The sequence below is a fragment of the Heloderma suspectum genome, chromosome 4, assembly GCF_057233095.1.
Source record: "Heloderma suspectum isolate Gila_16-S chromosome 4, 16-S_ref, whole genome shotgun sequence".
Taxonomy (NCBI): domain Eukaryota; kingdom Metazoa; phylum Chordata; class Lepidosauria; order Squamata; family Helodermatidae; genus Heloderma; species Heloderma suspectum.
In genome coordinates, this window is record NC_139461.1 from 266,595,835 (window position 1) to 266,667,053 (window position 71,219).

General features: G+C 43.3%; 2 protein-coding genes across 4 annotated transcripts in view; both read left to right on the plus strand.

Moving 5' to 3' along the window:
- The first annotated feature begins 4,624 nt into the window (after window positions 1–4,624).
- Window positions 4,625–56,363, plus strand: CEP250 (centrosomal protein 250). 2 transcript variants are annotated; one of them, XM_084853698.1, is made up of 33 exons: window positions 4,625–4,743; window positions 5,911–6,093; window positions 7,390–7,446; window positions 10,568–10,650; window positions 10,783–10,948; window positions 12,725–12,831; window positions 15,286–15,543; window positions 16,727–16,823; window positions 18,400–18,498; window positions 19,604–19,756; window positions 20,183–20,361; window positions 21,133–21,315; window positions 22,242–22,386; window positions 23,524–23,670; window positions 23,837–24,067; window positions 24,802–24,995; window positions 25,935–26,062; window positions 26,200–26,369; window positions 27,458–27,637; window positions 32,353–32,487; window positions 36,412–36,555; window positions 37,075–37,934; window positions 38,214–38,373; window positions 39,267–39,624; window positions 42,192–42,319; window positions 43,676–43,796; window positions 45,502–45,656; window positions 48,957–51,416; window positions 51,797–51,925; window positions 52,233–52,385; window positions 53,551–53,658; window positions 54,290–54,337; window positions 55,371–56,363. In XM_084853698.1, exons 2-33 carry the CDS (start codon window positions 5,911–5,913, stop codon window positions 55,662–55,664), a joined length of 8,013 nt encoding a protein of 2,670 aa, XP_084709824.1. In that variant the 5' UTR covers window positions 4,625–4,743; the 3' UTR covers window positions 55,665–56,363. The 2 variants fall into 2 exon arrangements, with proteins under 2 accessions (XP_084709824.1, XP_084709823.1); XM_084853697.1 differs by having other exon boundaries at window positions 4,663–4,743; window positions 26,200–26,288.
- Window positions 56,364–60,204: 3,841 nt separating this feature from the next.
- ERGIC3 (ERGIC and golgi 3) overlaps window positions 60,205–71,219 on the plus strand; it is a 23,065-nt gene continuing 12,050 nt past the window's right edge. The window contains exons 1-7 of one of the 2 annotated variants that reach the window (XM_084853726.1): window positions 60,205–60,319; window positions 63,742–63,812; window positions 64,799–64,886; window positions 65,993–66,112; window positions 66,365–66,458; window positions 67,675–67,840; window positions 71,015–71,072. In XM_084853726.1, the coding sequence (XP_084709852.1) occupies window positions 60,232–60,319; window positions 63,742–63,812; window positions 64,799–64,886; window positions 65,993–66,112; window positions 66,365–66,458; window positions 67,675–67,840; window positions 71,015–71,072 (685 nt within the window). In that variant the 5' untranslated portion in view covers window positions 60,205–60,231. The remainder of the gene's footprint in view (window positions 60,320–63,741; window positions 63,813–64,798; window positions 64,887–65,992; window positions 66,113–66,364; window positions 66,459–67,674; window positions 67,841–71,014; window positions 71,073–71,219) is intronic. The other variant, XM_084853727.1, reaches the window with a different exon arrangement.

Sequence of the window (71,219 nt, forward strand, 5' to 3'; positions counted from 1 at the left end):
GGAACTAGTGAATAGGATGGGCAAATGCAGGAGGGCAACATTACAGATTTTGACTGGGCACCTGAATTCTGTCTGCCAGGTACTTGTAATGGCAGGGAATTTTGCACCCACCTGTAACTGCCAAATGCATCAAAGCTCCCCATTACTTTGTTAGGGTAATGAAGGAAGTCCTACTGGTTTGGGATAGGCTCATCATGAACTGTAATGGGGTCTCATTCTAGAGGAAGCCTATACAGTTTGAGGCTGAACTGCATTGTACATTCAATCTAATGGATTGGGGCCAAGCTTAATTTGCACGGGATAATGGTGCGACGAGCCATGGACACAGGGATCCGATGGGACCCAACATCCCTGGTCAATGCTTTCCTACCCTGAGGCCACACTTCCCACAGTTGCCCTCAGCTCCCCAAGCTTACCGGCCAGCTGCAGCATCCTTTTTCTTTCCTTAAGAAAGAGTTTGGGGTGGCAAGTCATGCTGGAAAGCAGAGCTCTGGATTCCAGCTGCCCCACTCTCTTCGTTTTTTGTTTTGGAAGAATGCTCTGGACCCACCTGGAGCCCAAAGCATCGTGAGGAAAAGAAAGGAAGGGGACCAGGGTGGTTATAAGCCACAACTCTGTATCCCAGCTACCCAAGGTAAACACAAAATTAAAATTGGGACATGCAAACACTATGGGGTGTGTGTGGGTGCTTTTTCTATTGGCATTGCATTGCCAACACAAGGGCTAGGGAAACTCCAGACAAGAAGGGGAAAAGGCTGTCAGTCTCCCCTACTAGGGGTTCTTCCTGATTCATTAAGCAAAGGAACACTTTTTAGGGCAGCATTTCTTCTGGCCTTTGGGGGGGAGCAATGAGGATCAGGGAGCTGGAACACAGATAAAGATGGGATCTTTCATGGAGGGCAATCACCAGAAAAGACCTGTCACGGGGCCCAGTAAGCTAACCCTTCATTTTAACAAGTTACAAGACATATAAGAGGAGAATGGGCAGTAGGTGACCCTGTAGGCAGCTGGGCCAGGGCAGTAGGTGACCCTGAGGACAGCTGGACCAGGGTACCCACTAGTGGCATGACAAGACTGCCTATCCATCCGGCGATAGCTGGGAGCCCCTTTATTTCTTCTTGGGGTCAGGCTGCCTCTAACAGTTTCCATTTCCACAGATGGAAAGCAAAGGTAACAGTTAGACTGTGCCCTGGGGAAGTCTCACCCCACTTCTTCTGCATTGGGGCTGCAACTGCAGTTGCCATGGCAGGCAAGGGAACCACACAGAACAAATGGTCAGATGGCAGTTGAGGGCCTACAGGCCCAAAGCAGCACAGAGGGTGCAGACAGTGGCCATGGGGGACACCACATCTGTGACTCAAACTAACTACTCGTTTCTCCTTTTCAGCATCTCTGCCTTGACCTTTTTGATCTGTGGCTACTGTAACATCCACTGGGCAGAAAGACATGGCAGTGGTCTCCATGTCAGCCAATATCATATGGTTTGATAAGAGGGGCATGCAAGGGATGGCCAAGAGATGAATTCCTGTCTTAAATGTCAAGTTCATAAACCTGGGCGAGAACAACTTGATCTAGATATCCGGGCTAGCGCTGGTAACCACAGTAACACAGATTCTGCACAGCAGAGCTACATTGTTCCCAAGGGTGTTGTTCATAGGAGTGGAGATGTTCCCACAACGTTTGTAGCAAGGCACCCCTCTGCTATAAACAGGCATGGAGAAGCACAAATAGGGACAGAATCAGAAATACTGAATGGCTGGGAGGTTGGAGGCAACCAGGCATCGCATAAATAAAGCTCCCCTCTTCCATGGAGACAGCATACACTGTTCCCTCAGTGCCTGTGACCTCTGGGGAATTTGGCTGCAGGTTTAGTGGACATCGTTCCTGGAGATGGAAGGGGTGGGAAGAGGAGCTAAACTGAGCTGACCCCTTCCAATGACAGGTGGGACAGAAAGGCAGGGGGCGCGGAGTGTCACCCATTGGTGACCTCAGTTAATTATAAATTAATTATAAATTAAGAAGAGGAGAGGTCCAGGGTGGGGAGAATGTGCCATCAGCTCCTGAGGGTATAATCAGTTGGCCTGAGAGGACTGTTGGGGCAGTCCCTCCCCCACCTTCCCTGGGGCTACCTAAGATGTCTGAAGGAAAGCAGAAGTGAGGAAGCCCATGCTAGGGTGCTCGTGTCATCAGCTCATGAAGAGACCTTCAGTCGGCCTGAGAGAACTATATTCTCATGTGGGGTTTTAAGTAACATTTGTTTCTGTATTTAAAAATGGTAAGCTGTCTTGGGTGCCCTGCAGTATAGAAATGTATTGAATAAAATAGCAAATAAAGGTTCCAATAGATTTCAATCTAATATCCGCAAGGGTCCACAGATTACGTTCAGGCTTAGTAGCCAAAGGTTATTTCTGCTAGCCAGCAAAAATATAATAAATGTGTCCAGAATGCATTTCCTTTTCTATCCAGCAAGTGTCCCTCCCACAGAATTAAGGAGAAGGACTAATAGCGGAGAATACATTGTTTGCCTTAAGCCTGAAAATTGCCTCGACTTCCCTGGCAAGACCCAGGACCTTTCATCAAACAGCCAAGGAATTATAGTTCTAGGAGGAGAATAGTGCTTGAAAAGGAGAGGAAAGAAGACTTTGTCAGGGTTGGGGAAGCAGCTATGCTCATAGAGAGAGAAAAAACGAGGAGTACTGGAGAGAAACTGAAAATGATGTGGCCATGTTCCCCCTCCCCCTGTCATTAGATCTGCAGTATTCCCAGAAAGGAAAGGGAAGAAACCCTTGCCAGTACCATTCAGAACTAGCGAACAGACTTTCTCCCAAAAATTTACTCCAGGTTTTTCTGGAAGACTAGTTTAGCTGCTATAATGCAACCTCCATCCTTGAACATTCTTGTTTGCAAAAATCGAAGACTTTCTTGTCCCTGGCCTGTTGGCAAGTGGGTTTATTGAAGGCCGAGTTTTGGTAACTGCTTCTTTTCTTACTGACCGCAAAGTGCTTCACTTTTGTTGTGTCCACACTGCTACTTTAGGAGTAAGCAAAAGCTGTTCTTCCTTCTGGTGTCTCTAGACTGAGAAAAGAAAACAAGGTAAAATTCAACATTACACAAACAGACTTCCATTCATGCAACAGGACTTCCCTTTTATCCCCTCCCCCCTGCATCCTTCGCCCCCCACCCCTCAGTGCAGCCTTGAGGGGCATGGGGGGCTGCAGGGGGAGGGGGAATTCATTCCTCCAGTCGTGCCTGTTACAGTGGCAGAACCAAAAATGCACAAAATTGTGAGGGCAAACTTTCAGAATCTCCAGATCTCTTCATCAGACAAGATGTTACACAAAGCCAGGAAGAGAAAGGGAAGAAGCTGATGTTTAAGTAATGAAGTCGGTGTGGTCAGAATTTTAAGATAGTGTTCCACATCACCAAAAGCAAGAACATTTCTGTAAATGCCTCCCAGGACAATTCTATGCGCGTTTACTCAGAAGTAGGTCCTACTTTCCTCAAAGGGGCTTACTCCCACATAAGCGCGTTTAGGATTGCAACTGCAGTCTTTGTCTAAATGATGGAACCTCACCATAGACCATGATCCTATGAACTGCCCAAGTCCGTCTAGCAATTTCTCTACCTGGGTTGAAGCCTTTTTCATAGTTTAGTTAGATGGATATAGACCTCAAGGAACTCTTAACCTTCAGCTAAATATTGCTCCTCTTCCAATTAGTAGAGAGTAGACGTTAGAAAATAAAAGCATTGCAGTGCAATCCTATGGATGTTTTCTCAAGTAAATCGCACTGAATTCGATAAGACTTACTCTTCCATGAACTTAGCAGGGCTTATTTCTGAGTAGACTTGCATAGTATTTCACTGTAAGGCTACAATCGGACTTACTTCTGAGAGACCTATATAGGGTTACTTTGCATACATATATCCATCCATCCATCCATCCCACCCACCTCTCCCTCTCTCTCTCCCCCTGACTAAACCTGCTTACCCGAAGAGAACTCCTCTAAGAGTTGGAAAGAGAAAAATCAGAAGCAAGAGGAGGAAAGGGTGGGCGGAAGAGGAACAAAGAGAGAAGGGAGTGTGGGAGAAGGAAACATAGGACCTGGGGAGGGAGGAAAGCAAAAGAGAGGAAACGGAGGAGGCATGGCCACAGAGACGATTTATCTTTCATTTCATTTCTATACCGCCCCATAGCTGGAGCTCTCTGGGCGGTTCACAAACATTAAAAACCATTAAAATACATTTATACGAAGCGCAAAACCATTTACATAACAACATATAAACACCATACAGGCAACAAATTACCGAAAAACAATTTTATCTTTCTCTCTCCCCTTCTACTACTGGGCTGGAAGGGACCCTCCTACCTGCTGAAACACCACCGCTCAAGCCAAGCAGCGGCAAGACAGCGAACGGCCAGGCAGAGAGCGGGAAGCATTCGCTGTTTCGTTTTCCCGCGGCTGTGTACTGACTTCTCCTCCTCTTCTCCCTTCAAGCCAATAGGAGGCGGGGAAGCGGGCTAAGAATGACACTGCAGAGCCCGGTGGGTCATGGGTGATGTAGTCTTTCCAAAGGTTAGTGCAATTGCAACCGCCTTTGAGAGAACGACATTCCCCACAAACAACTGGGCTGGCTCTTTCCCGTCGCTCGGGCAAGCACGCCTCTGAGAAGGAAAGGGAGGGAGCAGCTGATTTGCGGCCTGAGGCCTCAAGCTCTCCTCCCCGCCCGGCAAAGGCTTCACAGGTGAGGTGGAGAAGGGAGTTGCGCCATACGCTGACAGTGGGAGGGAATGACGGCGAGCGATCAGGGGTTCGCCGCCGCCTCAGATCTCGCCGCCTCGGATCTTGGGCGGGGGCGGGGTGAGAGACACACTAGCGGGCCTAGAAGTACAGAATTGTCATTCAAAAAGCAAAGATAGCCGGCCATGTTGGCCATAAGAAAAGTTCCAAAACCCATATCAGTGTAATACCTTTATTAAACCAGCCAAAAGGTGCCCCCAAATCTGCAAGCTTTCGAGTTCTCCAGATCCCTTCATCAGGCAAGATCTTACAAAAATTGGGGTTTGGGGGGATTGAGTCGATGTTGAAGTCGTGGGGTCACAAGCTTGAGATGGAATCGGGGAGGAAGGTCTGCAGGCATTCGAATAAGGTTCTAGCAGGTGATGTGATGGTTTCACCTGGAGCTCCCCCTATGACTGCCGGAAGCGAGAAAGGCAGAAAGCCCTCCTTCTCTGCCCCGCCCATCGCTTTTTGTAACATCTTGCATGATTCAGAGATCTGGAGATCTTGAAAGCTTGCACATTTTTTGCCAAAAAATTGTTTTTTGGTGGGCCTAAAAAAGATACTGTATTAATATGGATTTTAGAATTGTCGCTGTGTCCATAAGCCTCGAAAGGCTCATTCCTTGCAAGAGGAAAAAAGGCGGGGTATAAATGCAATAAATAAATAAATAAATAAATAAAATAAATGCTACTGCTGAGCAGTGGCCTCACTTTCACTTCGGTGGGTCTGTGTTCTGTGTCTGGAAATACAAAAGAACAATTTTCTGAACTGAGAGTAGGATTCCAGAAAAAAAATTTTTTTTTGGCTAGGTTTGACAAAAGCCATGAATTGATATAGATGTTGTGATTCGCTTTTCTTTGTTCCTACAGAATGGAAGCCTACTAGGAGACTGTTAAAAGTCTCTCTAAATAACAACTTTTCTCATTCTTCTGTTGGGAACAAAACAGATTAGTTTCCATTCTGTTTATCTCATTTTAATGCATAATTATTTTTCTGTATTACCATGAATATTAATACACAAATCTTTGTTACAGCATCTAATTCGGTTAAGGAAGTAGGACTGATCAGGGTCACTTTGTCTGCTAGATTAATGAGAACCAATCTTGCTTCTATTTGCTTTGATTTTCAGATGGAAGGAGAGCAGGCAGCAAACAGCATGAAAACACAGACAGTTGACTTATTGCCAGATGAGCAACTAGTGGCACTGCATCAACAACTGGTGGAAAACCAGTCATCCTATCGTCACAAACTACAGAGTTCACAGGAGGCACAGCACAGGCAGGCAGTACTTGTACAAAAATTACAAGCAAAGGTAACGCCCCTTACATTTCTAGTGGTACCCAGAAAAAGGTGATGATAGATCTTGACAAGGTGTTGGCAGATGGAGGCATAAGAGAGCATGAGGAATAAAGTGCCTGGTTGAAAACAAGTTTCTTAAATACTCCAGTATTTTGGATAGACCTTCTAAATATTCATGTTTTGAGCATATAGTTTTATTCCTCTCTTGCCAAGTGGCCCAATTCCAAAATTTAAATTTTCTCCATCTTTTTTCTTTCTGAAAACCTGTATCTTTCCCGCTTGTGTATGTTCAGTGCCTTGTGTAAGTATTCACCCCCCTTTGACTTTTCCACATTTTGTTGTGTTACAACCTGGAATTAAAATGGTTTTAATTGGCATTTTTGCCATTTGATTTATACAACATATCACTTTGAAGGTGCTTTTTTTTATTGTGTCACAAAAGTTAATTAAACAAAAACAAACTGGCGTTTGTTGGTTGCATAAGTATTCGCCCCCCTGAGTCAATACTTGGTAGAAGCACCTTTGGCAGCAGCTATGACTGTGAGTCTTTTGGGGTAAATCTCTATCAGCTTTGCACATCTGAATCCTGCAATTTTTGCCCATTCTTCTTGGCAAAATTGCTCAAGCTCTGTCAGGTTGGATAGGGACCGTTGGTGAACAGCAATTTTTAGCAACAGAAAATAGGTATAACCTCTGAATGTGCTTTGGTTCTTCCAGACGAGGCTTTTATTGTGCAATCACGCTTTGTTGTCCATGGAATTTTATGGGGACTCCAGACATCATTGTCTTCCATTTATAATCCTCCTGTGTTTTCCACTGCTTCCATTTAGCTTTTTTCTTAACAGAAAAATTCCATTAAGGAGGGAAGATGGTGTAACTGTACAATGCTTGTACAATGTTAATGTGCACATGCCTTATTACTGCTGAGATTTTATAAGGCTGAATTGTTAAAATATACACACAAGTGCATTCAGCCTGTCTGTAAAAGGAAACCACTCCTAGTGATTGGGCAGTATCCAATGTTGCCTGTGCACTAGCGGGACCCTGTGTTGTTCTGGAAACAAGTGTTTCCACTCATTTCCGGTGTTGTTTTAGGAAGCTCTGGTGGTGAGTCCAGCTGGCACAACAAAAACAGTGGGAGCACAGTAGCAGTATTGGATACTGCCCGTGTGCATATTTATGGGCAATGGAATACACACATTCATTCTAGTACGAAGAGGGCCAACTGGAAATGAAGTCAGAACCGTTAGAAATGCCACAAAAGGTGCTGTACCAAGAGGCATATACTGACTGTTTCTGTTTATTGTAGGTACTGCAGTATCGGAATTGGTGCAAGGAGTTAGAACAGCGCCTGGAAGCAAGCAGGGTGAGTTATAAAGAAGGGTGACTGCCATGTTTTTAGTTATGCTGTTGACAATGATGTGCTGATGAGGTGCCATGCTAAAAGAAGTGATGAGGATGCCTGGAAGAACACATTACATTGGCTACCTATTCACTACTGGGTCAGGTTTAAGGTTTTTATTACTTGTGTACAAAGCCCTAAATGACTTGGGGCCAGGATATTTGAGAGGGCGCCTTCTCCCTTACCAACCGGCCCGGTCACTGAAGTCATCAGAGGGCATGTTCCTGATGGTTTCACATGGACATATGTCCTGACTGGAGCCCACCAGGAAAGAGTCTTCAGTGTGGTGGCTCCCATCCTATGGAACTCCCTGCCTCTGGAGGTCAGACAGGCACCAGTGTTGTGTTGCTTCTGGCCCCTCCTGAAGACATTGTTATTTCAGGAGGCCTTCCTTGAGTGACCAGCCACAGTTTATCAAAACTTGGTTTGTCAGAACTCTGTTCCTTTAAAAAAATATTAATTATTTTAACATGGTGTTTTTATTCTTTTATCCTGTCTGCTGTTCGCTGCTCCAAGATATTTGGATGTGAAGCGGTATACAAATATTGTAAATAAATCAATAAATAAATTTGCCCTATCAAGAAAAACAGGTGGCTGTCAGTCCTTATCATGCACTACTTCACTTCTGTGACCAGTGTTAAAAGAAATTAGAATATTTAGATATATGCTCTGATGGCACAAATAATGTTTCTATTTCTTTATAGGGAAACATGAGAGAGAGAACCAAATAATGGGATAGCCTTGACTAATCCCATTTTCCTGTCTTGTTCAGTGACTTAGGGTGCTTCCAGATGAAGCTTTTACTGGGCAATTGCCTTGCCTCATTCACTGAATTTTACAGACGATCCAGACGATGTTGTCTTCCACTTGTAACCCTCTCTTGTGTTCCCACTACTACTTCCATCCTTTTTTCTTACCACAAAAAAATCCGTTAAGGAAGGAAAGATGGAATAGATGCACAATGCCTTTTGATTGGTAGACCCAGGAGCCATCTGTCTAGAAGCATCCTCAGGCAAAAAGAGTAGCTCCATAAGAAAAGAGAAGGATGGCATTTAGCCAGTATCACCGTGGGTGTAATACCACCATGCGTTGTGTCTAAGGCTACTGTCTGTAGCAAAAAAACTCCAGTGTGAATGAGTCCTGAGCGGAGGGTTGTTTCCACACCAGTGGTTTCATGGAGAATTACCATACCTTTGTTCACTCACATCTTATGTCATCATCTATGTATCATCCTGTGTTTTCCTGTGCTTCTTCCAACTTTTTTTCTTACTGAAGAAAGTCCAATTAATTTGTATGTGTGTGAAGGACAGAAGAATAGTTTAAGTGTAGATGCCCTTAACACTATTCTTTCACCTTTTTTAAGAGGCTTGGCATGGGCAATCAGCACACATTTGCTATAGCCTTTGGGGTGGGCACCATTTTATGGCCTTGTTAATTTTAAAAAATCAATATTTAATTAAAATATTAGCAAAACATTGGATGTTTTCCCCCCAATGTCTGCTCAAGCGAATTGGACCTTCCCCACCAACAACAGTTCTGTCATGCCCGCTGATGTGGACAGAATGTAGCAGGATCAACATACAGAAAAAAACTACAATATCCCCAGTAGTGTGTAAAAATAGCTGCAATTCTGCTTGTTGCTTACAAAGGAAGAGCAATGATTTATTGGACTAGAAACCACCCATCTGGAAGCAGACAAGGGTATTAAGGGTATAATTCATCTATGTTCAAAAGATTGAAGTGAAATGCTTTCTTTTGCTTTTGCTGTTGCCTTTTTTATCTTAATGTCTTTGAATCACCAACAGCTTTTAAAATAATATTTTTAGATTCCTAAAAGGGCACATTTGCATTAAATGTGACAATGGGACATGGTTAATACCAGGCATGGGGGAGGGGTGCAATTCCAATTGGGATGGGAGGGGCAGAGAGTTAAAGCCTCCCTCCCCCATATGCTACAGTCCTGATACACCTCCCCCCCGCCCCCCTGGTCATTTGTTGTTTTAAAAAACAGCAATACAAGTGCTAAAGACATGAATAACATCACATCTAGTTTGGTCTTTAGACATTTACCATGAAGAAAGGAAGAGAATAAAAATGCAAACAAATGTGCCTCGTGTTGCTCAGTTCAGTTTTATTTATAATACTGCGCCAGCTACACTGGTTACCCGAGCGTTTCCAAGCCCAATTTAAAGTGCTGGTATTGACCTTTAAAGCCTTAAACAGTTTGGGACCAAGTTACTTGAAGGACTGCCTACACCTATATCAGCCTGCCTGCACTTTAAGATCAGAAAGAGAGGCCCTTCTGATTTGCCCACCTGTGAGAGCAGTCAGGTGGGTGACCACACATGAGAGGGCCTTCTCTGCAGTGGCCCCACACCTTTGGAACAAGCTGCCATCGGAGGTCCGCCATGCTCCGTTGTTGCAGACTTTTGAGAAGGCCTTGAAAACATATTATTTTACCTTGGTCTTCTATTGATATGACTCTATTGTTGCTGTTGCTGCTGTTAACATCGCTGTTGCTGCTTTTAACATCATTGTCGGTTTTATTGTTGGCTTGTATTGTTATTGTTTTATCACTTTTAATATTTTAATGTTTTTATGTATTTTATTGTTGTAAGCCGCCTTGGGAGGGCTTCTGCCCTGAAAGGCAGCCAAGAAATATTTTAAATGAATAAATAAAAAAATTATAACCCTAGATCATCATGATATAACAGAAAGAAAATGTCCAGAAAATTACAAAAGTAAAAATGGACAAATGGAACATAGATCAGAAAAATGATTGATAATTTGGAACTAACAAACTAAAATGAACAAGGCTAAAATTAAAAATTTACACCATCACTTTTCTCTGATGCAGCCTATTTCATCTGCCTTATTAAATCTGGTGTGGACTAGCTAATGCCATTAGGAAAGTGGTGACTGTTCTTTATGGCCTTGTTGTAAAGCAAGAAGTCTGTCTTCAGGCAAACTGGCCAACCTCAAGTTGTGTTCACTGGCTTATTGATCCATGGGAAGTTAGCAAAGTGGCAAAACGAGGGAAGAGGCATAACACAAATGTGTAGATTAATTTATCTTTCTTACAAAGGGATCACATCCACATCAATGGGACCAGAAAGAAGACCATGGTCTAGAGAAAGCACTGGTCCAGTTGGAAGAGGAGCAGCAGAGGTGAGTGAAGGAAGAGCTCTTTGGGAAGTCAAATGATTTGGGGAGAGCAGTGCAATGACAGCGGTGCTGCCAGTTCATCATTTCAGGATAATGATTATTTGCCTGATCTATTGCCCTTCTCCTCTACTTCAGGTGTGAGAATTTGGCTGGGGTGAACATCTTGCTCCGGGAGCACCTGGACCAGGCCAATGAAGTGAATGGGGCTCTCCGAGAGGATGTCAACAAACTGGTAGCTGACTGGACAAGATCCAGGGATGAGTTGGAGTACAAAGAGAGTGAATGGCACAAAGAACGGGAGGTAGCGATGTGTTGATGATGATGATGGTGATGTTAATGGCGGGTGAATTTCTGCTTGGACAACCTTCTGCTTGGACAACCAAAGCAGAAACAAATACTCATGTTTCTGCTTTGGAAGGCATTGGCTGCCAGCAATAAGTAAACAATACAGAGATTGATTCAGGGTTAGCTAAGCCACTGTAGAAGAGCTCTCTTCCATGGTATGTATACAGGTGTACAATTCCCTATCATTGAGTTCTGGGGTAACTGGTTCTACCAGTTTGTAGCAGAAGCTGGCCATTGATTGCCTGACATTTAGTATGTCACAAACCCACCTCTTCTCCTCCCACAATCCTCAGAATGGTTTTGTGGCTTTTTCTAAATGGGTTTTCTTTTTTCTAAACTAAAAAGGAAGTAACAGACAGCTGTTTTAAATAACTAAATGTTCATATAGTACTTGAAAAAAAATGCTGGACAGCCTGCCTGATGATTGTGGGGAAGAGCAAGATAAACTACTTAAGGGTGCAACCCTGTGTACGCTTAGACAGAAAAAAAACCCTACAACTCGAAACATTCCCCAGCCAGCATGCTGGCTGTGGAATGCTAGGAGTTGCAGGACTTTTTTCTGTCTAAACATACATAGGATTGTGCCCTGAATCAGTGTTTGAATTGCTAGTAAGTATGCCTATCAAAAGTGTTGTGAAGGTGGTAGGGCAGGGCACGGGGGAAAAGTAAGTTCACTCTATAGGAGAAAAAAACAGCAATGCTTGATTAAAGGTATGTTTGTTCATACCTTTAATCATCTGGAGAATGCTGTATGGATTTTCCTATTTGATTGCATGAATTCTGAGAATTGAAGAAGTCAGATTGCAGTGCTTGGTGCTGGGGCACTGAAGAAATCCATTACATTAACAGTGCAATCCTCTGTGTGTGTGTGTGTGTGTGTACGTACACACACACACACACAGAAAAGTAAGCCTAATTGAGTTCAGTTGGTCTTACTCCCAGGTAAGTGTGTTTAGGATTCTAACCTAAGTCAAGTTGGAATGCTGTTTTGTTTCTATAGTTCAAATTCTGATCATATATATCGGTGGAGATGGAAGTGCTGTGTGGGTTCCCTGTTTAAGCAGTGGTGGTAGAGACATTTTGCCTAGAAGGGCATTCTTATTTCTGTCCAACAGGCAAACGTATATATAATATATGTGCATCAAGCAGGACCTTTTGATTCATATTGGAGCAACTGAAGAATGCAGAAGCTGCAATGTTTTGCTTTAAGGTTTTAATATTTCTGTTTTGTTAGTCACTCAAATAAATGCAGCCCTCAAGCATGGATGTATATATCATAGAGAAGTTAAATAGGTGAAATAAGGGATTGTTAGTCTAACTTCAGTCCCATTCATTTCCATGGGTCTATCTTAAGCAGGACTAACATTGGATACAATTCCACATCTTCTATTGGACCTAAAAGACTTTAAAAAGAAAAACTTCGTTATGAATACCTACACCCTGTGAAATTTGAGTGCTTCCCAACCTCTCAACAATTGGTCAATCCATATCAATATAATACAAGTTGCAGAAAAATGGTATCTGGTAAATGTTTAAAGAAAATCAGGGTTGTTGGTTGGTTTGAGGTTGTTGTTTTTTTGGTTCAGTCAGTCCTTAAAGTCATGGTGAATTCTGCTAACAATGACCAAGACTGTGTTCTTGGAGGAGGATGCCTCCACATGCTCTGAATGGACTCTTGTGGTCTATAACAGAGAAACTAAGTTGTCACTTGCTGTTGTCTTTAAATATATAGTTCTTTGAAAGTTATATGCGGGCTGAGCATGATCGTATCCTTGGCATATGGCGGCACGTGGTGACTTTACGCCGTTATTTTCTGGAAATGAAGACAGCAACTGACAGGTGAGGGGGAACAGATTCTTCTATCCATTGAATATGAAATAATTTGCAGCTAAACCTTATGTGGAAAGGTCTTTTCTTTGTACACCAACAAAAGAACTATGTCATGCATCCTCCTCTGCCATACAGGAAGGATCACTGTCTGCTCCTTCTCCTCGTTTCCTCTGACTATTTTGACTCAGCCGTACTTGAGTTCCATCACACCCTCCTAGGTAGTTTCTGATCCATGACTCTGTGAACTATGGGAAATTTCCTTGACGAATTAACTGGTGTCTATGGTAGTCAAGGCTGTGGGTGCTGCAGAGTGGAAGAGTTCTATGCAATAGTGAACATTAGGGCAAATTCTTTTCTGTTACAGCCTGGGTGGGCTACATTAGGACTGTGCTGGCATAGTGGTGCTTAAGGCTCAATGTACCTGCAAAGTCTCTTCTGAGGCATGTTCATACTCTAGCTAGCTGAATATGATCTGGATGCATTCATGGTTTGTTTACTTATTGACGATGTTCCTGCTCTCTGTTAATTGCATTGAAGTGATTGTGGTAGGGAAGAAAATTGAACTGCCAAATAGCTGAAGCAGCTTAAAACATAAGAACATAAGAGCCATGCTGGATCAGACCAAGAGTCCATCTAGTCCAGCATTCTGTTCATACAGTGGCCAACCAGCTGTCTACCAGGAACCTAGAAGTGGGACATGAGTGCAACAGCACCATCTCGCCCATGTTTCCCAGCAACTGGTGTACATAGGCTTACTGCCTCTGATACTGGAGGTAGCATAGAGGCATCAGGACTAGTAGCCATTGATAGCCTTCTCCTCCAGGAATTTGTCTTACCCCGTTTTAAAGCCATCTAAATTGGTGGTCATCACTACATCTTATGGTAGCGAATTCCATAGTTTAACTATGCGCTGTGTGAAGAAGTACTTCCTTTTATCTGTCTGGAATCTCCCACCAATCAGCTTCATGGGAGGATCCCGAGGTCTAGTATTATGAGAGAGGGAGAAAAATGTCTCCCTATCCACATTCTCCACACAGCTTCAGCGTTTCAAAGCAAGAAGTTCCTAGGAGTAGTAAATTAATAGCCTCAAGTTGAGCTTTAAGCATCATGGGTTGTTGCTTGAACTTTCTCAAGTTGCAAACTAGCTTTAAAAATATAAGTGGCACAACCATAGTTTATGGGAACTGCAATCAGATGATTGCAATCTGACTTCTTCGGTCCTCAAAATTCTTGCAATGACATATGAAAATCCATACAGTATTCTCCTGAAACAGAAACAAGTGCTTGGGACTTTGACAAGATAACACAGAAGGGAATATCTCTTCCTCCCTCCTCCAGCCCATCTTGACTTTTGCGCAGCATGAGCCAGCAACCTTGATTCTTGATGCTCCTCACTCTTATAAATGTATAGTTCATGCAGTGTTTTAACATTAAAATCGGCTTGGGACCAGAGTAACTAAAGGAACATCTCCTCCCATATGTACCTGCTCAGACCCTTAGGTCATCTTCAGAGCCCCTCCTCTGGGTGCCCCCGCCGAAGGAAGCTACAAGAGAGAGGGCCTTCTCAGTTGTGGCACCCCACTTATGGAATTACCTCCCCAAAGAGGTCCTCCAGGTGCCTACGTTGTTATCTTTTTGGCACCAGGCAAAGACCTTTCTTTTCTCCTAGGCATTTTAGAGACCTAGTTCTATAGTTTAGTGGCTGTTTTATCAGTTCCTGTGTTGATGTCATATTTTATATGTTTAGCTGTTTGTATGGCATTTTGGTTTTTTAACTGTTTGTAAACCACCCAGAGAATATTGGCTATTGGTTGGATTAAAAATCTAATAAATAAAAAAAAAATGCTGGGTTATTGTCACTCTCCCATTTGTGTGTTCACTGAAAATACTTTGAGGGAGCCATATTGCCCAAGGAGCTAACAAAGCTGATTATCAGGAAAAACTGTCTCTCACTTTATGGCATATCTTAAAATCTATTTAAATTTTTAAATTACATTTATCTCGCCTTTCCTCCAAGGGCCTCAAGGCAGCATACATAGTTCTCACCCAACTTCTTCTCTTCACAACAACCCTGTGAGGTAGGTTATGCAGAGGGAAAGTGACTCTCTGCCTAACCTAGAGAGGGGGAGCGTAGCTCCGTTGTAGAGCACATCCTTTGCATGCAAAAGGTCCTAGGTTCAATCCCCAGTATCTCCAGGTAGGCCTGGGAAAGAATCTGGCCTGAAACCCTGGAAAGCGGCTGCTGCCAGTCAGTGTCGACAATACTGGGCTAGATTGACCAAGGGTCTGACTCGGTATAAGGCAGCTTCCTGTGTGCCTGTGACTGACCCACCGTCACCCACTGAGCTTCATGGTTGGGATCTGCGCAGCCCTAGTCTGACACTCTAACCACTACACCACACTGAGTCTAATCTGTAGATTACATTTTTCTATCCAGCCCAATATTATTTGTTTCTGCTTCAGGGATCTGTCTGAGCTAAAGGCTGAGCAAGTGAGACTTTCTGGCTCTATCCTCATCAGTTGCTTCCGTCTAAGTTCTGACACACAGCTCTGGGAGACCAGCAGTTTGGGAAGCCCTGCCCTGAGGGGCCAGCAGCAGCAGGCACAACTTTATACAAAGCCTGAGAAGATGGATATGGAGAAAGAAATGTACCGGCAAACACAAGCGATTGTGAGCTTGCGTGTCAAAGGAAACTTGGCAAAGGAGGATCTCCAAAGCAGGTAAAGTACCTTTTTAAAAGGCACACTGACTCTTCTCTGTTATTGTGGCTTTTTAAAGATTCAGGTTGGACTTTTTGTCAGGACCAAGACTGTATCAATAAGGACATTTTTTGTTATAATTCTTCTCCATTTCTGTTATTTATATTGCAGCTAATCAAAATCTTCATACATTAGTAATAGTGGGGAAAAGTTGGACTTTCTGGGACAATACAGCCCACTTCAGATAGGATTATTTTCTTTTTCTCTCAAACAAAGAGGAGCGCAATAGTCAATTGTGGCAATGGCCATAGAATGTTGTGAAAGGAAAATCTGTCTAACCAGAATGACTGGGAAATGTATTCATACTGCTATATGCCAGATATTTCAGATGAATGAAAGGGAACAGATCACTCCATAATTGCCCACTTCTTAATACTCTGATGCATCTGATACTACAATCTGTCAGAGACATGGCACTGACCCAGATAATTAGTCTGACCTCGTATTGTTCATATTTTCTGTCTCAAAAAAAAAATTGAATGGTGAACTTCTTGAAAAAAACAAATGTGTCTATGAGTAATAGTGTGAGAGTAAAGAGGACAAGCATCTGTTTTTACAGGCCAGGGCTATACTTTAAACGGGCATGGAGTTATGAAGTGTACTCTAGATTAAGTGGCTTGGGAACTGGAGTTGTTTTCTTTATTTAAAAGAGCTTATGTATGAAGACAGAGCCTCTGTTTATGACTTTGCCCCCTTTGTTTTGCACTGCTGATATACTGCCATTGGAACTTGGCCTCAGATGGTTGCATATGGAAAGTTCCTGTAGATATGGGCATGGCCTATAAACCCTCTGCTTTGGTACCATTATAGCGGTGGTGGAGAATCTGTGGCCCTCTGGATGGTCTTGGATCCCAATTGCCAATAGCCCCAGCCAGCATGGCCAGTGGTCAGGGATGATGGGAGCTGTAGTCCAACACCTGGAGGGCCACAGGTTCCCCAACCCTGCCTTCAAAATTGGGTTATGAGAAGGCTCTTCTCATAACCCAATAAATGTATGAAAGCATGTTTGGAATTCATTTCATTGTTTTCTCATTCGAGCTTTCAGGAGTGCTGAACCTCCTTTAGACGTAGCCACATAAAGTCTTGCTAGGTGGGTCTTAGTGAAAAACATGGTGTGCTCTGACCACCGCTCTTCTTTTTTCAGGGTGATGGAGCTGACTGCCTTGCTTGAACAGTCTCAAAAAGAGAATGAGAAGAAGGAGAAAACAATGAAGACTCTGAGAGATACTGTGGAGACCCTGGTGTGTTAGCAAAGTGTCTGAGAAATTAATCCAGTGGCTCTCCTGGAGAAACTCTTCATCCTCCTGTTGTAAACATAAAGTGGAGTGGCTCACTCCATCCATTTTTAGTGATAGATACTAACAATACCTGAACAGAGGGGTCTAGGAACTCATGGTTTGTACTTGCTTGGTCACTCTGATGCCAAAAATGGACTGTGTGACAAGAAACTTACTGATAGATACAATTATAATAATAACACCTGACATTTATACAGCCACTTCAAAGTGCTCCCCACACAGTGTCCAGTTATAAACTTTACAACACCATAAAGTGGGGTTGTATTATTATTCACCACCTGAGGGGAGGTGGTTCGATCAACACCACCTGGTGAGTTTGTTAGAGGAAAGTTTTGAACAGGAGACTCCCTAATTCATAGCTCAGTCTCTTATCTTTATATTTGCCAAAAAATCCAGGCCTGCTTCACACAAAGTGTTCAGCATACAAAGGCTGCTTGAAATGGCACCCGTCTGGTGGTAGCTGCTCCACATGGAAAGCGGTCCACCTGCCGCAGCTCTCCATATGGATTGGCTACTCTTAGGTAGTTTGCTCCACTTCTCTGCAAGCCATGTTTTGTGGGAACATGGAGAAAACTGTGGTGGCAGCTGATCCATGTAGTGAGCTGTTGCACAGAATGATTTGCTAGAGTCCTGCAATTTCATGCCTCCATGTGGTAAAAATGGCTTGTGAAGTTAATCCTGGGTGTCTTTCTGTAGGATTGTGCAAAGCATGTCACAAAAGCATTTTAGCCCTTGTATGTTACTGCCCCAACTGACATTTCGGTGATAGCCACGCAGTGTTACTTATTAACATAAATGGTGCATAGGTGTAGAGGGAAACAGACTTGCAGTGTACTACTTTAAAAAAAAAATCAGATGTGACAGGAGCTCTGTAGTGCAGGAGCACATCGCCTCAGTGAAAAAAAAAAAAAACCTTAAAGAAGAAGCCCGAAATGTTTTACAGGTGCAGATATTAAGAAATTTGTATGAAAGTTGTGTAGCTTTGGGTTCACTGATAATGTAATATCTCAGCAGCAGAAACATTCCTGTGAGGGAAAATATGCAGACTCTGCCCAAGAAATGGGAAAACAAATATGTATTTCTTTTGCAAAAAAAATGCTCGCACAGAAATTGCCTGATAGCTAACAAAAGGCATTTTGTTTCTTAATATTTTAATTATCTTACATGGTATATGTAAACTGAAGAACAGTTTTAATTCCCAAGTATTTCTATTGTAATAGAAGACAATAACTGGAAAAAATCTGAAGTTTCTTCTGTAGTACTGAGGAAATCTCCACTGCTTCTCTCTGCTGAACCTGCCTATGGACAGAGTTTTGTGTTTTTTTAGTAGAAGTTTTCATGTGGCATATTCATTCTGGCTAATGAGGCATTGGGCATATGGAGATGCTCTATTGGTATGATGTTGTCATTCAGTATTCCTGTTAAATCCATGTCCTAAAAACATGTGATATGTCTGGGTTAATGGGAACTCTGGAAGGAAAATGTAACTCTCTCCTAATCATCCATATTCTTTTTCTAGGAGGCAAATCGTTTGGAGATAGAATATGAACAATCACTGAGCAAGGATGTCAGTGAAGAGATCCTTTCTCTTCAACATGTGATACAAGAAATGGCTCAAGTAGGCATAAGTGGGACCTTTCTTCATGGTTCTTCTGTAGAAATTCTTATGGTTATTTTAAGAAGTTGAAAGCAGACTCAGTGTAACCATATGTTCTAAACTTCAGACAGTGGTTTTATGCACTGTGCTTTGGGGCATCTTCATCATTCATGTATTTCAGTGTTGAACTCCGGCACAGAAAACCAGTGCTTGGGCTGAGCACTGGTAAGGCCTGGCACAAATTAAATCCTGATTTTCAGTAGAACAAGGTAAATTTTGTTGAAATCCTTGATTTTGCACATATTTTTTATAAAATTGCAGTAGCCATTTCCTGTCCTTTTCCATAGTTTTACAGAGAAATGATGAGCTGTTCTCTTCATGTCATTCTCCAGTTTTTACCGCCTAACTTTCTCATGATCCACTTAATGCTACAAGAACATAAAGGGCGGGGATTGAAATAAAATCACGCTGACATATAGCCCTCTGACACTTTATGAGAATAAATTAAAACTATTAGCTAAAGCTAAAGATGCTTAGTCTTCAGGTCATGAGAAGTCTAAAGTTGCCGGAGAGCTACCAAGAACTCTTCTGTCTACGTGCTCTTTCTATTCCAATTTGGCACATTGATGAGGAAACTCATCAGGATGGTCTTAGAGATTCTAATGAAAGTGATAGTCTCTTAGGTATGGATTCTCAAGCACCCAAAAGACAAAAGGAATCCAAAGCACATGCTAATGCCCCAGCACAATGTGTTCTCAAAGACTTGTCCAATCAGGTGTTTAGTGGTGGAGGAATGATACTACATCGTAAGACTTGGAACACCATTTCAAGGAAGCCACTCGCTGCCTCCAAAAATCTGCTCTCCGCTCTTCCCCAGTATGACAGTAATGTTTTTTTTAACTGGGAGGGGTTGTGTTGTGCGCTGCCCTGTCATCTTAATTCCTCATCCTTGAAACACAGCGGCTTTACCATAATCCACTAGAAAATAATCTTCTGTATTCTCTTTTCACCGTTGTAGTAATTTCTCAAGAGCTGAGATGGGGTGGGACTGGGAGACAAATAAGTAGCGATAGGCAATGGTTTGAGTGCACAGAACTAGGAGAGTAACGTTGGTCTTGGATTTCAGGCAGTAATCAATGAGAGTGATGCAACAATTGGCAATCCACAAGCCGAGAACTACGTTGATCCTTGCAGCTTTTTGCAGCTGAACCCTTGTGACCCACATGGTACTGTCCTTCTGGTGCGTGACAGACTGATGAGGAGAAGCAATGAAGTGCAGGTGAGAGGGCTTTGGAGGCTGTCTTGCAAGTAAGATTTTTACATTGCCAACAGCAAATCTATACACCCACCATGGCACTTTTCACCACTTTTTATATTCTAATTTCCAACTATCTTCCTCCTCTAGTGAATCTGTTTCCCTAGTTCCCTCAGGCTGTTTCTGACAGTTATTGCTTTCCCTGACAAGTTGCACACTAGTGATTCCCCGTCTTCTGTTCTAATTGTTTTCTCTTCCCTAGGCAGACTTCTTATGTCTGAACTCGCAACTTTTCTCTGCCTGTACATAATAACCCTTCAGTCTCCAGCCACTTCCACTCTGTGGGCCAACTCTCCACTAGTTCTGTCTGTGCACAATAACCCTTCAGTCTCCATGCTTTGGTCTCACTTTTTTTCTAACCATTACTGTTTGCCTTTTTTGTTTTTGCAGCACCTGAGGCAGCAGCTCCTGGCCAGTCAAAATTCTGTCAGCTCTCTGGCAAAGCAACAAGAGCAGCAGGAACAGCATTGCGGTTTCCTAAGACAAAGGCTTGAGCAGCTAGAAGGAGAACGTGACACACTCACAGGCCAACTCCAGTGTCTCCGATCCACTGTGGAGACTTACCGCAGGTCAGTCGTGGGGATACTTTTCCCTCATTTAAAGTGACACCCCCCCGATGTGTTGGACTACAACCCCCATAATCCCCAGTGAGCATGGCCATGGACTATGCTGGCTGGGTATGATGGAACTTGTAGTCCAACACATCTGGAGGATGTCCAGTTGGGGAAGGCTGTTTTAGGGACTTCTGTTATGGAATATATCGTACCCCTAAATAGTAGCTAAACCCCTTTGTCTTGCAATGCATCTTGCTCTTGTTGACAAGTCAGTCTCTCATTTTCCAGCATGGATTTGAAGCAAGTACGTAGGCTGTGAATAAACTGTTGTTTCTGCACTATGTTATTTAAACTCTGTTTTCGGAGGGGTAATTTGCAAACAAATCCCCTGAGATATTCTGAGGAGGCCTTATTGGTTGTTGCACAACCAATAGAATGTCACCAAGTAACAGCATGTAGTGGGGCCTTCTCAGTAGTGGCACCCACACTCCCACACATTGTTCAAGAGGCAGAAAGTGTGGCAAGCTTGAAATGCCTTTTAAAGACATATTTGTTTACACAGGTTTTCCCTGACTTGCAATGGATTACGACACTATAAGGCAGTAATCGCAAGTCATTCTGCCTCTCAGTGTGAAGATGGCATTCTCATTTTCATGTATTCTTTTCAACTGCCCTGATGGGAAAAGAAGGCCACCCAGTTAATGCTACCTAGAGAAGCACAAATGAAACTTTTCCATATACTTTGTGGTTTTTGTTTTTCTCTAACTGGAGGCTGCTATTTCACAGTGACCATGTGGCCCTGGAGAAATCCAGGAAAGAATTGCAAGAACAGCTGGAAATCTTGGAACAGGAGGCCCGGGGCTTGCGCCGAAGTAACACTGAGCTACAGCTTAAAGGAGACATGGTGGATGGAGAGAAAGAAGAACAGCAGCAGGAGTTGGAAAGGGTGCTGCGGGAGAGAGCATACATGTCAGTCTTTGCCTTTTTTTAATCTCCCCTTTCCCAAAGAGCAGTACTCTGTTGCTGGGAAAATACAATTCTTCTCCCAGACAGTGCATCCATTGCTGCTCTTGCTTGATAGTGCTTGTGATATCACTAGTGATGAACACTGCAACTACCTACTTATCCCCTTTTTTGTCGCCACTTTGTTGTTGTGTTTGAAATGGGCGCAGAACTAGTTCAAGGTCGGGGGTTGAATTGCCCCCCACCAGGCCCTCAGATCGGAGATAATAGCAGGGATTCTTCCAGGGGATATTCCTGGATTAAAAAGCCTTTGAAGGCTCTATGCTCACTTGCTGCATAGCTCCAAAGTGAATGTAGTGGTAGGAGTGATAATACTTAACATTTGTATAGCGCTCTCAAGTGTTCAGAGCACTCATGTATTTTTACAACAACCTTGTAAGCTCAGTATTACTACCTTCCATATTGCAGCTGGGGAGGACTGAGGCAGAGAGCAAGTGGCTTACCTAAGGCAACCTACTGAGTTCATGGCAGGGTCAAGATTTGAACCAGGGGTGTTTTCATTTGTAGCTCAGTCTCTTAGCCACTATGCCACATCAGGTGTCTGGTGTAGTCTGGCCTTATTTGATCAGGAGGAAGGGATAGTGGCAAATTGTTAGACTTGGTTCACAATCATACCCTTGGCAATTGTGCCTCTCTGCTGTATGAAGATAGTTTTCACTGGGGAGGGAAACTGTGCAATGAGCTTTGCCAATTTCCCTTGGCACAATGAATGAGTGTCCTGTTGACAGCAGTTGTGAAATTTGCAAAAACCATTTACAGGGCTGTACAGGGGCTTTTACTACAGCAGGAAATGAATGAACCACCCCTGCTTCGGCGCTGGAATCTGCATCTAGTCCCCCTTCTTTTAAAAAAATGTGTTTTTCCTTATTCAGTCAGGAAGATCGGAACACCCTTGAAGAAAAGCATTCCCTGTTAAGGAACGAGCTGGTAGCTATGAGAGAAGCGCTGGAAAAATCTCACCTTGATGGAGAACTGGTGAAACAAGAGAAACACGAATGTGCTTTAGCACTAGAGCAGGTACAATGACATCTGTTTTCCTAGTGAGAGCCAAAGCTTCCCTTGGATTTAAACAGGAAACCCACCATAGATGGATATCGGCATTTTTATTAAATGCTACATAGTGGTGGTATGTGGGAATAACAGCAGGGCAGCCTTCCTCAACTTGGTGGCCATGCTGGCTGGGTATGATGGGAGTTGTAGTCCATCTGGAAGGCATCAGGTTGGGGGAAGACTGCAGCAGGGTTACAAAAGTTCTGGTACTGGTTTGTCCTGTTCTAGGCAGGGCCAGGGCCAGAGGCAGAACCACACAGAGAAGTGGCTGCGCAGCCAATCTTCTCCACACCTCACCTGCCAAGTTTCCCTGTTGTTCATCCATCATGCACCTTGTTCTATTTCCTGTGGCTCAATAAAACCAGAGGAGGGCATCTGTGGAGAATCTGTATTCAGGCACCCTGCAGTCTCACTGTAGCAGCATTTGCTATGATGCATTAGAGTTGAGCTCAGCAACCTGACACTCTAATGTGTTCACGCATGCACACAAATGTACACATTTGTGCATATGCTCTGGCTATGCAGCTTAAGTACATGTACTGGGGGCAAACTAGACATTAAAAATAGCCTTGGGAATCTACAAGTGGAGGAACAGCTGGGTTTTTTTTTTAACCCCTTCTCCTCAAAATCTCCCCCACCCCCAGCTGCTCTTTTCCCTGTGGGAGGAAAAAGATGTTTCAGCTCTTGACTAATAGCATTTTTGTCCAAACCCAGGCAAACTGTGGTTAGCTTTAAGTATGGCTTAAACAAGCCAACTTCAAACATTTGTTTATGAAACTGTTTGTTTCTATGAGCCATAGTTAAGATTAACCACAGTTTAAGGTTTGGACGTAATGGTAAACTAATTAATTGGACATGAAACTGTAGACTTTCCATCTCATCATAGTCACCCTGGAGGAAGAGAGAAGAGGAGGGAAGCATGCAACCTTGAGGTTTGCCTAGGCTTGTTCCTGTAATGCTAAGCCATATATTATTTTTATGTCCGAATGCAGCCATTATGTGCACAGAACTTGACTTAGGTGTTTTTGGAAGCAGCCCACTGACCAGAAGCTTGTCCCGTAGTTATTTGTGGGTGTTTGTTTTTTGATGTGCTTGCTCCCCCAGGCTGAGCAGTCCCTTGCAAAGTTAACCAGCACATACAATAAGCTGAAGGCTGAAACTGCTGACCTTCAGGACGTAGCTGCAAAGATGGGTGCCCTTAATGAAGCTCTAGCATTGGACAAAGTGGGGTTGAATCAACTTATCTTGAAGGTAAGAAGAATGTTCCAGGGGAACTGTTTTTATGCTGAGCAGCCCTCAGAGTGAATGTAAGGAGTGTGCTAATATGAAGATTGTGTCTTTTTCGGAAAGGGGGAGGGAGGGCTACTCAAAGTAAGCTGATGTTCTTCATTGGTTGCTGCCATTTCCATGGATGCAGCTGGAGCAGGAAAACCAGACTCTCTTGGACAAAGTGGGCTGCCTGGAGAAAATAAGGACCTCTTCACAGAAACAGGTCCATCAGACTGGAAAAACAAATGAGGAGCTCCGTGCAGAGAAGTTTCGTCTGGAGCAGTCACTGCATGAGGCTGAGGAGTTTCAGGAAAGTTTACAGGATGAATTGAGAGGGCTGCGAGATGAACAGAAAGAAACATATGAGAAACTGAGCCAAGTGAGTGTTTGAGGCAGACTTGAGACAGACTGTATGAACATTTGACAGCAGCAGTCTTGCGGTCGTAAGGCTGGTTTCAGTGCTGCTTGATTATGGAATTCTAGAACCATTACTTGGAACTTAACATGTTATAAACCACTCTAAATAAATTCATTATTGGGTATTGCTGGATGGATTTTCTGGCCACACAGCCCCTGAACCTGCACTTCAAAAATATAATATGCCTAGGTGTTTAAATAATCAGATTAGTGAGAATAAGGTGGTAGGCATGCATTTTAGATAAACTAACCATACTAACATACTAAGGGTTCATTGTTCTACAAATTCCCTGTTATCTGGTTTAGGATTAGAGCTTAATTAAAAGAAAAGTCTCTAATAATAATAGAAAAAGTTCAAGAATTTTCAACATTTTCTTCAGTAGGGCATCAAGGAGTGGAAAACAATTTCAGGAAGTAATTATCAAGCTTGGGGTAGCGGGAGTCCATTTCCAGGTCTTTCTATGAAACTGCTAAGTAACAGCCATTCTACACAGTTTTTGTAAGACCACAAGAGCTGAACACGGTTCTGTACAGGGAAATCTTGTACATGTCTATTCAAAAGTAAGTCCCACTGAGTTCATTGAGGCTTAGTTCCAGGAAATCTGGTATAGGATTGCAGCCTTAGTCTGGCTTGTGTAATGCACAACAGTTCATTTAGTTTCTGCTAGACATTGATTTTCTCTTTCTGCTTTCTAGGCTTATCAGCAGCATGAAACATCTAGTACCAATCTGGAACAAGCACACCAGGAGTCAACTCGTCTTGGAGAGGTGCTGGCCAAGGTGTCCAGAGAAAAGGAATTGTTAATGCGTGAGCAAGCTGTATTGGAAGTACGACTTGGGGCTGTTGAGAGGGAAAGGTTGACCCTTACAGAGCAGATGGCAGAGTTCAGGTAAGAGACTGGTGGGAGAAGGGCCTTGCCTATTTGAATCGTTATTAGATGCAATCTTAGTAGTTGTGAATTCTGAGAGAAGACTTTCCATCAGAGGACCACAAGGCTCTTTATGTCTAGGTTGTATAGCCACGTGGCAGAGGTAGTTGCAGAAAGCAACTTGCAGAAAGCAGCTCAACAAATGTATAGCAGGTAAAATGTTCAAATCTGGCCATGTTTAAAATCCTGCACATAGTTTGAGAGGTCTGCTTTCTATAAATCCACGTAACTAGTGTTTAAAAGTATTTCTGTTCTTCCAAATGTTGATTCCATTGTCAGGCTGACAAACAGGTACTTACTAAAACTGGCCTGTGATTTTTGTTCTTGTTATCTGTATGTTTTAGATTCTGACCTGGTTCACACGATCAAATAAACCATGGTTAATAAACCATGAGTTGTTTTTGAGCTGCTGGAGTGACCAAGTGTGCTGACCACTAGACTGGTTCTGCTTTCCTAAACATCCCAGGTTTCTGGGTTGTTCACTGTGCTATCCAAACCTGGAACTCTTGAGTTGTTGAGGGACAAACAACACAGAGTTTTAACTCAGTTTGTTGTTGGGTTAAAACTCTGGGTTGTTTCTCCCTCAACAACCCAGAGTTCCAGGTTTGGACATCACAGCAAACAACCTGGAAGGAGTGTTCCTGGGTTGTTTTGCAAAGCAGAAGCAGGTGAATGGGCAGGAGCCAGCATGCTCACTTGTTCCCCTGTGCTCACAAACAACCCACAGTTAACAAACGGTGGGTTGTTTAATTGTCTGAACCAGGCCTTTAACTGGCCTGATGCAGTGCTACAACTCTGATAGCACTTCTAGGTTAAAGCTGGCTTTGCTGGGATTAGATCCTTCTTTGCCAGGAGCAAAAGATTAAAGCTGAGCCCTAATTCTGTACATATAATTTGTAGATCAACAAAGGATCTTCTCGAATCAAGTCTCTTTCAAGCTCAGCAGCAGGTGTCTCAACTGGAAGTTACCACAGGTCAACTGGAAATGAAAGTTCAGGCAATCAGTCAGGCCAAAGAAGCGATACAAGGTGAGACATTTTCGGAGATTTTCCTTGAGAAGGTGGTCTGATTATGGCTTTCTCTCTCAATTGGGTGAAAGGTCAGTGGTCACATGGTGTGTAATACAGCAGAGATTCAGACTCTTGCTCTCTCGTTTTTCTTACAGGGGAAGTAAAATGCCTTTGTGTTGAACTGGAAGCAGAGAAGTTAAAAGTTGAGCAAGAAAAAGAAGAAAAAGCACAGCAGCTCTCACAGGTAGAGCAAAAATACCAAGAAATGCTCAACCATTGTCAAATTGTACATAAAGAGGAAATGAATACAATCTTTCAAGAGTTGGTAAGCAACTGTACAGTCACCTTCTCTTTGGGAAAGTTTCTGATCTAATTGTTTTTGTTCACATTATCAAAGCTTTCAGTATTTTTTCTTGAAAAATCCAAATCAAATGTGTAAGTTAGGTATTCATATTATAGTTGCATATAATTTTTTTACTCTAGCCTGAAATCTCTAGTCTGTTGACATACGTCCACGTTCAATTCAGGAAAAACCTGTGCAGGGCAATCCCACGGCCCAACTAAAATGGCTGCTACTACATCAGACCTTGCACCGGTCTAGATGGTTGGTATTTTAGGCTCTCCCAACATCAAACACATAATAAAAGTTGGGGGGTGGGGCGGGGGGAAGAGAGATAATGTAGCAACTACGATAACCATTCTCTTAGAGTCCCTAGCCCATCAATCTCATTCTCATGAATGCCCATCAATCTCATTCTCAGTGTTACTCATGACGCCTTCAAGTTAGCCATGCACAGACGCTTCTATAGAAACACCATAATGGCATCACCCATATTCCCTCCCACACACAAGGCACAAGCATGCTGCCTCGAAGAGCCCACTGCACTTCTAGCATAGCTAGTGGCATAGCCATGAGTTAGGAGAGCAGCAGCAAGGACCAGGGCTTCCCTCAGATAAGTGTTTGAATCCCCTGGAAGTCCAAATAGTATCAGCCTGGGAACAATCTGCCTTTTGCTAGGCTGCATAGAGAAAGGATTGACATTGCAGTGAAACAGTTGGCCAGTTCCATAACTCAGTGACTAGGAGGAAGCCTGCATGTAGAACTCACAGGTCAGGGGTGGGAAATTTGTGCCCCTCCATATGTTTTGGCCTACAACTCCCACAGGACCTAGCCAGCATAGCCAATGGTGAAGGATCATGGGAGTTGTAGGCCAAAAAAAAATCTGGAGGGCCAATGGTTGCTCACCCCTGCCATAGGGGATGGGGCCTCCAAAGAAGGGTTTGAATCCCAGAGACAAAGCTAGTAACCCTATACACAATTCCTGCTAAACCTAAAAGATGACTTCAGTGGTTAAAGATGAGACTCTTCCTTTCTGTCTCCTCACTTGTTGGAATTGGCTGATACATTACCAGGAAGGTGAACGAGGACGTCACCGTATAGAACTGGAGCAGGTGTTGGAGCGCATGGCCAGGGAGAAAGAAGAGACGGAAATTGTCTGTGAGAGGAAGCTCCTGGAGCTGCAGCAGGAGCTCACTGTGATTCAGGCACAGATGGAAGCTGAGCTCGTCAAGGCTAAAAATGCCAAACAAGAGGTAAGGTAGGATTGGAGCTTCACGCTCGATTCTCTTTGGGAATGTTACCTGTGACACTGGTATTCAGATGAATACCATTAATGAAATGTAATTTCATCACTGTTTACTTCTTTTTTCTGAATTGTTTGATTTGACACTGCCCGTTTTTCTCAAGCATGTAGGAAAGCATGTCCAAAATCCAAAACATCGTGAAATACTGGTAACTGCATACCTTCCAGTCGGTTGTCTTCTCTCCTGTTTTTTTTTAAACACAAAACTTTCTACCCCACATACAGAACTTTTCCTTTGCTCTGGATTTCTTTTCTTAGTGTAATAAAAGAATCTTTGGGATGGGGCATTCAAAACCTGGCTGTGATCAATATAGAATTGTGATAAAAATGGTATGCCTAACTCATACCTGTAATATTTAAGACATTAAGGCTGCAGTCCTGTGCTCATGTTAATTACTTTTTTAAAAAATATTTCACTGTTAACATTTTAGCATTTTCTATATTCTGTGTTGGGCTCGGTCTAACAGCTTTTTAAAAGATGCTTAAAAATTAGTCTGAGACAGTTTCTCCAAGTAATAATATATTTGTACTTATTCAACACATTGCTGAAGCACTGATACTATATTGATCTAGTATGAATAATACCTGCTCATACAATATTCAGTGCTTTTGTTTTTACCTGTCATACAATGAGACCACAAAACCTTACCAGGGTGACCTACAGCCAATCATTCTCTTTCTCTTTCTGCCTTACCCTGCTTTACGGCTTTGGCTATTGGGCGGTATAGAAATGGAATGAAGGAAGGAAGGAAGGAACAAATAAATAAAATGGAGATGGGGAACCTTGTAAGTTGCCCTGAGCGTCTTGCATTAAAAGTGCAATGCATGCAGTTTATAGTTCTCTGCTGAGATGCTGACAGAGCAGTGTCACCAGATTACACCTGCGTTGTTTCTTGGAAGGTCTCCAGACAGGAAGAACAAAGGAAGAGGTGGCCCTCAAGCTGGTGCAAGAAAGCAGTAATAGATCTGTTGAAGAACGTCCAACATATTTCAACTGTGGGTCTTCCTTGGAGGCACTAAAACAAATGAAATATATTTAAAGTAGAGAGCTTCAGCTATTGGGTGGATTAAAAATGAAATAAATAAATAAATAAATAATAGATATTAAAATGAATACGAAGTGTCAAAACAAGCCATGGTTTCAGATAACTTGGAAAGCTCCATTTGATTTGATACCATGCAAGCAGCAATGGTTACATTCACAGGCAAACTTAGCCATGTCTTATACTGACCACAGTCTGTTCCTTTAACCATGAATTGTCTTGCAGACATGCAAACAAATTGTGCTTCATTTTCCCTGTTTCTGGTTCAGTTCTCCTGACCATTTTGCTAGCCTTCAGAGCTGTTTCGTTTTCAGGCTGCTCTGGCCAAGTGCTGTTTCAGGGCAGACAGCAGCGCAAACAAGCCAGGGATAAGCCACAATTCTGGGTACAGACATCATGACAAGCCATGATTTAAACAAGCCAGACTTCGCAAGCCAGCCACAAACCATGGCTTCTATTTGTGGTTTGTAGTTGATTAACAAACCATGGTTTGTTTGAAGGGATGGGTTCAGACACAGAACCTGCCCAGTGGCAAGCCGGATTTTAACAAACCACACCATGGCTTAGCATTATATGTGAAGACAGTCCTGAACTGGCTCATGCTTCACTCAGATCTAGTCATGGAACCCAGTCTGAAGTTCATAGAATCATAGAATAGTAGAGTTGGAAGGGCATATAAGACCATCGAGTCCAACCTCCTGCTCAATGCAGGAATCCAAGCCAAAGCATCCCTGACAGATGGCTGTCCAGCCTTGTCTTCAATGCCTCCAGTGTGGGAAAGCCCACTACCTCCCTATGTAATTGGTTCCATTGTCATATTGCTCTAACAGTCAGGAAGTTTTTCCTGATGTTCAGCCGGAATCTGGCTTCCTGTCACTTGAGCCCATTGTTCCGTGTCCTGCACTCTGAGATGATCGAGAAGAGATCCTGGCCTTCCTGTCTGTGACAACCTTTCAAGTACTTGAAGAGTGCTATCATATCTCCCCTCAGTCTTCTCAAGGCTAAACATGCCCAATTCTTTCAGTCTCTTCTTATAGGGCTTTGTTTCCAGTCCACTAATCATCTCTGTTGCCCTCCTCTGAACCTTTTCCAGTTTGTCTGTGTCCTTCTTAAAGTGTGGTGCCCAGAACTGGACACAGTGCTCCAGATGAGGCATAACCAGTGCTGAGTAGAGGGGAACTAGTGCTTGATGTTATTTGGAAGCTATACTTCTATGAATGCAGCCCAAAATAGCATTTGCCTTTTTTGTAGCCACATCACATTGTTGGCTCATATTCAGCTTGTGATCGACAACAATTCCAAGATCCTTCTTGCTTGTATTGTTGAGCCACGTATCCCCCATCTTGTAAGTGTGCATTTGGTTTCTTCTTCCTAGGTGCAGAACTTGGCATTTATCCCTATTAAATGTTATTCTGTTATTTTCTGCCCAGTGCTCCAGCCTATCAAGATCACTTTGAATTTTGTTTCTGTCTTCCAAAGTATTAGCTATCCTGCCCAATTTTGTGTCATTTGCAAATCTGATTAGCATCCCCTGCACCTCCTCATCCAAGTCATTAATAAAACTATTGAAGAGCACTGGGCCCAGGACTGAGCCCTGCGGTACCCCGCTCGTTTCCTCTCCCCAGTTGGAGAAGTTCCCATTGATAAGCACCCTTTGAGTCCGATTCTGTAGCCAACTGTGGATCCACTGGATCGTTGTTTCATCTAGCCCACTTTGAGCTAGTTTGCTCATCAGGATATCATGGGGCACTTTGTCGAAAGCTTTGCTGAAGTCGAGATATACTATGTCCACAACATACCCACAGTCCACAAGGGAGGTTACCTGATCCAAAAATGAGATCAGATTAGTCTGGCAGGATTTGTTCTTGATGAATCCATGTTGGCTTCGAGGAATCACTGCACTGTTTTCAAGGTGCTTACAGATGGATTGCTTGATAATCTGCTCCAGAATTTTCCTGGGGATTGACGTCACTGACTGGTCTGTAGTTCCCAGGTTCCTCTTTTTGCCCTTTTTGAAGAAAGGGACAACATTAGCCCTCCTCCAATCATCTGGCACTTCACCCATCGTCCATGATTTCTCAAAGATAATAGACAGTGGTTCTGAGAGCTCTTCTACCAGTTCCTTCATTACTCTAGGATGCAGTTCATCTGGCCCTGGAGATTTGAACTCATTCAAAGTAATTAGGTGTTCCTTGACCATATGCCTATCGATCTCAAGCTGCAATCCTGCCCCTTCAGCCTGTACTTTGCCTTTGTCAGGGGTCATAAACCCTCTTTCAGGAGAAGACTGAGCCAAGGTAGGAATTGAGCACCTCTGCCTTTTCTTTGTCATCTGTTTTCATTTTGCCATCCTCATTGAATGGCTTAACCATCATTTCTTTCCTCTGTCTTTTACTATGCATGTATCTGAAGAAAACCTTTTTGTTGCTTTTAGCATCCCTCGCTAACCTCAGCTCATTCTCTGCTTTAGCCTTCCTGACGTCATCCCTGCAATTCTGTGCTACCTGCCTGTACTCTTCCTTTGTAGCTTGGCCTTCCTTCCACTTCCTATATGCGTCCTTTTTTGTTTTCAGATAATCTCCAAGCTTTTTGTGAAGCCACATTGGCTTCTTCTGTTGTCTTCCACCTTTTTTTCCTTGTTGGAATTGTTTGTAATTATGCCTTTAGAATTTCCTTTTCTAAAAGCTCCCACCTATCTTGGACTCTTTTTCTCATTAGAGTCACTTTCCATGGGACCTTACTTATCTTTGTTCTGAGTTTATTAAAATTGGCTTTCCTAAAATCCAGGGTACGGGTTTGGCTACACTCAGCTTTTGCTTCCTTTAGAACCAAGAACTCAAGTATAACATGGTCGCTTTCCCCCAGAGTTCCCGTAACTGCTACTTTATCCACTAAGTCATCTCTGTGGGTTAGGATCAAGTCAAGGATAGCCGATCCTCTAGTTCCTTCTCCCACTTTCTGTAGGAGGAAGTTATCAGCAACCCAAGTCAGGAATTTCTTGGAGGGGCCATGTTTTGCAGAATTGATCTTAGGCGAGATCAATTCTCAGGAGTCAGGAAAGAGACAGGGAACAGGTTATCCTGAAATAATGATCTGGTTTGCACGTCATGGTGGCAAATCATGGGTTATTTAACTCACAATTTGCAGGGACATGCCCTGCTTGCAAACTGCATCCATTTTCTGTAAACAACCTCTGATTGGCTCAGTCGGAGATTGTGAGCATGACATGTGAACCCGGACCGATGGATTGTTTAGGAGCTAAACATCCCAGCAGTTAAATCATGGTTTATTGTTGGGTTAACCGCTGGGTTGTTTAGCCCCTAAACAATGCAGCAGTCCGGGTTCGCACATCATGCTCACAACCTTTGATTAGGCCATTAAGAGGTCATTCACAGAAAACGGAACTGGCTTGCTCACAGCATGCATCCCAGCAAATTGAGGGTTAACTAACTCATGATTTGCTGCTTTGATGTGCAAACTGGTCCATTGCTAGACACCTGTGATGTCTCACAATGAAGTGGGAAGTCTGTCTCTCTAAAGTGCTACATGCATTTGATGGGATTCCAAGTTCATTTCTGTTAGCAGGTTGACATTCTCTGCTTCCTAATCCCTACGTGTACAGATGCTGCTAGAAAAAGAGAGCGAGAGGAAATCCTTACTAGAGGAATTTCTACAAACAAAGAAGGAGCTGGCTAGTACTTGCCAGCAGTTGGAGTATCTTCATCGGGAAGCAAAGAAGCGCCAAGAGAAGGAGCAGGTAGGAGTGAGAAGCCAATGAGAGTGGAAAAGGTTATGAAGGCTATTGAGAATCTAGCACAATGCAGTGAAAGTAGATTTTGATCATTCAGTTGCTCCATTTTTGAAGAACAACTCCTTGTTAACTGTTACAAATGGGAGATGAGTCTGAATGCTAATGCAGCACTGAAAGCAGAAAATCTTAAAAGTGTATTTCATTTGCATTGTTCAAATTTCAGCTTACATTTGGTGACTAAGACTACAATCATATACACACTTCCCTGTGAATAATTCCCATTGAACTCAGTTGAATTCTCAGTGCAATCCTATATGTGTCTCAGACTTTTATGACATTTTAATACAAAAGTTTATCCAGATGGTTTTAGGTAAAATGATAAATGGAGTTTCTTGTAACTGTTCTCTGTTTTGCCTCCAATTTTTCAGCACCACTTAATATGAGGAAGTTATATCCAAAGGCTATCACCTTACTTCTTCAGGTGCCATCTCCTATTGGAGGTTAGCTATCATTACAGCTATTTTTGTTTTTGACACCGTTGCTCTGAATAATTGTACAGAAGTACAGCTGAACTATTCCCTCTTTCACGAGGTTCATCTTCTTCCTATTGATCTTTTTCCTTCCATTTTCCCTTGTATAATGGGTTGGAATATGGTGTATTTTTCACCTCGAATAATATGACCAAGATATTGTAGCTTTCTTCTCTTGATGGTATTTACCAATTCTGTTTGTTTGCTTACTCTGCATAGGACGTTCTTATGTGTTACTCGATCAGTCCACAGTATTTTCAGCATGTGTCGGTATATCCACATTTCGAAGGATTTGATTTTCCTCAGTTTGTTCTTTTTAAGTGTCCAAACCTCCACTCCATAAAATAATATTGAGAACATGTAGCAACTTACCATCTGAATCCTTACTGCAAGATTAAGGTCCAGACTACATAATAATTGTTTCATTTTAACAAACACTGTTCTTGCCATCTCCACTCTTGCGTTTATCTCTCGTGTTGGCTCATGAAAGAAATGAACAAAGTTCCTAGGTATTTGTATTTGTGACTTGCTCAGTTGGCATATTATTTATCAAAATATTAAATGCAGTAAAAGGCTTTTTGTTTATCGCCATATATTTTGTTTTCTTTATATATTTATTTTAAGCTCATTACTTACTTTATTAATCTGATCTAGTAATTTTTGTAAGTCGGATATAAGCTACCAGCTGCATCCACAGGTTGCAGATAGTGGAATATGGTGGTTAGCTGCAATATAAGCAGATATTTCTGATGAATAAGCAGTCATGGAGAATTCAATGGCATCAATAACAGGACGGGTAGCCCTTGGGAAAGGCTACTTCAGGAAATGCCACAAGTCCAAAGATGTTGTTGCGACGTGGCGAGTTCTGCCACCACTAAATCAGCATACCCCTGACACAGGGCAGCAGCTGGGTCAGTACAGATATGAGGTGGAAAAATGGATTTGGAATGCCTCAACTGAAGAAAACCATGGGCATTAGTCAGGTAGTGGCTATAGTGGTCCTGATACTGCGGTGAAGAGGGCACCGGGAAACCACCTCATTAAATGTCCCTAGTACAATCATCACTTTACTATTCTCTTTTTTTATCACAGTATTGCACAGAAATGTCATCTTTAATTGTATGCTCAGCATGAGCCCTGTTTCTTTTTTAGAGTACATCCCCTAATTATGCCCTACTTTGTCTCTAGATATAGGATACGACTGTTAATACGCTACATTAAAGCTTGCATTTTATGTCTTATTGTTTATTCCATGGTTGTCATCTCCTCGTTCTCACTTTCAGGTTCTGTCTGACGCGGCAGGTCTTCATCCCGCGGGATCGGTGGCCTGACTGCCCTAAAATGTAGATCATCGCATTTGTGTAGCTGGCGTACTGTGCACAGCCCAAAACATTTCTCTTCCTTGACCACACCTGAAACCAGAAAACTCATGTAGCCATTTTGTTGCTAATGAAGCCCAGCTTTCAAAAATTAGGAACCCTTTATAAAGCAAGAATGGCAAGAACGCTATGTATAAAAACTAAAAGAGCACTCTCTCGCGCACACGCACACACACAGTGCAAGTCAGGGAGCCCAACAGGACAGGGAAGATGCAGAGCGGGCTATGGTGGACATCTTACTTCTGGATTACCAGAGGTTTTGCCCCAAAGTTGCACCCAGAGTTGCCTGAAGATGCTGGGTCCAGCCTTTGTTTCTTATATTAGTTTTCCAACTCTCAGAGGATCAGTTGCTCAGTCCCTCTCCTTTCACACCCTCTGTTCTCTCATAGTCAGAGAGACGTTGGCTCTATAAAACTGTTGGTCTCTGTACGTTATGGTCTTGGGTTGTTCTTACAGAGGCTGCACAAGCCTGTGTTATCTGTTTTGGTATTTACCTTGGTCTAGGGGCATTCAGCCATCCTTGTCTTGGAAATGTGCATTGGCCTTTGTCCAGTTTCTTATCGCATATGGTTTTGTGCTAACCTAGAAGCAGAAACTATGATCAGGCTTAGTTCTGCAAGTATCTTGTAGCTAATGTTCTTTGCATAAGATATGCAAGCTATGTGCTGGAATAAACTTTACACTGCTTCTTTCCGTATGGCAAAGTCTATTTCAAATGATCTTTCATTCATGCACACACACTTTAATACTGCAGTATTTTGAAACAGAATGTATAGAAAAGAGTGAAAGGCTTAATATAATATCTAAAGATAGATATAGATGTATATGGATAAACATAAGGGCCGTGCTGGATCAGACCAAAGCTTTATCTAATTTAGCATTCTGTTCCCACAGAGGCTTATGGGAGGCCAAAAAGCAGGAGAAGAGCACAATACCACCCTCCTGATCGTGTTCCTTAGCAACTGGCATTCTTGTTTGGGCAAGGTTTCCATTGTTTGAAGGAAGACTTCTCTGATAGCTTCCTTGACACTGCTCATTAACCATGCTGGAGACCTCTTGGACTTTGTGCTACTTTTCCTGACCCTGTAGTATGTCATTCTAACTAAAAGTTTATTATTGTGGTTTTGAGTAACCCCCAAGCATTCTGGACAGATTTGACCCTCTAGACTTTCCTTTTCCTTTTTACCAGTCCAGTCCCCTCATTTTAGAGAAGATTTCTCTTTTGAAGTCAAACTGTGTTGGACTGACTTGGCAATTTTCCACTTACATATAAATTAAATTTGGTAGCACTGTGGTCACTCTTTCCAATCAGTTCAACAACTCTCTCATCTTGCATTAGGTTCTGGGCACCACTAAATTCATTTCAAGATCTCCTGCCCTCTGGTTGGTTCCATGACCAACTGTTCTAAGAAACAGTCATTTAGGTATCTAGACATTTTACCTATTTGCCATGATTGGAGTATGCATCTATCCAGGCTATGTAAGGGCAACTGAAGTCACATGTTACTCCAATACTGTCTCCTTTGGATGCTTCCCTCATTTAATTCTACATCTCAAGATCACCCTGAGCATTTTGATCAGGGAGTAATAACATGTCCCCGGTACTAAATTATTTTGGGGGCCTGGTATTGCCATCCACAGTGATTCTGTGGAGGAGTCTGCCCTTCTTGAGGGTTCTCATTTGTTTTACATGATGTGCAGAGTGACATAATACCCAATATGGCCTTTGTTGTCCTTCTTATAGACTTTGTATCCAGAGATGAGTGTAGCCCACTAGTTCTCGCCCTTTCACCATTATGCCCACTATATCTATGCTCTCTTTAGATAGATAGATAGATAGATAGATAGATAGATAGATAGATGCACACAAGATGTCTAGAGGCCTAATATAAGAAGGATGTAAGGCAAAGGCAATACATTACAGAAACAAATGTTATAGAAAAGTCTGGATATATAATGAAAATATAGTGAAAAGGTATCCAAAGCCTAACAAATTTACTTTTTCTTTTCTTTGTTTGCAGGATACTGTACAAGGTCTGGAAGCTGAGCTGAAGGATGCCCAGAGTACAGTGGAAACACTAGAAAAGAAGTACAGGGAGGAAATAAAATATCTCAAAGAAGAAATCAACTTCCTCCTTCAACAACAAGACACTTTGCAAAGTCAGGTGATTTTGCTTAAAACCACCACACCAATAATGAAACTACTTTATGGCCTTTTGTCTAGGGCCAGATGTGTGGCTTTTCACAAACTGCCTGATCAAGCAGTATTGGGAATCTGTTTCTGGGCTAAAACTGTGCAATGGGAACTTTTCCCAAACCATTGTGGAAAAATGCTCAATGTACTAGGAAATCAAAACGCCATTATATGAAACAGTTTTGGAAAAAGTTTTATGCAATATTTTAAGGAAAGCCAGATGTTTGGTCCTGCATAACAACACACTGGATGCTGGAAAATATCTCCCCTTTCATCAACCTTTTCCTCCATTTTACTCAAATGGAGCAGTATATCATGCTGATCCAGTCTGTAGCATGATCAGGCAAAGAAAACTACCCTGCACTGTACAAAAGAGATTTCACGCTGGCGTGATACTGTGTGTCTTGCAATGAGGTGTTTGAATCTGTACAATCATCTCTCCACACGTATGTAACCTTGGCTTCTTTGCTGTTGTCCTGCCCATTTCCAGGTAAATGATTTGAAGTCCCAACTACTGACAGCAAAAGATACTTGCCAGCTGATTAGCCAGGAGGCTCAGCAACATTTAAGAGAGGTACAAGAACTGTCAAAACAGAAGGTGCTGGAAACTGCACACCTCCAGAAGATGCTAGAAGCAGAGAGAAAACAGCGCGAGGAAATGGTCCAGCAGAATGTTGAGTTGCAGAGCCAGAAAGAAGAGATGGAGCACAGAAATGCAGAACTGCGAGCTATGCAGCAAAGTCAGTGGGAGGAAGAAAAAAACCTGAACAGAGAGCTGCAGAGAAAGCAGGAAGAGGTGGCGCACAATCACGCCATGCTTCAAGCCCTGGAAAGGGAGCGGGGCCAGTGGGAAGAGGCAGAGCGTCAGAACTCAGAGCGGCATTCTGCAATCCAGAGACAGTGGGAGGAGGCAAAACGTCAAAATAAACAGCTGCAAAATCAAAACAGGGAGGCAGAGCTTCAGAATGGATTGCTGCTGCGCCAGAGAGCTGAGGCGGAGCGTCAGAATGCGCAACTGAAGGCTCTACTCCAAAGGCAGCAAGAAGAGGCCAAGAGTGAAAGTGCAGTGCTTCAGACCCATTGGGAGGAGGCGCAACGACACTGTTCTGAGTTGCAGAGCTGGAAGGAGAAAGCTGAACATCAGAATGCCGAATCGCAGGCCCTTCTTCGTAGCCAGCAAGAGGAGTTGGAAAGTCAGAATGTGGAGCTGCAGACAAAGCGGAAGGAGGTGGAACATCAGAACATGGCGCTACAGAAGCTGAAGAAAGAGCAGAGCCAGTGGAAGGAGGTGGAATGTCAGAATGCAGAGCTGAAGGCAGCATTGCACGCTCTGGAGCAGGAACGAGCCCGGTGAGCACACTATGATGAAGTTTGATGCATAAGTAATTTCTAGGTGAGTGTTTTTGGCACCCCATTACACTTGATGCTGTCACTGTGTAATTGCCATGTCTTTTCCACATATGTTAGTATGCTGCCTGTATGCCATAACTGAGACCTTCAGACGTGTGTCTTGTAAAAGAACCAAGGTTGTATGATCTCTGCTAGAACCCCACCCCCCCCCCCCAGATTTGTACTCATATGCATGCTTACTTCATGGTCTAGTTGAAGTCCTGCTTTTTTCTCTTTCAGTCTGGCTGTATCGTTGGAGGACAAGGAGGTCAGGTTCAAGAACCTGCAACACAGTGATGGTGCTCACCAGGATGAAATCGCCAAACTGAGTACTGCCCTGCAGCAAGCAGAGCAGCTTCTTGCCGAGCATAGAAAAGAAGTGCAGGAGCTCAATAGCCAGGTATTGCTCACCAATACCATTTTTTATTTCCCTACCCTACTGCACGCCCCTGTCTACTTCAGGTGGCATTTTTATCATGAAATCCTGCTCCACGTATTTTTTTTCCATAATACGTTGGCCTCTTTTTTTCTCTCTCTTTTTTTGCATCATGTGAATAAACTGGTCTGCTTGTGCCTCTTGCTTTTTACTATAAATTAGGGGTGTTGAACCCCTTTCAGCTCAAGGGCCAAATTCCATTTCAGAGCAACTCTTCAGGGCTGCATTCCAGTGGTGGGCAGGGCTGAAGGCAAAGGGGGTGAAGCCAAAGGCACGGGACCCAAACACGAAAACTACCAGCCTATTTTAGCTTCAAGCTGTTCCTGGCAGTAACTAAGCGTTACAATGGACATTTAAACTTTTTAGAATAGGGAAAAACTGTGCAAAAGCCAGGAAACCCCCAAATGATTGGCAGTTGGGAGAAAGGGAGGTCCTTCTGGGGAACCCCAGAAGACCAGATTGGGACCCCAGGTTGCTGGACTTGGCCCACAGTCCTGAGATTCAACACCCCTCCTGTGGATACTGAGTCCGAGGGAGGGAGGGAGGAAGACAGCTGCTTTTGTTGCCACCACTTCATTGCTTAACTGTGGTGTCCTGCTTGCTGTTCTCCTCCAGCTCCATCAGCCCCCTATTTTATTTCTAAGAATAGTAAAAACATAATATGGTACAATAACATGTATAGAGCGGACCCATTTGTGTTCATAGTAGGATACGATGCCCTTTCCTTTTAACAAACACATTCATTTAGTTTTTTCCAAGCAAAAAACATCCAACTTGTCTCTCCTTTTGCTTGCTTGGTGCTAACAGTTTCCCCCACTGTTCCAATGTCCTTAAGAGCTATGCTATGTTCCCTACAGGTGCAGTCACTCAAGCAGGTGATGGCAGAGAAGGAGGCAGCCTTGGTAGCGAACCAGGATCAGCTGACCCAAGACCTGGAAGAATCTTGTGCTAGTGAGCAGCGTGTGAAGGACTCCATGCAGAGGCTGGAGGCTGAAGTGTCTCAGTTGCGCCTGAGCCTATGCAACACAGAGAGTCGGGCAGATGCGTTGGCAGCGGAATGTCAGCGCACTCGTTCAGCCCGCTGGGAAGCACAATCCCAGCTGAGCAAGCTACGCTCAGTTCTACACTACATGCTGTGTAACAGCCCTGAAGCCAAGTCAGAGCACAGAGGGCAAGGAGACGCAAATGTTTGGAGTTCATTGTCCCTTAGTGCAGGTGAGTCTGAGAAACAAGTGGACTTGCATTGTGCCCTTCACAAGCAGATGGTTGATTATGTGCAATAGCCTGCATCTTGCAAAAGGGGAACTAGATTTTTGTTCCTTGGTACGATGTATTGAAATGGCACATAGCCTTTCACCCTAATCCTGGTTTGTTTATTTATTTATTTGATTTATTAGCCGGTTATTTATCTAACCCCCTATTCATGTGCAGAGTGGCGGCCACTTCAGCATTCTCCACTAATATGCCCACTGCAGAGATTTTTAGGGCAGTCACATGGACTACAATCAAATGCCTTTATCAGACATTACAGATCAGATATTTTTGCATCCACAGAGCCTGACTTTGGGAGGAGGGTGCTACAGCATGTTCTCCCCCCGTCATAGTCTTGGCCACTGTGTTTTCTTTTTTCCCCACCCTAGGCATCAGGTTAGCTAGGGCACATCCCACTGTTGGATGCCTCCCTCACACCAAACCCAGAAAGGAACATTGGGCACTTACCTTGAATGTTCCTTCTGGTTAGGTATGACAGAGGCATCGAAGCCACACAATATTCTGACAGGGAGCTGAGTTACACATGGCTGGGCCAAACTCAAGTCATTCTCAACTTATCACTCCAACTTGTGCCAGGTCCACTTCTTATGGGGAGGCGAACATTCCTGTACTCTCCCTCTCCTTCCTTTCTCTCGTCACAGCTAAGGACTCCTCCAATTAGGCTCTGTCTCAAGATCAGGCACAAATGGAACTGGGGATGGAATCTGCTGGCACTGAGCTTAGAACAAAAATCTAGGTCACAGCTCCTTGCTTTTCCTCGACAGTAGGGGAATTAACCCACTGTTGGATGCCTCCATCCACCAAACCAGAAGGAACCTTCATGCTAAATGTCCAATGTTTTGTTCTACTCTGGTTTACTTGTATGTGAGCAGAACCCGCTGTGGAGTTGGGAACCCTTATAAAACAGGATCACATGGAGAGTGAACAGGAATACAACCCTTTTTCTGACCTTGCTGCTTAACCTAGCAAGGCTGGGGATGTTGGACACAGCACCAATGTACACGACTCCATAACCCTTAGGCATAATGTCTGAACAGAGCTTATATCAATGATATAAACTGCTGGTCAAGTAGCCCTTGCAAACATGTGGCACATGTCGAGCCATTGGCCATCTCAGATATAAAGGGTGGAATTGACCTTTCCTGAAACTGTTAATTGGAATAGTGAAGAGGAAAGAATAGAAGGATGCTGGATGGAGACAGAGCCAACGGTTAGTACAAAGGCTTGTATCCAGTGGTGTCATTCTACTAACGTAGAGCTTCTACCGCTTGTGGAAACCCCATTTTCATCCTTGCACAAGCGTCAGATACAGTACTTTGATTGTTCTTGCGCAAGCTTTTTCACAAGCGTTAGTGTAAAAACACCAGCTCTTATACTTTTTCCTCTAGTGCAATCTTGGATACAGCCCCAAAAGTCTTGAGGTTCATTTGCTGGACATATGTCACCCATTACAGAAACGTATCTTGTTACAGGACGGCACAAGTTTTGTGTAGAAGGGAAACCTACTGTGACCCTTAGTGAAGTCCTTTGGTGGGTTTCTGAGCCCTGTTGGGAAGAACAATTAAATATATAGTGATGTTGGCTCTTGAACTGCTTCTTGGGTAAATTCCTACAGTCTTTTCGGCCCCGGGTCAATACATTTTTATTTTCCCAGGCATTTTAATTGGTTTTATTACCTTTGTCTGCTCTACAGTTTTGTAGTTTTGTTGCCTCTCAGTTTATTTGTTTGTATGACTGATATTGTGTTGTCTTCATTATATTGTCTTTTTTATTATTATACACCACCCTGTGTATACATCCATTTGGATGGAGGGTGGTTTAGAGTTTTTTTTAAAGTAAGTAAATAAATAAAACCAGAAAGACAAGGTTGGGATGGCCAAGTTGGTGAAAGATTTGCAATGTATAGCAGGGATGGGGTGGGAACACAATAACCTATATATGGAATATTGCTTAAGATAAAACATAGGCTTGTATCCTACTTAGAGTAGACCGACTGAAATGAATGGAACTTGTGTTAGATGAACGTTGGATTGAACCCATTGGATACAACCCATAATGATAGTCCTAGGTCTAGCTATAAACATTTGCTATTGGGATCTTGGATTATTGTCAGTGTGGAAGCACTGACATCTTGTGGATTGTGTGGCTAATGCACTGGGTTTGATGATCAAATGATTACTTTGCGGGTGATTCAGGGCCAAAGTAGATGTTACAATAGTTAGGGGACTGTTGCTGCCCTGGGTTCCTTTACTTTCTTGTTCTTGGAACATCTAATACACATCATGTATGACCTGATGTCATTGTGCTGTACATCTCTCCATCTCCCCACCCTCTTCTTGTGTTAGATGTTACAAGAAAAAGAGCACAGCGACGTGGAACAGTAGCAGCTCCATATCTCTCATAGCATCTAGTTTGGCCTTCAGTGAAAGTTTCTTCTAGATTTCCCTTGTTTCTTTCCTGTCAATGACCCTTTGGCTAGATGCTGTTACAAAGGAGATTTATTTCTCCAGAACAGGATAATGAGATGGGATTGGCTCTGTCTCAGCTAAAGGACTTCCCCACAGAGGTTACAGCGGAGAGAGTGGCAGAAGCAATTCAAGAACTGCGGCAGGATCTGTGGCAGGCTCGCTTAGACCGGGTAACTGTTCCCCTCATTTTTAAAATAAGCGTGCCACTGTCCTCTCTTGGTATCTAAGTTGCGCTGAACTCTAGATATTTAAAAGGAAAGCCAGCAAAGTTTTCAAGTACATCGAAGCTTTCATCAGGCACAGATGGTCAACACAAAGTTAAAGGCAGTTAGGAACACTCAGCCACTCTATAAACCTCGATGTATCAGAGAAGTGGGCAACTTGTGGCCCTTCTGATGTTTTGGCCCACAACTCCCATCAGCCCTTGCCAGCATAGCCAGTGGTGAGGGATGATGGGAGTTGTAGGTCAAAAATCTGGAGGGCCATAAGTTGCCCACCCCAATGCAGTGCCTGCTATATGTTAAGCACTACATAAATAACAACTACCAGGACATTCTATTGCCTTGAATTTATTCTCTACTTGGTGTGTTTAGCAAATAAAACTCCTGCTTAGTTAATATAATAACAAATTCCTTATCTGTTCTCGGTTATACTAATGGTTCTATGTGACTGATTAGGAACAGAGATACAGATATGTCTTAAAAACAATTATTAGTTGTATCTATGTATCTGACTTTTTCACTGCTGTTGGGCAAAACCTATTGATCTGTGATTCAGCCAACATCTGCCTCTTTCATAACTATTCTTCTTAGTGCAAGTAGTTAATAACTGGATATGTAAGAACTTGAGCTGCATTTTCATTTTGCATTGACAAAACTATGCCCAGTGAAGACTCTGTGTGATACCTTCTGCCTGATTTTTTTTCTTTAAAACTGAGAGGAAGCTTGTGCCTAGCCAGTCTGAGTTCAACTGTCAAACCAAGAGGCTATCAGCATTAAACCCTGGAGTTTTAGTAGCAGTGCCATTTCCTGGGGAGGGAAGATAATTTATTTTTCCTTTATAGGCATTTATGACCTCTAGATTGCAGCTGGTGAAGCCTGCAATCTAGAGTAGAGAAAGGGTGGGTGGGGAGTGGCAGCTTTAGTCATTTTCCTGCCAGGCAGTTTTCCTCTCAAAGTTTCTCCCCACAGGACAAAAAGGTTTGGGGTCCTGGACCTCTTCTCCTACAGGAGGAAAGCACAAGGTGGCAATTTTTGAGAAGGAAAAAGCAGCTGGCAAGAAAAGGTTTAAGCATCCACTCCAGCCACCAAGCCTCCACTCAGTATTGCAGCCTCCAGTAGCTACTTTCTGTTTTAAAAACAAGCTGGAGTCCCTTACGCAGAGAACTCTGTATAATATGTAGTTTGGCCTGAAGAAAATGGATTTGTTGTTTTATTGTCCCAAGAGATCATTGGTCCTTCCCCCTTTTTATTGCGCTCTCCATTAGACTTCTATAGCACACATTGTAGCCCTTACTTTTCTCGCAGGATGAGATGAGGAAGAATTCTGAGAAACTGAAGCAAGAACTCATTGAAAATGAAGTGGAAAGGGACCGTCTCGGTGCCAAAGCCCAAGAGCTGCAAAAGTGGCTGAACCAAAGCCTGGAAGGTACAAATAGGATATCCATGAAACTTGCTATGTAGGGTTCTGAGATAAATTATACAGCAAGTGCTGGGTGTAATACAAGGAGGAACAAACCAGGAATCCAGCAGTGGCAGGAGACTGATTTGTTAAAACTAGACATCTATGGTGATTTTTAGAGAAAACCATTTCCAAAAGGTAGTTTCCATTGCAGGAGCCAGTAGCTCATTTTGGAGCCATTTTTCTCTAGACATTATCATAGATGTCCTGTTTGTTTTTTTCACTGTAGAAGAGTCCAATGCTCAAAATGTGTTTATTTATTTACAACATTTGTATTCCGCTCCACATCTAAACAGATTCCAGAACGGTGAAGAACAAGAGATTTTGGGATGGAGTTTTTTTCTAATTTGGATTAATAAGGGTGAAAACCTATGCATGTTTAGATAGAAAAAAGTCCTACTGAAGAACTTCTTTTTGTCTAAACATGCATAGGATTGTGCCCTAAATCAATCCCCTGCACATGTTAAATTCTTTATTTGTTTCTGTGTTGGTGATATCTCTTTGGTATGTGTGCTAACATATATGGAGGAAAACACATGCAGGAGAGAAGATGGGTGTAGAAACATGCACGCAGCAGACTGGATCCCAACAGAGAATTGGGGCCAAGAGCCAGGCTGGAGTAGGAGAAGATGCAAAAATGAAAAACACAAGCCAAGTTTTGCAAGTAGAAGGCAGGTGTATGGCAAATCTCAAGGAATCCGATACTTGATAATCTCTAAAGATTAAGCAGAGCACCTTCTAGGAGAAGAGGCATAAGAGCAGGCACAGGATGCAAGGTGTATCTATGACCACTGCAGCTGTTCAGGAAACAGTTTGTATGTTTGAGCCCTAGGAATCCTGACAATGCGGTCTCTTTCTGTAATGCGGCATGTACACCATAGAAGAAGTTGAGTCAGAAGCTTACTGATCTTAAAGCAGCATGGGTGTGATATGCAGCTGTAGACGTCTTATTTGAGGAGGGGATTGCGATGATTTACTCTCACATGTTGCTTTAGCTGCCTTGTAGAATGGCATCATTCAGACATCAGATGTGATGTCTGAATTGACAAACCACAGTTTATAATCAGCTGGCAAAGCAGAATCAGTATCCATATAATTTAAAGTAGGTTTGAAAACTATTGTTTGGCACATCTTGACATTCTGATTACAGCCATAGGTTTCCCTCTGGAAGCTCCTGCACATGGAGATAGGCGTGCAGTGCAGATTCAAAACAAAAGCAGACAGGCAGCTCTAATCATGTTTTTTTTTCTGATTTTTTGTTTGGAAGCTTAAACCATGGTTTGGATTTAAACTATGGTTAGTTCAATCCATGGTTTCACATGGTATCTGAGGTGACCCAGTGGCATAAACTCCCCCGCCCCCTTGCAACAGTGTTGAGAGCTGAGAACTGGATTCTTGTGTTCTGAAATATTTCTTGCATTCTGATTCACTAAATTCTTTGGAAAAGCAGTTCTCTTTGAAGTCACTTAGTTACCACTTCACCTCTTGTATCTTACATTAACTTATCAATAAATTGCCTGTTAGCTGTCATTTCTCCTTTTAGATTTAACCCAATCTCTGCCTTTAAGCTTCCAATTCCCTGCAAAGGACTTGAAAGTATCTACTTTACCTTCTCATTATAAGAAAAAAAAGTCACTGTTTTCTCTTTCTTTTCATATTTTCTCCATTTCAGAAAAAAATGTGGCAGAAGGCAAACGAGGCTCCCTAGAGTCTGCCTTGAAGGCAGAAGTAATTGCCTTCAAAGAAGAGAATGTGACTTTACGTGGGAAGGTGACCACTTTGGAGAAGACTCTTGAGAGTACAGAGAAACAACGAAAGGCTGTTTTGGTGAGCCTAGCAGATGGTTTGTAGAAGTCCAATAACGAGATTTTGGATTGGCCCTACAGAATATCTGATGGAGAGCACTACTCTCCTGGTTGTTACATGGCATCTAATTAGGGATTTTATTTATTTATCTGCATAATTACCAAACTAAAAAAAAGTGTTTATTTGGTCCACAGTGGAGGGGTGCCAAACATCTTTCAGCCAGAGGGCTGAATTCAATTTCAAGTGGTGAGCGGGGCCAAAAATACCAGCATATTTTAGCTTAAAGCTCTTCCTGCCAGTAACTAAGGACGGACATTTCAACAATTTAACATGGCCGGGGTGGGGGAAATGTACAAAAGCCAAGAAACCACTAAACAATTGGCAATTGAGCGGGTGACTTGTGGCCCTGAGGGTGGACACCCCTACCACAGACCTTTTCACGTATTAATACATAATTAGAACATAATTTATATCCCACACCTTCAGCATAAATTTATGTTCCCAGGGTAGCTAATAAAGTATTAAGAAAAATAAATACAATTAAACGTGAGAAAATAGTAAAGCATATAAGAGAGCAATCCTATGTCCCCTAGACAGAGTCTGGGGGCACCACAGGATACTTCGGATCCCTGGGTCCAAGGTCGGAGACAGCACTCCAACCTTGGACCAGGGGTTCAATTTCCCCATCCCCTCTCAGCTAGTGCAGAGAGAACCGCAAAGGTGACATCAGAGGGAAGGGAAAGGGGGCAGTTCTGTGGGCAGGGAGGGGAAGGGACTGGGGAAGTGGCAATACAAGCTATCCCCAGCCTCCATCCCTCCCCGTCCTCAGAGCCCTAGCTTAACGGCCAAAGGCAGAATGGGGGGAGAAGATTGCCTCTGTGCTGCTCCGGTTTTGCAGAGGATTTCTGTCAGACTCTGAGTTCAGAGGGTGACAGGAAACTTGATAGGATTGCGCCCTAAACTATCACAATAAACTAGTAGTGGTGCTATGATAGTGCAGCGTAGGGGTTGGCATCAGAGTAGGGCTGGGGATGTTCAGGTTCGAACTACATTCTGCCATAAATCTCACTATTTATTTTATTTTATTTAAAACATTTGTATCCCATTCTATATTGTTAATATCTCAGGGCCGCATACAGATAAAATCAATTTAAAGAGTCTAAAACAATAAGTAATTTTAACAGCTAAAAGCATATTAAACCATTAAACAAGCTAATACCAATTAAAATCTAAAACAGTTAAAACAGTGTGCAACTTTAGGGAATTCAATTGGTGAAAAGCCATGTTTTGGCACTGAAACGAAACCAATGTCTGTACCAGTCGGACCTCCAAAGGGAGGGCATTCCACAACCGGGGTGCCGTAGCAGAGAAGGCCCTCTCCCACGTCCCACCATAGTATATGTCTTGCACTGGTGGGACACGGAGGAGGGCTCCTCCAACAATCCTCAGGCAGGCATATATAGGGAGACACACTCCCTCAAATATCAAGGTCCCAAGCTGCTTAGGGCTTTAAATGTCATCACCAGCACCTTGAATTCTGACCGAAAGTGTATTAGCAGCCAGTGCAATTCCTTTAAAACTGGTGTTATATGATCTTGATGGGATGTTCTGGTCAACAGTCTAGCTGCTGCATTTTGCACTAGCTGCAATTTCCGAATCATCTTCAAGGGCAGCCCTACGTAAAGTATATTGCAGTAGTCTAATCAGGAAGTTAACAATGCATGCACTGCTGTGGCTAGGTTATCCCTGTCCAGGAAAGGCCATAGTTGACAGATCAGCCGAAGCTGGCCCCAAGTACTCCAGGCCACGGAGTCCACCTGGGGCTCCAGTTGCAGGGATGGATCTAGGAGTACTCCCAAGCTACGCACCTGCTCCTTCAGGGGGAGTGCAACCCCATCCAGGACAGGTCACTTACCTAATTCCCGGCCTTGGGAACCACCATTCCACAGAGCTTCCATCTTGTCAGCTCCAGTTTATTTGCCCTCATCCATCCAGCCCATTACAGCCTCTGGGCACTGGTCCAGCACCTTCACCGCCCGAGCTCACTCCGACAACAAGGTCACTAGGTGTTCTTGGGGCAGTCACTGGCTCTGAGCCTTGCCTACATTATAGAGTTGTTGTGAGAATAAAATAGAGGCGAAGCGGGGGGGAAGAACCATGTACACCACACTGAGCTCCTTGGAGGAAAGGTGAGATATAAATGTAATAAATAAATAAATAAAGTTGGCAGCTTAGAGGAGATTAAAAGTAGGGAATGTACTGTTCTATGCAGTGAGTCATTATTATGGGTTTCCCTTGTTTGTGTGAATGCAGCCCAAGGTTAGCGCCCGTCTCAGGGTCATCAAGGCAGGATCCTGCCACTTATGTCAGGACGATGTGAATGTATGCAGGTAAACCAGATCTGGTGGGATGTCATACCCCATGCAAGTCCATGGCTATGATGGGGGTTGCAAATTCCCCAGCTTACCCACTAGCCCTGCAAGGACCAGGCAAGCCCTGACATTTCACAGGTCTTCCAGCTTGGAAAAAAGGGTCTCTCCTTGAATTTTGCTTCCTAAAATGAGGTACAGAGTGTGCAAATACATCTTTCACACTATCAATTCCGTTCCTTCTAAGTTTCTTTTGCAAGAACCATGTCCTTTCTAGCCACAGTATCCTCTGCTTATGGTTAACGTGGTACCTATCTTCTACAGCTCATTTCATGCTTCCAGCTTGCACTGTGGAGACTGGATAAGTTTTGATAAGTGATTAATGTGTGGCAATAACAATTACTGCTGAAGAGTACAAAGAAGAAGTTATTGGCAAAAGTAGTCAAATTCAGAGAAGCATCACAGTGCCAGAGACTTCTATTATTCAGATTCTGATTTATAATTAGACTTTTAGGAGTAATAAAATGGAATTGCTTGTTCCATCTATTTCTCTGTTCTGGTTCAAAGGTTCTCCTCATTCAAATATTTTCATTCAGAACAAATATTCGCTGCCCTCTAGTGAGAATTTCAGAAGTTATGACCAGATAACTTGTCTATGCTTGGGAGTGAAACTGCTTTTGCAGACATTTTAGTTTAAAAAAGAGTGGTGACCAGTTTGTTTTTATACAATGCTTATATTTGAAATAATTCTGTTTCCTGTTAATAACATATCAAATAGTTAATGAGGAAAAAATAGAGGTAGTTTGGTGAACAACATGGCCTTGTGGGCCCCTTCCAACCCTACTATTCTATGATTCTATGATCAGGAGCTGGTTAAAAGTCACTTGCAGTCCACTTCTGCATGGGGCAACTACTGAGACTAAATTTTTCAGTAATTATTCTTGTTTTTCAGAATGAACGAGACACACTACAGATGGCTAAGGAAAAGATGGCATGGGAGCTAGACCTTTTTCGGGAATCAGTCAGAACTTCTGAGATTCGAGCAAATGCCATGGAAAAGATGAACCAGTCCCTGGAGCAAGAGCTTCAAACAACTCTCTCAACACTCAGAATTAAACATGAAGAAGTAGAAACTTTGCAGCAAGAAGCAGGCCTGGGAAGAGCTTTGCAAGAAAACCTGAATTGTCTAACCACTACGCTAGGAAAGAGAGATGAAGAAATAAAATCCCAGCTACAACAAATTGGGGATCTGGAGAGGCACAGAGAAGTGCAAAACGCTGCTGTAGAACATCTCACTAAAGAACTAGAAAAGCGAGGTCAAGAAACGGAATCTCAAAAAAGACAGATAGAAGAACTGAGAAAGGAAAATAACATGAAAAAGGCTGTTCTAGAGAGACTGAATCTAGATCTAGAAGAGATGCTTCAAACTATGAAATCTCAACAAGAAAAGATCCAAAAACTAGAGGAGGTGACGCAAAACCAGAGAACTATCATGGAAAGCTTGACTGTGAATCTAGAGGAAAAAGTCAAGGAAACTCGAATCAAGGAGGAACAAATCCAGATTCTGGAAGAGCATGAGTCATCACAAATTGGGGCTTTGCTGAAAGATCTCGGTGACTTAAAAATACAGCTGAGTGAAAAAGATTGGGAACTCACATCCCAAAAGCAGCTACTTCAAGAGCGGGAAGAACAGGGGAAAAAACGTGAAAAGACACTTCACACAAGCCTAGAACACATGAAGGCCATTCTGCGGGACAAAGAAAGGGAGGTAGAATCCCAGAGGGAACAGATAGCAAGTTTCCAGCAGGGTGAGGCTCAGAGGGAGGAGCATTTCCTTGAACTTCATGAGCAACTAAAACAGACGGCATTCATCCTGACCCAGAGAGATCAAGAGCTTGAGTCACAAAAGCAGCAAGTTAGAGAGATGGAAGGAGAAATGCAAACGGAACTAAAGGCTCTTCGTGAACTTACAGCAACAACACAGCAATCTTTGAAGGAAAAGAATACAGAGTTGGAGTTCCAAAGAAAACATGAAGAAGAAGTGGAGAGACAGATAAGAGCTCTACTTGGAGACGTCCAGTATAGCACAGCAATTCTGAAGGAGAGAGATGGTAGTGCAGAGTTTCAGAAAGAGCAAATAAAGCTGCATATGGAACAAGAGCTACAGGAAACAACTTTTGATATGCTGGAACAGCTCAAAGTGGTATTAAGGGGGACGGAGCAAGAAATGGAGTTCCTGAAAAGGCAGAAAGAAGAACATGAGGAAGAGAAAGAAAGACTATTCAGAGAAATGCAAACAAATCTTCAAGAAGCAAAACAAGCTTTGAGAAATGGAGAGAGGCGACTTGAGTCATTAAAGGAGGAGAACAGCCAACTTCAGCAACAAGAGAAAAAAGCAGTAGCAGAGACAAAATCTGTCTTGGAGAAACTGGAGTTCACCAGATCTTCTCTTGAAGACAGAAACAAGGAGACAGAATCATTACAAGGGCATATCAAGGAACTCTCACAACAGAAGGAGCAGGAACAGAATAGGGTTGAAAGCCTACAACAGCATCTGGCTAGGATTAACCAATTAATGACAGAGAAGGAAGAAGAGCTTCTCAAGCAGGCAAAGCAAATTAGCACTTACCAGGCTAAAGTGCAAGCCACACTGGCAGAATTACAGACATGCCAGAATCGGGCAAGCCACTTGGAAGGGATAATTAAAAAGAGAGAACAAGAGAGTGAGAGAGATCTCCTGAAACTCCAACACAAACATGAGCAGATAAAAGAGGATGAAAAACTTTCCAGAGAAAAAGAGGAATTTCTAGAAGAAGGGCAGAAAGAAAGGGAGAAAGAGATGAAAACTCGATATGAGAGAGGGCAAAAGCAAATGGAAGATGAGATTAAGGTACTTCAGGAGAATATACAGCATCTCCAATATGTGCTGAAGAAAAAGGATGAGGAGGGTGAATGGCAGAGAGAGAAAGTTGAGCAGCTGGAAGAGAGAGTCAGGGGCAAAGAGAAGGAATTGCTAACCTACAGTGAACAGCTGAAGGAAATCATCTCACCTCTGAGACTTCAAGATAGCGAAGAGGACAACTTACAGAGCCATATACAAAGACTTCTCATGTGGAAGGAAGAGAAGACAGCCAAGAGCATGGCTCTTCAGGAAAAAGACCAGCAGCTGGAATGGCAAAAAGAAAAAATTCAACACTTGGAAGATGAGAACAGAGTAAATAGACAGGAATTGGATCATGTGACATCTGTTTTGAAACAGACAGAGAGTGGAGAGATAGAATGGAGAGAGAGAGCCCAGAAATTGGGTCTGTCTCTAGCCCAGAGTGAAGAGGCCCTGAGGGTCCTGCGGGAGGAAATGGCTATCGCACAGAATATGGTTTCGGAAAGGGACAGGGACAGGCTTCATCTTCAGGTAAGCACTTTGGTGCTTCTGTTTTAAAAAGCTGGCAAGTTGTTGCAATATGACAGAATTAGTCAGCATGCTGTAGAAAGCACTTCTGCGGTAAGGTTTTATTATGTCATGGCAAGACTATGCCTGTCCTGTTGTTGACTTCAGAAGTATCCCACTTCATAGTGTGAAACTGGTGTAAAATGGGATTTAACTGGATTCTAGGATATAAATAATAAGATGAAGCAGGAAGGAAAAAAACCTGTAAGTGACTGTGAGCTTGACACTGTCATTACACTTAATTCACACGTGCATAAATCTCTCCATAGTCATAACCTCTCTGTGGAGTTTAGGGGAATACTCCAGCACTTATGTGACTAATAGTACTGCTTTTTGTTCCACAGGAACAGCTGGATACAGCTTTCAGAGCTCTGGAGGAAGAGAGACGTAGCACTAAAGCTCTGGCAGGAGAAGTGGGCCTGCTACCCCGAGAAAATACTATGCCAGAGAGATGGCATCAAGAGGCTGGAGAAGTAAGATCAAGGAACAGATAGGAAGGATACTAGACTAGAGCATTGGGTATCTGTGATGTAGAAAGGGGAGTTTTTGAGTGTGTCTTCCAATGTCTAGCTTAGGGGACCAGTTGCCTGGTTCTCACATTTCCAGCAGCAACTCTAGAGGAAAGAGGGAAACTTCTCCAGAAAAAGGAAGGGCAGTGCACTGCCCATGGAGCAAAATCTCCATTATTCCTGGTGGCTGTCTATATATGCTGCTTCCATCCTCTGGTTTCTTCCTTTTTGTGGTCCCTGCTTACCCAGCGCTGTTTTCTGCATCACGCAGGCTACAAGAAAAGAGGGAGAGCTGATGTGGTTGGCTGAAAGGAGATGCTTGTACAGGCGCCTCCAGCTTTTGCAGCAAGCTGTTGCCAGATTGGAGAATGATAAATATGGTCTAGAGCAGCGCAATACCCAGCTTAGAGATGCACTCGAGCAGGTGAGTTTCCTTCTGAGGGAAAAATCCAAACAACAAAATCAGCATTATTTTCTTTCCTTCCCCATTCCTTAGTGCAGTCTGAACATACCTGTTATACTTGTTGTGCATCCTTATAGATAGTGACCCGGTTCGCATGATCAAAACAAGCCACTGTGGCTTACTTAATTCCCAGGCAGCTTGTTTAAATTGGTGTTGCATGTTGGGCTCCATTAGCCTAATTACCTGCCTGGACATGGCTTGTCATGTCGTCTGAACCTGGGCGGCATGGCTTGTTTGAGGGGGAAACATCCCCCAAATAACCCATGGCCTGTTGTTGGGTTGTTCAGTTGTGTGAACTGGCCCACTAGAACAGTGTCTGCTCCCTGATTCCTCTGGTGCAAACCAGTCTGCCTTTACTGATTTCATGGGCTGGTCCTTTTTTAATTTTCTCCCACACTCCCTGTCTTCAGAGATCCAGTGCTTTCCAGGACACCAGTGCCCCATTCAGCCTATTCTGCTGTGGTACTTGGAGTAGTTCACTTTCACAGCTGGCAATGTTCTTGTCACAGATTGCTAAGCCCTCCCACTAAGTAATGAGGCAACAGAGACTCACTGTGCAATCCACAAAAGCTTTATTCAGTTAACAGCACCTCTTCACAGCTGTAGTATTATGCCGAATTAGCTAAACAAAGCAAGACCATTGCCTGTTAACTCAAATGGATGATTTCCCACCATGCCCAGGCTTTTACTGAGGGCGGGTCCTCCTGACTCAACTTCTGATGGGCAGTCAATCTGGTGGACTGCCTGCCACCTCTTCTCAACTCCGCCCACTTAACTCTGCACCAAACTCTGGTGTCTGTTTGTTCCGGTGCTCCCCCATGCCCAACAAAGGGTGAGTTCCCATGGAGAGGGGGGGATGATGGTCTCTGAACCTGAGCCTCCTGTTCAGCAAGCCCCTGGGAAGATTCATCCATGACTCCTGGGTAGTGTTGAGGAATTTCCTCCTCTGCTCCCTGTCTTGGCTGGGCTTCCAGCTCTGCCTCTGAATCTGACTCAGAGTCCAAAACCAAACCAGGAGCTTGGGCCCAATCCTGACAATTCTTCTACTTTTCTCCTTTTGTCCTGAGCCCCACTGTTATCATCTGCCCTATTGGTATCCTCTTCCCCACTCTTCTCTTGAATGCAGGTAGAACGTGAACGGAGGAGACTGAAAAGGAGTCGTGGAGACTTTTCTCTGAGTTTTGGAGACTCCCAGGCTGACTCTGGCCCAGAAAAGATTCCATCCTTTGCCAAGGTCTGAATTCTTGCATTTTCTGAAATCACTTGAACACATCCATAATATTTCTTCATCTAGATCTGGGGTACACAACCGTTTTGGCCCTGAAGGCCACATTGGGCAGTGCCAGGGGGCTGCATATGTGTGCATGTGCAAGCCTGGGATTTCTCTTGCTAGCACTAGCTCTAGCAAGGGAAACACTTCTCGTAGCTCCAGTTTCTCATCAGAGATAAACAAGAGATTCCCTCGCAAGTGCTAGCTATGGGAACCCCAGGCTTTTCATAGCTAGCACTAGTGCTCGCAGGGGAATCTTTTCTCTTACCTCCAAACTTCATGAGAGAGTGTTTGGCCCAGAAAACACCAGGCAGTGCCCCTGTAGTTTCTTCGGCAGCGGTGACAAATGCAGGGGGGTTCTGGTGGGTCCTTTGCAGCCCATACTTTTTGCACCCTTGTTCTAGATATTAGCATGCTGATATTACTACATTGGATTTAAGTGATGTTCACAAATTGCTGTCTTGGGTTGTCCTTGAATAAATGGGAGAACAATTAAGTTATACAGATGCTTTTCTCTTCTTAAGTAGTCAGCTTTTTGAAAATAAGGGGTGATTGAATCTTGTCCTTTTCCTTTCCTCCCCCCCACCTTATCTAGGAAGAAACCCAGATTCTCCATAAGCAGCTGGCAGAGTTACAAAAACAGGTGAGTGGTTCACATCTGGAGCTCACTGAAGCTCTTAGAACTATCTGCTGCTTCCTCCACCTCTGAAGAAGTGCATCTCCATGCTGGCTGACCTCCTGCAGAGGTTCACTGACAGTGCAATCCTATGTATGTCTCCTGGAAAGTAAATCCCATGGAGTTCAGTGGGACTTACTGCCGTGTAAATGTATATAGGATTGCAGCCTGAGGCATGTTGCAATTAATAGCTTCCAGGGAAGTCTTTAAAGGGGAGAGTTGTGTGCCTTTTAAAAAAATCTTTTGAAACCTTATTGTCCCGCCTATATTTTTAAGTTCATGGTAGAGCATGTCACTCTAGTTTTGTTCTTGGATGTTACTATATGTGTGCAAAATGTTTATATACAAGGAGAGAGCAATCCTATGGTCTTTGAAGAGCATCTCAAGGACCATAGGATTTTTCAGATTCCTTTTCCTGAAGCCGTAGAACACTGCTACAGCCTCAGAAGGGGGATTCCAAAATCTGATCCCTCTCCACACTTCCTCGCAGCAGCCCTGGAAAGAACTGCAGTGCCTGCTTTCTGCGGTTGCAAAAGTGGCCTCAGAGGACCTCGGAGAGGTCAGAAAGGGGGTGTTCCGAGGAGAGGACAGGATGTGAAAGATCCTATGGCCTCTCCAGCCCCACCACCGCCCCTAGCAGCACAACTCCTCAGAGGCCTGTATAGTGGAAAACGAAACAAAAGGAAAGAGGAGAGGTGAAAATTCCCTCCGTTGCTCCTCCCACATTGCTGGCAGCAGTCCAGCAGAGCACTGGATACTCCGAAGCCTCCAAGTTCAGAGGCTTCCTTCTAATGGGGGCACCACCCATAGGATTGCACCCTAACTTACTGTGCAAACTTTGAAAAGCATTAGAAATGGTACATAATAAACCTGGAAGATAGAGAATGTAGTTTGTATGAGTCCAAAGGTGTTCCTTGCTGAGATCCAGAAGTCTAGAAAATAAGATCTTTGGGGGAGGGGGGGATATGCTAGTTCTTGATGTTATTTTTTCCCTCCTTAGGTTTCTGTTCTACAAAAGCAGCTAACACTAGAATGGAAGCAGAAGCGGGATTATATTGACTGCTGTGCCAAGACAAACCGGGAGCTTTCAGGCTTACATCAAGAGCTCTCAGATTCTTTAGCTGCTGTGGCTAGGGAGCCTGAGGCTACTATTCTGGAATCAGAGACCCGGAAGCTCGATGAAACCCTGAACCACAGCTTGGCATTGACAGTGGTAGGCTGGGATGGCCTCTTGCCTGGAAAACACCCAGTAAGCTCAACACCCAAAACAATCCAGCAGAAGGCTTCAAGGTAGCATGGAGGAGGTAGCAGGAGCCAGAAACTGCTGAGGTCAGGCCACTAAATCTGCAGCTAACAGGAGCTTCTTCAGTCAGTGTAAATTTCAACCGTATTGAACTGCAAATAGTGTCCTTTTTAATGATTTGTGTGCTGGAGCCTTCCCCTTGCTCAGCTGGGCCTTGACTTCTAAGACCCATCCTGCCAACTTTTATCCTTTGGAACATAATTCCACATTGTTCAGATCCAATGAACATCATGTGAATACAGGCTGTGAAATAACAAGAGCAGCTGTTGGGCTACATATTAAATGGCTGAAGATGTGTATTGTGTCACAGAACAGAACTCTGAGCCAAGGCATGAGAACCAAAGCAAAAGAGAATTGCTTATAACTGTTGAATTTCTGGTGGGAAGATATAAGTTCATTACAGAAATTGAGTCCTGGGAGAGACGGAGCTCACTGAAAATATTTCTAGCCAGTTTTTTGCATAGAGACTCAGGACAGAATGATGCGGGAGGGAGGGGTCCCAACCGAAAGAGTAAGGTGAATTCCTTAATGTTCGTATTGGGTAACAAGATGTCTCTTTCAGTTTTGATGCCTCATCCCGTTATAAACTGCTGCCCAGCAACTTACTGTAAAATATCTCCAAAATTATTTTTTAAATATTTTTGTACTAAAATGTTTTCTTAATATTTATAATAAATATATTTGTTTCAACTCTTCTCAGTTTCTCCTTTTTGCTCACATACCCTTCCACATTAAACTTGCCCATTTTTCTTGATCTTCTACTTTTCCATGTTCATTTACATTTCAATTCATGTGGCAAAAATAAAGAACCCCACCCCAATGTCTTCTCTGTAATAGATTTTCCCACATATCCTGATGGCTACTCTGTCAAGAATGTTTTCTTTAATCTCACAATGCAACCCCTGCAAGTCGCACATAGTTAACTTACCAAGTGATCTGAATTGGTTATGGGGGAGGGGATGGAAGGGAGTACTGCACAGGTACTCTGTGTACAACGGTAAGAACAGACCACGGAACAACGGACTGGTTTAAGATTGGGAAAGGATACGGCGGGGTTGTATACACTCACCCTACCTATTCAACCTGTACGCAGAACACATCATGCGACGTGCTGGGCTTGATGAAGCCAAGGCTGGAGTTAAAATCACTGGAAGAAACATTAACAATCTCAGCTATGCAGATGATACCACTTTGATGGCTGAAAGCGAGGAGGAGCTGAGGAGCCTCATGACGAAGGTGAAAGAAGAAAGTGCAAAAGCTGGGTTGCAGTTAAACCTCAAAAAAGCCAAGATTATGGCAACCAGCTTGATTGATAACTGGCAAATAGAGGGAGAAAACATGGAGGCAGTGACAGACTTTGTCTTTCTAGGTGCAAAGATTACTGCAGACGCTGACTGCAGCCAGGAAATCAGAAGATGTTTACTTCTTGGGAGGAGAGCAATGACAAATCTTGATAAAATAGTGAAGAGCAGAGACATCACACTGACAACAAAGGTCTGCATAGTTAAAGCAGTGGTATTCCCTGTAGTAACCTATGGCTGTGAGAGCTGGACCATAAGGGAGGCGAAGGAACACAGATGCTTTTGCACTGTGGTGCTGGAGGAAAATTCTGAGTGCTTTGGACTGCAAGAGGATCAAACCAGTCCATACTCCAGGAAATAAAGCCAGACTGCTCACTTGAGGGAATGATATTAAAGGCAAAACTGAAGTACTTTGGCCAAGTAATGAGAAGACAGGACACCCTGGAGAAGATGCTGATGCTAGGGAAAGTGGAAGGCAAAAGGAAAAGGGGCCGACCAAGGGCAAGATGGGTGGATGATATTCTGGAGGTGACGGACTCAGGCTTGAGGGAGCTGGGGGTAGTGACGGCCGACAGGAAGCTCTGGCATGGGCTGGTCCATGAAGTCACGAGGAGTCGGAAGCAACTGAGCGAATAAACAACTTTGTGTGCATGTCTGTGCATTTACATATGTGTGCACTGCAATCCAAATGTATCTGCTCCCTACTCAGAAGTCTAATTTCTAGAGATGGTAGAAGAGAGCACTGAAACCTGAATAACTTTAGTCTACCTGAGTACACCAAGGATAAGGCTATCGATAGCTATTAGTCATGGTGGCTTCATCACCATGGCATCCAGTGTCACAGGCGGTATGCCTCTCAATACCAGTTGCTGGTGACCGACTTTTCTCCTGCTTGTGGTCTTTCCAAAGATACCTAGTTGGCCACTGTGGGAATAGAATGGTGGACTAGATAGGCCTTTGGCCTGATCCAACATAGCTCTTATATACTGGCTTTAAACGGCCTGGGCTTCAGTGAGTATGGGATAATTTTTAATGTTTTCCATTATGGCATGTTGTAATTTTCTTGTATTTTCAAATTGCTCACCCACCCAAGAGGGGCTGGTTAGGAAACATAATAAAATAGCAGCACAAGTGTTGTCATATCTTCTAGATAGCAGGTACATCTTACGGCCAAGTTTGTTCATTAAAAAAAATCTGACAGGTAGTGACTAGGTGGGATTGTTAAGGGCGCAATCCTATGAGTTGCGCCCTGAGTACTCGTAAGCTCCCAAACTCAGAGGCTTACGAGTATCCTATGCAGAGGGAGGTGCCTCATTTTAGCTAGATGGGCGATTTTGCCCGTCCAGCGGAGGCTTCGGGGGGGGGGGGAAGGAGGCTGGAGTGGCCATACGAAAGATCGTAGGAATGCCACTCTGGTCTCCACCCTTCCCTCAGGAACACCCCCTTCGCCCTGTCTCTGCGCTCCATTTTACGAACATGGAGAAATAGCCAGCACAGTTCTCTCCAGGCCAGCTAGGAGGGGGAGGGGACAGGGAGCATGGTTTCCTGCCTCCAAGCTTGGAGCCCTGTCTATAAGCCCAGATGTTGTCTAGGGGACATAGGATTGCTTCCTAAAGCGCAATTTAATAATCCTGATTATTGTACAAAAGGTTGGTACAGCATTTGTTGTTCAGTCGTTCAGTCGTGTCCGACTCTTCATGACCCCATGGACCATAACACGCCAGGCCTTCCTGTCCTTTGGTACAGTATACTGGATGTTATTTAGTACACTAATAACACTAATATATGGTAGGGCTGTTGTACCTCTCTCAATATCAGCCCTACCTCACAATTATCCTCCCCCAACCTGGAATTACAGACATTTTCCACCCAAAATTTCATTGAATGGTTTTAGGGTCCAGTGAGGTTTATATAGGGCATGTAAGCAGGAAATGTATTGTTTTATTGTCTATACATAAACCACTCCAGGAACCTTTTAGCCTGAGTAGCAGGATAAAAGATAGCATAAATAAAAGGTAGCAACAAAGGATGGAGTTCCTTTTGTTTCTAAAGCGGGTTTTATTTCATGTGAAAGGTTAATTTTATTCATTTGCTTTTAATTTTTCTATGAGCTCATAAGATTGAAACCATTTTGCAAGCTGGGGGAGCCAAGTCTGAGAGAAAATACCCTTCGTGTAGGCAGCCCATAAAAAACCTGCAATATTGTTCAACATTGCAGGTTAGAGGTGGGGCTGAGGCTTGATTCGATTTCCAGCCAAGTGTCGTCTCTACAGGTCACCCCTGAAGTTGCAGAAAAAGGTCAGTTTACTTAAATTGCTCCTTCCGGGGGAGCAGGGGGGGGGGGAGGCTTTCCAGCCTTCAGTTGCACGCAGAATGAAAGCAGCCACGTTGTAAATGTTTTTGTTGTTGTTCAGTCGTGTCCGACTTTTCGTGACCCCATGGACCATAGCACGCCAGGCCTTCCTGTCCTGCGTTCTCTCCCGGAGCGTGCTCAAGTCCATATTCATTGCATCGGTGATGCTATCTAGCCATCTCATCCTCCACCGTCCCCTTCTCCTTTTGCCTTCAATCTTTCCCAGCAACAGGATCTTTTCCAGAGAGTTTTCTCTTCGCATTAGATGGCCAAAATATTTGAGCTTCAGCTTCAGTATCTGTCCTTCCAATGAGCAGTCAGGGTTGATTTCCTTTAGGATGGACTGATCTGACCTCCTTGCAGCCAGGGGACTCGTAAGAGTCTTCTCCAGCACCACAGTTCGAAAGCATCAATTCTTCGGCGCTCAGCCTTACCCCCAAATAAATTTTCCACACGAAACAAGACCCGACTTACAAAAAGTACAGAAGCAGTTTTATAGAAGATATTTTATGGTCCGCCCTTCCTCCACCTTGCACCCTCTAGCCCCTTTGCAGTACAGCTCCCATTAGCCCAGCAATCATGACCAATGGTAAATGATGATGGGAACTGTAGTCTAAAACATCTGGATGGCACTAGGATGGGGAAGGCTGCTTATTCTCCTATCAGAGCTGCGCTACAATCCTGGATATCTTCATTGTTTTCCAAAGGCAGCTCTCACTTCCGCTCCGCGCGCGAGAGAAAAAAAAGTCCGATTGAAACCGGAAACTGGCTCTGTAACCTAGTCTTCCATTTTACAATGTAGGACCTATATCTATGGTCGCCTATACAAAAGAAGGCGGAGAGCGGGACTAGGGACCGGAAGTCGCTGGTCTCTTCCGGGTTGGCGGGGCGGGGAGTGTCCGTCATGGAGTCGCTGTGGAGGCTGAAGCGGTTCGATGCGTTCCCCAAGACGCTGGAGGATTTTCGGGTCAAGACCTGCGGCGGCGCGCTCGGTGAGGGCTGTGGGGGGCCTCCCGCGCTGCGCTGCCTGGGCGACGGCCGGGGACTCGCTCTGGCTGGGCTGGGAGCGTTTTCCCCGTGGGAGGTCCCTGCCGGGGACCGGGTTTGCGGCAGGTGGTGGCCATATGCCAGTTACCTGACGTTTCTGTTCCCACGTTTTGTGGAAGAGCTTCTTTCGTGCAGTTTAGCGTAGTCGTTGTCGCGTGGGTCTCGGGGAATGGGCTTGGTTCACACACGTATATGACCGTAGCATGGTTTTTCATGACTTGACTCTCCTCTAAACCGTCTCCCCTCGCTGAAAAGATCGTGTTTGAGGTGATGTGGGCTTTCTGTCTGTGTTGCCTTTATCCGCACACGTGCAAATCTTCTCGATAGCGGTAGCATCAAGGCGGTGCTGAGCGTGTTGTGTTTGTGAATGAACCACTTCTGTAAGAAATGTAAAACCTTAAAGAAGCAGTATCCTTTTTGACTCTAGTTTTGTTGCGTAGAACTCATGATGATCAGAGTGGAAAGAAAACTAATTTCCAGTTATGTAGGGATGCTTAGAGTCAGCTCTAGGCAGTGGCCTATTTTAAAGGATTGTAGCGTGTTAAGCAGAAATTGCATTGGATATATATGTGGAAGAAGGAGGAATGCTATCCATCAGCAAAGGACACTGTCCTAGGCACACGTACTTGCCTTTTGGACAAATAAGGTATTTCCGAGTAAAGATGCACAGGATTGTATTGTAAGTTTATGCAGCTTCCAAGTGGATGCTCACATTGGACTAAAACTGGCAGTTTAGTCCAATATCAATTAATAAACATATGTGGAAACTTTATTCCTGCGGTCTTTCTTCACATACAATTATTGCTACAGTACTGGAAAAGACATTTGACAAATGTACATTTGGCAAAGCATGCTTCTTTCTGTATAAGAGTGAATAGTGGCATTTAGATGAGTGCAAATAACACATCTAGGCTAATAATGGCATTTTTTTTAATCCAGTGGTTTATTTAGCCCAGTGCCCTGTCTTTTAGTAGCAGCCAGATCCAGAAGCCTTAAGAAGTTGTGATGGTTTGGGGCATTAATAGAGCATTCTGTTCTCTGCTATTAACTTCTAATCTCTGGATAGTCTTAAAAATAAAACTTCCACCTCCTGAAACCAAAGAGGTGATAATGAAGCTAGTTAACTGCCTTCTGTATTTTAAATCTAAGAGAGAAACAGATGCTTCAGGGGAAACTTACAAAAACCATAACAAATATTGTGGTGTTGCTAGATTTTTTCATAAACTTGTCATGTATCTAGTAGCCGTGTTTTATTCGGCAACCGAAACTTCCCTTTAGAAAAATGATCTTTAATAATGCATAATGTCACTGAGATTGATCACATTGTACAATGGCTGTGTTTGTGAAGCTGTCACAACCAAAACATAAAAGTACCTAAAAGCTATGCATGGCTAGCTGGGGAATGCTGGGAGTAGTAGGACTTCTTTCTGTCTAAACATGCGTAGGATCCAGCTGGAAATGTATTTTTTTAAAACAGTTTAATGAACATTAATTCCTTTTCTTGTAAGAATCAAAACTGCTCACTGTACACCCTGATGACTTTGGATTACGTGGTTGATTATTTTTAGAGAAAAATTATTTGCCAGCCACTTGGTGCTCATTTTGAAGAACGCACACATACCTTTTACTGAGTACAGGAAACAGGGAGGTAGGATCCCACCCCCAGTATCCTTAGTTCTCATATTTCAAAGTAGTTAAGTGCAGGACAGGAAAAAAACAAAACTGCTTTTGCAGAGGTGTAGCAAGGATGGTTTTCTAGCTGGTGGGTTGCTTGTTTGAAGTCTTATCAAATGCTAAAGTTACAAGATTTAAAGGAGTTTAGGCCACTCAAAAGTGTGTGGTAGAAGTCTTTTCAAAGTGTTTCTGGTGTATATTATCCTGGTTAAATATATGTGCCCTATTTCTCATTTGAATTGGTCCAACTTTCAGTTCTTTCAGTTTTCATTAGGGAAATCATGTTGCGCTGTGTGTCCTCTGTGCCTCTGTTGTCAGTTTCTGAATTTCTGCTTACTTGAATACAATATCTCTTCCCTAAATATGTGCTCTGCACTCTGTGCTTTCAGATATAATTATTGTCCTACACAGATATCGATCTAGGCAAGGGGGAAATATGTACAGTGTGTTCAGTATTGCATCTTGAAAAACACAAGCATGTCTGTTTTGCCACGTGTACCTGCAGTAAAAAAACTTCACATGGCCATCGCTTTCCATCATGTGTCTTACTTTCCACTGCAAGTGTGCAACACTTTGTATACGTTGTACATTTTCTTACACAGAAGTGATATTTGTGTAGAAAAAAGTTAATGTGTGAAGTGTTCTTTAGAATGAATAAAATGGATGTTGAGATAGACAATTTTATGTATAATATTTTATTTAATTATGCTGTCATTATGATTCATCACGCCACAAACTTAGTGTTGTCTATAACCTTTATCAGAAGTCTTTCCAGCTTCTCCTGAAAAAAAGATCTTGCAGTTTCCTGTTGTTCCTGCAGCATGTATTCTTGTCCTAATATAACACATGTCCTACCTTCATTTCTGTGGACTAGATTAGTCCTGTTTCTGCAATACAGTTAGGGCCAAAGCAGACATTACTTTAAAGATATAGCTAGCAGCTGTGTGTATTTTTAATTTTTGCTCTTGAGTAGGTGCAAAGGCCCCAGTTTGGTTTGGAACCTTTGTGTGTGTGGGATTGGAGCTTTAACCGTCCTCCTGCTATGGGCCTGGTCCGGATTGGGGCCTTGCAATTTCCACTGCAAAATAGTGATCCATAAAAGAAATGGGTCACTACTGTGCAATAAAAATGGCAGGCACCGCCCCCCCCTGCCCCCGATTCAGCCTATAGTGGGGAGGAGGGATTAAACCTGCCTGTCAGGGAAGCTTGCCTACCATGACTGATCGTCTAATTGAGGGATCCCTGATATGCTTCTGAGCTACCCCAGGTTTTCCTAGAACATAGTTTGAAAACATTGTTAGCGGGAGGATCATAACTCAGTGGTAGATCATATGCTTTTTGCACACAGAGTGTCCCAGGTTCAGTCCCTGGTATCTTCTGGTAGGTCTGGGAAAGACCCATCGGAAACCCTGGAGAGCCACTGGCAGTCAGTGTAAACCAGCCTTCTCCAACCTGGTGCCCTCCAGATGTTTTGGATTTCAACTACCATCAGCCCCAGCCAGCATGGTCAGTGGTCAGGAATGCTGACAGTTGTAGTCCAAAACATCAGGAGGGCATCGGGTTGGGGAAGGCTGGTATAAACAGTCCATTGGTCCATCTAGTCCAGTGCCGATTCAGTAAATGCTGGTAAGATGTGTATAAGTTGCAAGATAATTACTTTATGTAACTTTTTCTTTCCTTTCTCTATGTGCAGTGACTGTAGTCAGTGGACTCATCATGTTCTTACTGTTCTTCTCAGAGCTCCAGTACTATCTCACAAAGGAGGTAAATGAGTCCTTCCGCAGACATACAGTTCCAAACACAAATCTTGCTTTGTCTTTATATTCTGATGCTTCAGTAGTTGCAGATAGTGTCTCAGCCTAGTACTGAGAAGATCCAAGGCCAACTCCCTGCTCAGCCATGAAGCTCATTGGGAGGCTGTGGGCCAGTTACTGTCTTTCACAACCACTCACAAGGTGGTTGTGAAGATAAAAAGTAGCCTGTGTATACCACCCTGGATTCCTTGGAGGAAGGGTGGAATAAACATGTAAAAGTAGCCACAGCGGAAGTATAGAATACATGGAAAAGTTGCTTGGATATTCTTTTATATGAAGCCTTGTATTCCTTAATGGGATATGATACTTGGAGAACCTCCTGCCTCTGACATAGCATATGCAGGCTAAATCTTTATGCCTTTCTCATAGACTAAAGTTAATGTAATTGGAATCATAAGGTGCTGTTGCTCCCCCTTTGCATTTTTTTTGCCTGCTCATTAGGATCCTCCATTCAACCTTCGTTCATACTTGCCTAATCAAAAGAGGTCAAAACCATCAGAGTGTTCTTTCTTCCACCCCCAAAAGTATCTCGCAATGATTGTTGTGCCTTCAGGGAATTTTCTATCTTTTCATTTGAGATATGCCAAAAGAGGCAAGAAAAGCTAAACTGTAGCCCACTCACTGGGATCCTGACTGTAGTAGTGCTCTTCAGCTAAAGTCTCTTAAGGGCACAGTTGGAAGACCTTTTTCTGTCTAATCATGCGTAGGATTGTACCCTAAATGCTGTTAAGTAACCGATGTTGACTGTAGTCTTTATTTATCACAGCTTCTCAATCTGAGTTTCTCCAACATCCAGTGGAATTTCTCTCCCTCTTCAGATCTCTGAATGTGGGATGCTTAGAAGCAAACATACCTACAAATGCAGGAAGATGAGACTATAAATGATTCCTGCTGAATTTTTTGATGGAATGCCTTTTTTATTTACTTTGTTCATAGGTTCACCCAGAACTATATGTTGACAAATCAAGAGGAGACAAGCTACGGATAAACATAGATGTTGTTTTTCCACATATGCCGTGTGCCTGTGAGTAAATGCTGTGAAGCTTGGTTTTTTGGTTATATTTATAGGGAAAAGTGGCATCTCATAGCACTTTATAACCTTTCATTGACCTGAGTGGGAGCAACTATCTGAAACTTCTCTTCAGAGGGAAACCAGTTGCAAGATGGTATTTTTTAAATGGTACAAGGAGGTACATTTCTCAGGTTTTAGACCTAAGTGGTGGGCTAAGCAGTAAGTAAAAACTGGGCAAATTGCTTCACCTGAGGGACTGCTTGCAAGTAACAGCAACCCATCGATTTAAAAACCAATGGGTTGTCGTGCATGAGCGGGCATGCTGCGTGCAGTGCGCCCACCTCTTCCACTTTACACACCTCTTCCATTTCACACACAGCCTATGATCAGCTCCTTCATAGATTGTGCAGCGTGACATGTGAACCCAGACTGCTGGGTTGTTTAGCCCCTAAACAACCCAGGTGGCTGGGTTTGCACATCATGCTGTACACCCTACGAAGAGCTACTCATAGGTTGTACTGTAAAGCAGAAGAGACACGGAGATGAATGTGGGCGCACACGTGTCTGTGTCTGAGAGAGAGAAAATGCATGAATCTGTCTTCTACAGAGTCAGACCAGTATTGTACGGGCACTGCAAGGTCTTGGACAGAGGTGTTTTCAAGCCTTGCTATGTAAGATCCTTTTCACTAGGGATTGATCCTGAGCTATTATACATGAAGGCCTGGGCTCTACTTGAGTTATGGGTCCTTTCCTGGTATGCCCAACTAACAGGGTTTTAGGGGTCTGCAGTGGTTTTAGAGTACTTGATCCTCTTGTTAAATCCTCTTCAACTAAAATCAATAGTCTTAATCCTTAGAATGATTCTGCCAGAAAGATTCTGTATTCTGCACCTTCAGCTCCTTGATAGCCCATTGGGTATATTAGCTTTCCTCAACCTGGTGCCCTCCAGATGTTTGGACTACAACTCCTACCACTCCTCACCATTCACCATACTGATGGAAGTTGAAGTCCAAATCATCTGAAAGATACCAGGCTGGGGTTATATCATGTAGTTAACAGCTTTAAAGAACCATTTGAGATCTCAAGAAATCTGCTTTGATGTCCTTGTTGTTTTTCAGATTTGAGCATTGATGCAATGGACGTGGCTGGAGAGCAACAGCTAGATGTTGAACATAATCTCTTCAAACAGCGCTTGGATAAAGATGGCAAGCATGTGACTCCAGAAGCAGAAAGACATGGTAGAATAGATTCACTGTTCCAGTGTGGGAGCAGTATTGCAGACAAGATGCTAACACTGGGTTTTAGTTCTATGGCATCTGATTTAAAGGTAGTTAAAGTGGCCCAAACTGGCACTGTCTACATCAGGGCCAGGCATTTGGTACTGCTAATGAAAGTGCACCAGTGTTAACAATGCTTGGGAGTGCTTTACATTGATCCATACTTAGTCTGTCTATTGCTGGTAACGAGTATTATATATGTCTTTATTTCAGAATTAGGAAAAGAAGAGGAGACAGTATTTGATCCAAACTCTTTAGATCCTGATCGCTGCGAAAGCTGTTACGGAGCGGAGTCTGAGGACATCAAGTATGCCTTGCTTCCCTCAGTATGACCTGGAGGCAAAGAGGTGTGGTTGGGGAGGAGACTTCCTAACTATAGCATCTCTTGAACCTGCTAGGAAGGAGTGGGCTCATGATCGCTTGTAGTAAGGGGCTATGTCCTCTCTCATTCTGCTGTCTTGGAGGACAGTTAAGGATGATACCGGGATCCTCATAATTAATTTAAAGAGGATAAATGGGCAGTGTATGGACAGGCTGTGTTTCGCGTTTTATATCAATGAGCGTAAGCGAATCTAACTCTGCATTGCCTGTTTCACTCATGGAAAAGCTCCTGCAAGTTGCTGCCAAGTCATAATGATGGAGAGGTTTGCACATGCTCTGTCTGTGTGTAAGTTTTTCCCACATTATTTATGGAAGTTACTTGGAGGAGCTTTCTTATGTGTAAAAATTGATAGTTACAGCAGTAACTTTAAAGCATTCTTTGGTTTAGTCTATGTTTGCATGGATCCTTCCCAGACTTAATGTGAAAGCCTTTGTGCTTATGAGTTAGCATACGCCATAGTCTACTGCCTTCCTGGAATGGAAAATGGCTCAGTCTGTGTCCCTGAGCAGGAGTGGGCAGAGAAACTGCCATCCCCATAGACATGGATCTTACCTGTGTTGCCCTAGATTTGTAGGCTGCACTGCTCCAGAGACAAGCAGCAAAGCAAGTTAGTGCTGTGGAAAGCAGTCTACTGAAGATATTTTAGGAATTCTAGATTGCCTAGGTCTGTGCCTCTGGGACTTAATTGGTGCTTGACCAGGCCCATGGAGAAAGTTGTGAGGTGGGGAAGGCCCCTGTGGGCCACTTTTTTTTAACTCAAGGCTATCCCAGCCTTCCACCAGCTTCTTCTTGATTTACATAGAGCCAGTACACTCAATGCCAGCCCAGCCCAGCATGGTTTTTTTTTGTTGTCCCTGAGAAGAGGGTGACTTCCTTGCTGGACTGTTGCTATAGTGGCTACTTGTCCTGCCTCAGCATCTTCAATCCTCTCCCAGCTGTGAGCTACTGAAGCTCTGAGAGGTCTGCAGGAGGAAACTCCTGCAGTGCTGTCCCACGTTACCCCCATTTCAGATGGGAATATTGATCTTTATGTATAACTTTGTTCCTTCTTAGTAAGAAAATATTCTCAGGCTTCGTTAGTGTTGCTGTGCTTCACAGGGGACCATTTTTGCTGAATGAGATGTGCATTCTTTTTTTGCAGATGCTGTAATACTTGTGATGATGTGCGAGAAGCATATAGGCGGCGAGGCTGGGCCTTCAAGAACCCGGACACCATAGAACAATGCAAGAGAGAAGGGTTTAGCCAGAAAATGCAGGAGCAGAAAAATGAGGGCTGTAAAGTGTATGGATTCCTAGAGGTTAACAAGGTGAGCGCAGCCATTTTATCACTTTACTGTGTCAGATGTATGAAACCCTAGTGGCATATGTGACCAAAAAGCAAAGGAAACGAGAAAACTCCTATGCAGTCAGTCCTCTGTAGTGTTTCCATAGTTCTGGAGCTTCAGCTTTCTGGGTCCTTGTAAGAGTGCGTATTAGCGTTGGGCACCATATTGGATGGAAATTTAATGTTGTGATTAGTTATGCGCACCAATAATTTTTAGAACCAGCATTTGTAATCTTTATTAAGCCCACAAGAGAATGTGTGAACTGTGTGTAGAATATACTTTTACATGCTATAGTCTACTACAAGGATGAAGAACCTGTGACCCTCCAGATGTTGTTGGACTTCAACTCCCATCAACCCCAGTGGCATGGCCAGTTGTCAGGGATGATCAGAGTTGTAGTCCACCAACATCTAGAAGACCACGGATTCCCCACACTGGTCTACCATATTGATCGGGTTCAGATAATCACGGGGACGAAAGAACCCATTGTGGGTTCTTTTGCCACCCCCACAGGTGCCAGTTGCATGACTACGATTTACATAATTACCCATGATGCAGCACAGGTTGCTGTGCAGCAGGGGTGGCTTCTTACCCACCCTACAACCCACGACTTGCAGTAGTGGTTCTGTGGGGTGGGTGAGAAACCATCCCTGCTGTGCTGCACACTGGGTTCGGACAACATGGCAACCCATGCTACCTTGCAGGTAATTATATAAACCATGGTCATGTGATGGGCACGTGTGGAGGTGGAGAAAGAACCCACGATGGGTTCTATCACCCCCACAATTGTTCAAACAGGGCCATTGCTTTGTCTCCTCAAATCCTTGCTGTAACTTATGTCATCTTAGAAATAGGAAATTGCTACCTGAGGTCTTTGTCCAGATTTCCTGTAAGTTAGAGAGTTCCTGTTGAGATTTCTCATTACTGCCAAAAGCTTATCCCTCCAGCAGTTGTCAGAAATCTTTAGCGCTAGCTTCTGTTGTGTGATTAACATATCTATAGGCAGGTCAGCTAGTGCTGAGGTACTATAAGGAGGAGCCAAATACTGGATGCTTTATAGCAGAAAAATTAGGGTGCATGGAAGGGGCTCTCAAGGGCGGATTTACAGATGCAATAGAATGAAGTCATGATCTAGAAGTGGGGCAAACAGGTGTACCACTTCAGACAGCCAAGGTGAAAGGAATCACATTTTTCAATGTGTTTCTGTGTGTTAGCAAAGAAGAAGAGGGGTCGTAGAGAAACTTCCAACAAGAAGAAAAGTGCCATAGCAGGGAGAGCCCTGCCTTGAACCTTTTCTCTGATGGGTCTGTGTGTATGTGATAGGCCCTATTCATCATGGAATAATTGAAATATTTTATTGAATCACTACATTTGATGTTGCAAATGTTTATGCTTACACAACTTTCAAAATAAGAAAAAAATCAGGTGGGGTAAGAGGGTGACTGGGTTCTCACAATCGGGGAAGAAAATAAACCATCATAGCTTATTTTCCTGACCCGGATGTGCCAGTTGCGCACCGTGTCATTGTCATAATTACCCTTGCTGGGTACGGTTTGTTGTGTCATCTGCACCCAGTGAGGGTGTGCAGTGGGGGTGGGTTGCAAACAACCCTGCAACCCTAGAACAAGCCAAAGGTTCTGCGGTGGTTTGTAAACTGTCTCTCTGCGCACCCTTACTGGGCTCAGACAACATGACAAACTGTGCCTGGCAAGGGTAATTATGGTAATGATGGGGTGAGTGACCAGCATGTGCAGGGCGAGAAAATAAGCTAAGATGGTTTATTTTCCTTCCCCAGTCATGTGAACCTCATCCGTATCTGGGATCCTCTAAGAACAAGTGAGAGCTTGGTTAACATATTTGGTATCATTTTTTACATTTTGTCATTCTGTGATTATAAAATAAAACTTCTGCCTGATATTTGCATTTTGAAGTTCCTAAAACATCTGCGTATTTCTTGGAGCACTTGTAGTTTGAACTTTTCAGGAATAATTGACCTGGTTTTGTTTATTTTTACAGAAGGTAAGGGCAGATGTTAAGGTATCTTACATATATGCATACATCTTTTATTTACAGTTCTGTATAAAAACTTGATGTTGGTTTATTTTTACCTAATGTTACATATCTTTGCCAAAGATTTGAGTTTGCACTTTAAAAACATTACTTGCAGTTCAAAGGAACAGGTTGTTTTTGTGCATTGATCTACTTCAGTGAGAAGTGAATGCAAAGTTTAAACCTAGTAAAGCTGGAGTGAGAGTAGAGAGAGGATGCTGCAGCTGATATAGGCTACCTTCTGTTTTTCCTCAAACCCTATCACAAGCCCAGGGAGTATAGAAATGCACATTTGAGACTCTCCCCTTTCATTCTGAGTATCCTTGTCTCTCTCCAGTTGTCAGTGTGACCAGGCAATTTGTATTTACAGTTGAGGGGGTGTTGAAACCTGGAATATATAATTTCTGTATCTTCTGTTCACTATCTTATGGCTTAAAAATGGTTTGGATAGTAATTCTCATATTAAAAGCCCTGAATGTTCACTTAAATATAGCTATCTTTGCAGAGAAAGATGATTAGATTTGTACACTGTTATGCTTAGGATACTAGAAACTCCTGTTTCTATCTCTTTTGGGTGAAAAATGTGTACGGAGGGATGGACAAATCAGTCTATTTCTGGCCCATGTCAGTTTCACATGCATTCTGTCATAAGTCCGTTCTGTCTGGTTTCTGCATCAGTGTGCACATCTTTTAAAGCACAAAAATGAATATTCTTTTATGCAGTTTTCCCCATTATAAGCGTTTTTGTATGCTATCTTTAGGCCGAGAGCTGCATCACAAATTTCAGAAGTGCAGAATCTGGAGGATAACTCATAACCGATCCACATATTAGTCCAGGAAGTGCAAACTAGGTTGGGTTGCTTAAAACTGTGGACTAAACAAAAAGCTCCCCCTTCCTTAGGTGTATGTGAAGATTTTTAGGTACCTTGAGTTAACTTAAGACACAGTCCTATGCATCTTTAGCTGGCTGAGGAATTTTGAGAGTTGTAGGATTTTTTTCTGTCTAAACATGCATAGGATTGCGCTTTTAAAGGCTCACTTTTTAAAGTTATTTTAACCTGGTATGGAGAGCTGGACAGTTTAATGAAATGTGGCTGTCTTTTACAGGTAGCTGGCAATTTTCATTTTGCACCAGGAAAAAGCTTTCAGCAGTCTCATGTTCATGGTAAAGTAGCTTGCATTTTTCTGAATGTCTTCTTGTAATGTCTCCTTTCTTTTGAAATTTTAGGAAATACTGTAACTGTCCTGAGCCACATCAGGTATAGGTAGACATACAGCTACTGGAATGAGAAGGAACTGGTGGAAGGGAAAT

Coding starts and splice junctions, on each gene's coding strand:
- CEP250 (XM_084853698.1), top strand. CDS start 5,911: ATGGAAGGAGAGCAGGCAGCAAACAGCATGAAAACACAGACAGTTGAC. Junction 26,063..26,199: donor GGCCAAAGAAGCGATACAAG/GTGAGACATTTT, acceptor TTTTTCTTACAG/GGGAAGTAAAATGCCTTTGT. Junction 36,556..37,074: donor AAGACACTTTGCAAAGTCAG/GTGATTTTGCTT, acceptor GCCCATTTCCAG/GTAAATGATTTGAAGTCCCA.